The sequence below is a fragment of the Cryptomeria japonica genome, chromosome 1 (assembly GCF_030272615.1).
Source record: "Cryptomeria japonica chromosome 1, Sugi_1.0, whole genome shotgun sequence".
In the NCBI taxonomy this organism is placed as follows: domain Eukaryota; kingdom Viridiplantae; phylum Streptophyta; class Pinopsida; order Cupressales; family Cupressaceae; genus Cryptomeria; species Cryptomeria japonica.
In genome coordinates, this window is record NC_081405.1 from 626027875 (window position 1) to 626099963 (window position 72089).

Consider the following 72089-nt stretch of genomic DNA (forward strand, 5'->3'; position numbering starts at 1 on the left):
GGAATTTGCAGAATCAAAGGAAAGAATGGTGAATTGGTGGCCACCAGCATGCAGACCAAAAGTAACCTATTTCAGCTAAATGCAAATATAAGTACATGTCTTACGGCTAAATTTGATGATAGCTGGATATGGCATAGGAGACTTTGCCATGTAAACTTTGATAACATTGTGAAGGCTAGTAAGATACAAGTAGTTAGAGGGTTGTCGGTGCTAAGCAAACCGAATAACACCTTGTGCAGAGAGTGTCAATTGGGAAAAATATCTTCCTCAACCTTTAAAGGTAAATCTTTCACTGCTGACAATTTGCTTGTTCTTGTGCATACTGATTTGTGTGGTCCTATGAAAACTAGGAGTGTGCAGGGTGATAGGTACTTCATGATTCTCACTGATGACTGCTCAAGAATGATGTGGGTCACATTCTTGAAATATAAGTCTGAAGATTTTGTAAAGTTCAAAGCCTTCAGAGCATTAGTGGAGAAGGAAAGTGGTAAAAGGATAAATTGCCTAAGAACTGATCAAGGAGGGGAATTCACTTCCAGTGAATTCAACAAGTACTATGAAGAACATGGCATCAAGAGACAACTGTCTACCCCCTGGACTCCATAGTAGAATGGTCTAGCAGAGAGGAATAACTAGACTATGGTTGAAGTAGCTAGAACCATGTTAATTCAAGGAAAGGTAGCTCACACCTTTTGGAGAGAAGTGGTGAGCACTGCAGTCTACACAATGAACCGGGTACTCATCAAGAAAGGTAAGGATAAAACTCCTTATGAGTATTGGACCAGTAAGACACCTATGGTTAGCTACTTTAGAGTGTTTGGTAGAAAATGTTACATCAAGAGGAGTGAACACCAGAGCGAATTTGATGCGAAATGTGATGAGGGAATATTCCTAGGATATTCCACCAAGAGCAAAGCTCTCAAGTGTTTCAACAATAGGACTTAAAGAATTATGGAAGTATCAATGTAAGATTTGATGAAACCTTTGAGAAAACCGAGGAAACCGACAGTGAGCAAGTGGTAAATGAATTGGTTGTAACCTTCTAGGAATCGGTTGTCAGTCAACCAAGTACCAGTAACAGTGTTCCTACACCGGTAGCTGTAGATGTTGATACTGATGGAGATAAGGATGAAGAAGAAAAGCAAGAGGAATCCATCAAGACCATTCCTCGATATGTCAAGCTGAATCATGATCCTAAGCAGATCATAGGAGATAAGGATGCAGGAATCATTACAAGAAGAAAAGTCAGAGAAAACTCATGTATGATCTCTGAATTCGAGCCTAAAACATTCAAAGAGGCTCATAAAGATGAAGACTGGATCAAGGAAATGGATGAGGAACTTGACCAGATAGAGAAAAATGGTACATGGTCTTTGGTACCTAGACCGGAGCATAAAAATGTCATTGGTACCAAATGGGTCTTCAGAAATAAGCTGAATGAGGATGGCATAGTGATTAGGAACAAAGCCAGACCGGTATGCAAAGGATATGCTCAAGAAGAAGGAGAAGACTATGGAGAAACCTTTGCTCCTGTAGCCAGATTGGAAGGAGTTTGTATGCTTCTTGCATATGCAGCTTTTAAAGGTTTCAAAGTATATCAAATGGATGTAAAATCTGCATTCCTAAATGGTGTACTTGAAGAGGAGGTGTATATAGAGCAACTAGATGGGTTTTCCCTATCTGAAGACAGTGACATGGTATGTAGGCTACATAAAGCCTTATATGGTCTAAAGCAGGCACCTAGAGCATGGTATGAATGTCTGCATTCCCATCTTGTGAAGATTGGATTTGAGAGAACAAGTGAAGATAGCAATATCTACTTGAAGTCTGAAGGAGATCAGATCTTGATCTGTGAGGTATTTGTTGATGATATTATCTTTGGTGGAGATGATAAGATGAGTCATGAGTTTGCAGATGAGATGAAGAAAGAGTTTGAAATGTCACTCATAGGGGAGATTAAATTCTTCATTGGACTGCAGATCCAACAGATGAAAGATGGAATCTTTATCACTCAGTCCAAGTATGTCAAAAAGGTGTTGAAGACCTTTGGCATGCAAGATAGTAAACCGGTTGGTACTCTGATGGTGACCAGTTGTAAACTATCCAAAGAAGATGACCCAACATTGGTTGATGAGAAGGAATACCGATCAATGATTGGTAAGTTGCATTATGTAATGCATAGAAGACCGGATATTGCACATGTAGTTGGCATTACTGCAAGATTCCAGAAAATCCCAAGAGAATCCCACTTGGTTGGAGTCAAGTGGATTCTTAGGTATCTGAAGGGAACTGTTGACTATGGATCGTGGTATCCATATAGCAAGGATTTCAACTTGAAAGTATGCACAGATGCTGATTGGGAAGGCAATATAGATGACCAGAAAAGCACAACCGGTGGTGCATTATTTCTCAGTGGTAGACTGGTCTCATGGATGAATAAGAAGCAGAGTTGTATCTCTCAGTCTACAGCAGAAGCAAAGTATGTTGCAACTTTCATGAACTGCACTCAGACAATTTGGATGAAGCATGTATTAAATGGCTTCAAACTTCCTGTATCAGAACTGGTAAGTATATTTTATGAAAATACTAGTGTAATTAACATTTCCAAGAATCTGGTTTTACATTCTAGAACCAAGCACTTTGAGCTTAAGTATCATTTCTTGAGGGAAAAGGTTCAGAACAAAGAGATTGCACTGGAACATGTTTCCAGTCAGGAGTAGTTAGCAGAAATATTCACCAAGCCTCTCCCAAAGGCTACATTTAAGTACTTAAGAGGTGAATTAGGGGTGTTACCCCTTCAAGAGGTAAACTAAAGGTATATGCTCCACATCAATCAGGTATTGCATAGTCAAATTTTTCTTGAGGATTGATGTGTTGAAGGATACTACTCCTCAGGGGGAGTAGCATAATGGAAAAGGGAAGCTTGTGCCTCCACTTTGGCATTGTTGTCAAAGGGGGAGAAGATGTGAAGTGGAGAGATATCTTTGTATAGTGCCATCAATGCCAAAGGGGGAGATTGTTGGCATTATGTGAACTGGTATGAGGACATAATGACATTGTATGTTATCATTGATGTCAATATGCTGAAGAGGTGAGAACTAGCATATGTGAGAACCGGTATAACACTATGAACCAACATTTGTGCCAAAGTAAAGTGACGTGTTTGTTCAAGGTGAACCAACATATGGTTATGGGAACCGACACATGGAAGTGTTGTATGACTACCAGTTGGTAGTCTCAACTTCAAGGTTTCCAGTTGAAGTACTTCAAGCCTGTGTGGCTCAACCTGTGACTTTGTGTGATGAGTTAGCATGGTAACAAAGAACAAATCATGTTGCCACGTAAGCCTTGTGTACGTGAAGGATCTTGCATGAAGGAGATTGTTCCTATCTACCTCAAGAATGTGTGAAGTCTATAAACAGTGATAACGTGTGATGGGTTATCAGCCGCTATGAAATTAGTGGAAAATGGACGATGGAGAATGTCTTGAGATTGGATCAAGACTGTTGCATTTAATGTAGTGTGCTCAACGGTCAGGATTGAAATGTTTGAATTCCTTAACCTAACAGGTTTTAGGGTTTAGGGTTTATGCTACCGACCTATCTATTTTCCTATAAGGTCTATGTTGTGATTCTTTCTGAGGTTGTTGGCAAAATTTATGTGTGTGTATCCAAGAGAAGAGATACATGATTCTTGCCAAACCAAAGGAGAGAAGTGATTCCTGCAGAGTGTAAGTGCAGAAGGTGAGGAGGAGCTTAAGTGGATCTGCATTGGCATTGAGTGTTGTTACCAGATCATTGTAGTACATGTTGATCTCTAAGCACTTCAATAGTTGAGAAATCCCTTAACAAGGTAGCTTTAACCGGCTTGCTATAAATCCTTTAACAGGGTGACTCAAAACCATTGAGTTCTTGAAATCCTCCAACAAGGTAACCTTTAATAGGGTTTAACCCTTAACCGGGTATTCTAGCCATCCCTTAACCGGGTGATCCCTAATAGGATCGGTTCCTAACAGAACCTATTGTATCAGTCTTTAACCGGACAAGGCTCCTAATAGAGCGGACTTCTAAAGAGTTCAAAAAAAAGCTTGTGGGTATTCATCCCCACCGTGGTTTTTCTCAGTTGGGTTTCCATGTGAAAAATATGTGTGTCATGTGTGATGTCTTCTTCATGTGATTCTTTGTTGTTTTATGTCAAGTGGTGAATCATGTTGATCTAGTTGCTTATATGTATATCTTTGATGGTAGATTACTTGTTCATGCATAAGGGTGAAATGGAAATGAAGTGTTAGAGTATATGAGAAGATAGATGTCAACCGGTTTATGCTTGTCTTAGTTATTATGGGTTTTTTCGATTGTACTCTATTTAAGGACTGGTGTTACTGTTTGTCTATCAATGCATAGTGTCTGCTATCAAACCAATTTAAGAGTGTGCTTTTGTCTGTACTGATTCACCCCCCCTGTCAGTACCTGTTTGGTACTATTTTGTTTATCATTGAGTTATCAATCCTATGTTTTCTATTGAATAATTTTCTGTCTGCAGCCTCAATCGTCTTTTCCATTTCATCTGGAGCTATAGTAACACAGATAGCTAATAGTTCTTGCATTTTAATGTGTTTATCCTCTTGCATAGTAGATAATCTTCTAGCATCTAACATGTTATATAACTTAGCTGGTATTTGATTTTCTATCTCTATTAATGCTTTTGTATAAATATCCAAGTATAGTAGGACTGCTTCTTCTACCTCTCTCTATTCATCATCCTCTAAGTTTTCATAATAAAATTTAACATTATTCAACATGCCATCTTTTGTGATTTCATCTGCAATTTCTGCACAAGTTTTAGGTGGTATGATAGTCACATTACAAGTTTCAAGTGCTAAGTCAATGTCACTCTTCTTCTTCCTCTTGGTAGTACTGGATGCAGCTATAGGTGTAGCTTTAGGTGCTTGCTTTTGTGTCGGTAGCTTGATTGTGACCTTTCTAACCAGTTTCTTCTTTGCTTCAACCTTTGTTTCCTCCGGCTTCTTCCTAACAACCCTCTTAAATGCTAACAGTGTGTCATCTTCTGATTCAGATTTTGCAATAACAGTTTCAATATGAACTTTTGCATCCTTCATCTTTCTACCTTTCTTTGGGACAACATCAATTAGTGCCTTGATGTCCTTTGAGACCTTCTACACAAACTTACTTGCTTTTCCTTCTTGTTTCTCCCCTTTCTTCCACTTGAACTCTGTTTCAATCTCTTGAGTTTTCTGATGTGCAGTTCCATAGAGATTCTCTTCTTCATCAATTGGTGCATCAATTAGCATTTTTGCATAGGCATAAAGAATCTTTGCATCTACCTCATAGCCCATTTCTTCAATCCAAATCTTTCATGGCTTAACTACTTGCATGCGAGTCTCATCCTTCTTCACCATGAAGCAAATGTCGATAGAATATTTCTCTACAATATGCTCAGGTACCCTTACCCTAAACCTCATAGATTTTTGAAATGCCTTAAAATAACCCCATATCTTATCATCTCTCTAGCTTCCTATTGTAGCAATTGACTATTTCAATTATCTTCCTACTAGAATGTCAAAAGCCCATTGCCTCTTACCAGAATCGAGTGAATCATTCAGAAAATATAACATCAAGAAGACTAACAAGTTCCCATACCAGAAAGTTCCCTTCTTCTCACCCTTTATCTTTCCTAAGTTGATTAACAACTCATCAAGCATCCAACCGAATAGATCTAATTTTACATTATCTCTCATCATTTTATATTTAGCCAAAATACATGAACTACAAACAAAATTTAGTCGATTTGACTGAATTACCTTATATTTGATAATCATGCTACTAGATTTGATGTCGGTGTCGGTGATAGTGCTCACTTTAATGGATCTTTTGTTAGATGTAGCATTAGTGATATTCATCACAAAGTCATTTGAAACTTTCTTGTCTAGATTTTGGCCTACTGATGGCAAACCAGTATTTTCCTGGATGGCTTCCTTGGTGATTTTGTAAGGTTTGTTCAAAGAATATCCAGAATGTTTGTAAACCCTTGTTCTTCAATATGTTTATATGCCGCTTTGATTGTTCCAGATTCTCTCATTAGCTCACTCATATACATTCCTTCGATTTATGAAGTTCCTAAGTCCTTGATATGATAGTGAATATATGCCCTAATATCCTTTACATAAACAACTCCTTCCAGAACACAAGAAAATGCTCCAACTGAGTCTTCCAAGGTAACCACATGTGGATACTGCTTGAAAATTATCCTAGGGAAATCCTTGACCTCTACGACAGTTGGGTTTGCAACAAAAACAAGAATAGAAGATGATCCAGCTTCCATGTTTAAATAAAAATAGCTCTTGATTTCTCTCAATGAAAACCTTCAACAAATTCTTCTTGACGTCAGTGAAATCATTCAAGAAGAAATTAGATTGCCTCTAAATAACCTTTGATTGCACTTAGTCACTTTGAATTGCTCTGAAATTGCTCTAAATGCAGGGTGATTAACAATGAAGTGTATTTGACCTTTTAACCATCAATAAAAACCCTAATCTTCTATTAACATAAATTACTACCGGTGAAAGATACCAGATCTTGCTCAGGACATATCCATGTTGGATAATCCTCTCAAATATTTGGAACATCTTCCAGAACCTCTTCTCGAGGAATATGTAGCATCTTCATGAATTTTGCTTACCCCTAAGGCATCTGCCTTAGTTACCGAATGAACTCACTGCCGGTACAGGAGCAAAGTCTTATGTCAGATAAGTAACCAAGACATTCCAATATAATGATTGATCTTCAATCTTCCTAACCAATCTCTGAGTATGATCTTGTTAGATTTCACTAACCTTCTCTTTTCCTTTTTGATTTGATCTTCCATTACCAACCGGTGGATTTCTACTTCTACTAAACTTAGCAATATGTCCAACTTCATTGCATGCATAACATGTAACATTGTTCTTTTGATTTGCTTTTCTAAAACCGGTGAAATTGCTTGACCTGCACTGATTAGCCATATGTCCAAATTTTCCACAAGCATAGCATTTAACATTCATTTTACAATCTTCTATCTTATGACCAAACTTATTGCATTTAGAATATTTATCGAGAGTAGAATTAGGGTTCTGATTTGCTCTATTTCTACATTGCCTAGCCATGTGACCAAATCTATTGCAAACAAAGCATCTACCATTGAATTTATAAGCATTGAATTGTCTTATCGGTGCCTTATGGTTTTGATCTTCATTAGCAATACCGAAACTCTATCCTTGCTTAAATCCAAGTCCCTTGGAATCTCCAATCTATCTCTGTCTCTTCAATAACTCATCAAGTTGTGCTGAGCTGATCTTAAATTTTTCTTTGTACTCTCTTGTAGTAGTTAAATCTTCTCTTAGTATTATCATGTCTCTCAAGCTCTTTCTTATTACTCTGGGATTGTACCAAATTAGTTCTCAACATATCATTTTCATGAACCAACCTACCACATTCTTCAAACGTGTTCTTTAGGGATACAACTAGATTTTCTTCCTTTTTCTTTTTGTCCTCAATCTCCTTAGTCATCCTCATAGTTATAACTTGCATTTCATTCTTCATAACCATGTTCTCCTAACTCAATTTTTGGCATTTCTCCTTAACTGCATTTTTCTCTTCATCATCCTGATTTTACAAAAGTTCCTTCCTCCTAGCTTGAACAGATGATAGCCTCTTTTGTAGGACAAGAATGAATTCTTTAGTAGAATTCAATTCATCTTGTAGCTTTAATTTCTTCAACCTTTCAACATCATAATCTTCAAGTGCCATCTCAAGCTACTTCTCCAAAGCCATATTCAATGATTCCGGTTTTAAGATCTTCCTCAAGTCGTTAAACTTCCTCCAAGGCACAAGGCTTTGATACAAATTGTTGGAACCCAATAAAATTGAGAGGGGGGCATGAATCAGTCTTTTACCAGATTAGTATATTTTAGCCTTAACAAAACATTCATACACCAACTGGTATACCTATTATCACTATTTTGAAAATTGGGTACTCTTGTCCTATAATCGGCTAAAATCTGCAAAGATGTGTTTGGCATAACCTTGTTGCCTTTGTGTTTTTTGGGTCAAAGAGGGTTTGAGGTTTTTGAAAGATTTAACCCTTCTTATGTTTGAAAAACCCTCACATTCTATTTTTGCATTACTTTTTTCGCTTATGTGGAAGGGTCGCTCCGTCATGAAAGTGTCCCCCCCTATAGGTTTCCCTAGGCGGTCTTTTAAATATTTTCAATTTTTATGCCTTTACCTATGTTTTGTTTTAATCTTTGTCGGGTTCCTTAACTATCATGCAAGTCAAGGTTGATCCTACAGCGTGTGTGGCTTCGCGAAGAAGAGATGCCTCCAATTTAGCATTTGCGAAGTGGCAAAAGGGGTAAGCGGACCCGGCCAAAGGATTGTTCATCAGATTAAATGGAATGCATCTTGTATCTGATCCAACGGATCATGTTGCTTTGCTAGCCCAAGATGTTGTTCTCAAAATCTAATTTCCTTGAGGATGATAGGGTGAAGAGTAAGACATGATTATTCCATGACTGGTACAAAATCCAACAAACTCTTCTAACTTGAAACTCATGGCATTGTCCATTACTAATTTTGCAGGTATTCCAAATCTAGTTATAACATTATCCATCAAGAAGTCAATGACAACTTTACTTGTAGCTCTTCTTATGGGAATAGCTTCAATCAATTTAGTAAAATAATCAGTGGCTACTATGATCCATCTATGACCTCTTCCCAATCTCTCGACAATCTCTCCAATAAAATCAATGCCCCATTGGACAAAAGGGGCTTCCACTGTGACTGGATTTAGGGGTAAAACTCCTTCATACTTCAATTTGGATGAAATTTTTTGACATGGGTCACATTTCCTGACATGTTCATGAGCATCCTTGAATAAGGTAGGCCAATAGTACCCAACTTGGATTATCTTACCAACAGTTGTCTTAGCAGAGTAATGGCCTCCACATACTCCATCATGCATTTCGATCAACACCTTTTTAGCCTGGAATTCATCCAAACACATTAGTAGTTCTCCATCTCTTTTTCTCCAAAACAAATCACCTTGAATGAGAACATATTTTTGTGACTTGAGTTTTAGAGTTCTTCTTTGATTATGTGTCATTCCTTCTGAAAATGTAGCATCTCTTAAAAATTGGACTATCTCTGAATACCGAGGTTGCCTTTCAATACTAGTGACTGAAGTACTTTTGATTTCAACATTATGTATCTCAACATTCAGAAGATTAGATTCAATCATGAGCTTGGCCATACCTAAGCCTCTCACCAATTTGGTGATCTTTATTTCCAAGTCAAATTCTTGGATTCTATTGATCCATCTGCACCTTTTTCTTGTAACCTCAGATTGGGACAAAATATCCTTGACTGCAGCATGTGGGACATAAGCAGTGATTTTTGCATTCACAAGGTATGGCCTGAAAGCTTTAACAACTTTAACTAAAGCATAAGCCTATTTCTCCATGGTTTCATACTTTAATTCTGCTTCTTGCAAAGACTTGCTATAGAAAGCTATGGGATGTTCATATCCTTCATTATCTTTTTGTAGCAACACTATAGCTACTGTATGGTATGAAGCAAAAGAGAACAGAGAAAAGGGCTTACTGTAATTAGGAGATTTCAGCACTGGTGCTTCCTGAATGGCTTTTTCAATTTTAGCATAAGCCTTTGAGGCTTCTTGATTCCAACAAAACTTGGTATCCTTCTTGAGCAACTTGACAATGGGTTTCACTATCTCTGCAAAGTTTGCAATGAATCTTCTAACAAAATTTACTTTGCCTAAAAAGGATTGAATACCTTTAACATTCTTCGGTTTAGGCACTTTGTTTATTTCTTCAATTCTTTCAAGGTCTATTCTTACCCCTTCCTTGGAAACAATATGCCCCAATAATTTTCCTTCGATGACCCCAAAATGACACTTCTTGGGATTTAATGACACACCAAATTCTAAAGCCTTATTGAACACCTTTTCCAAATGTCCACAGTGGTCATCGACCCTTTTAGAGAATTAAGTTAGATCATCTTGATAAACCACCATGATGATATTGATGAATTCTTTGAAGGTTACATCCATAGATCTCTGAAATGTAGCTCCAACATTTTTTAATCCAAATGGCATTCTTACATAGACATATGTTGCCCATGGAGTAGTGAAAGCAGTTTTGAACTATTCAGATTCTCTCACTAACACTTGATTGTATCTTGAAAAACCATCCATCATGGACAAAAGATCACAACCTGTTACTCTCTGCAACATAGCTTCCATATTGGGGGAAGAGTAATTGTCTTTTAAGGAAGCAACATTCAAATTTCTAAAATCCACACACAATCTAATGTGCCCATTTTTCTTTCTTACTTGGACCAAATTGGAGACCCATGAAGAATGTCTTATAGGTTTAATAATCCCCCCTTCTCTTAACTTAGTCAATTCTTGCTGCATCTTATTTTCTAATAGGGGATTAATAGGTATTTGCTTCTATCTGAAAGGCTTAGCATCTGGAAGTAAAGGAACTTCATGCTGAAAAAGGTCTTGTCTATACGCCTTTAGGTCTTCATAAGACCAAGCAAAAACATGTTTATATCTTTTCAATAAATTAATAATATTAGTTCTGACATGAGGGGGTAATTTCTTCCCAATATATACTAACTTAGGGGATGATTCAGTCCCTAGGTTTACCTCCTCCGATTCTTCTAACTTGGTGGTAGACTGCTGATGTAAGTGACTGTCATTGTAATTGAACATGTTCTCTAGCTCTATCAACCCTTTAGGTATCTCATTTGTTTCCAACTAGACCAAGTCATTTCCAAACACTGTTTCCTTATTGTCAACCACCTCCACCAATGCATTGCAATCAATCTTCTGTCCATCATAATCATCAACACATTGAATGAACCTAAGAATATCTTCATCATTAGCAAAAACTTGCAAATTATACACATTATTAGGGATGGCAGGCCTAGATTTTATTTCCATAGTGGAGATGCTGCTTAGTGTTGCAACATCATTTTTCAATGCAACATTAGCTAGAAATTCTGCCATAATATTCTTTGATCGCTCTATCCAATTAATAGAAAATGCACTAAAATGCTCAATGACATCCCAAACTGCATGTTTATATCTCTTTAATCTATCATTTTTGGATGCATATTTGGATCTTACCTGAGAGACAACCGATTCTAAATCCCCTAAAACTTTCAATAGCTGGATTCCATGTCTTTTTGCAACTTCAAGCCCCAATAACAAGGCTTCATACTCTATAGTATTATTTGTGCATTGGAAAACTAGTAAGAAAGAATACTTAAAAGTTATACCTGATGGGGATACAAAAAGAACCCCTGCTCCAGATCCTTCTTTGGAGCAAGCTCCATCAAAATACATTTGCCATAAACCATGATATTTTGACTCTAATTCAACCACAATGGGATCAGTATTCTTCAACTGAGGTAAAATTGGTTGTAGTATGAAATTATCAAGATCCACATCAATCATACAATTGAGCATATTAGGATCTACATTTTCAATTACTCTAGGAGCACGTGGTTCTCTGTACAACTTGACTTGATTCGCATTGATTGGGATGGTAGCATAAGATAAATCCAATTGGACATTTCCTCCTACTACTGTTGCCCACTACTTGGACAACAACATACCATAATGGGGTTCAATGTTAGTAACAATAATGTCCATTTTGTAAGTTGCCTCAGGGAATGCTGCTATTTTTACTTCAACATCTCTCATTGTACCTATCACAGGTACTTCCCTGTTATCCATAGCATAGCATTTTCCATATACAGTAGTTACTAATAGTCCTAGTTCTTTCATAACACCATAGGGCATTACATTTGCTGCCACTCCTGAGTCTATCATAAGGTTTTGTATTAGCCAATTATTCACTAACAAAGTAACATAAAAAGGATCTACCTGTGAAGGCTCTTGAGTAATAGTGGTTCCAACATAAACCTCTGGGGTTTGGAGTTCCTGATCCTTTCCATTTTTAACTGAACCGATAGGTAGGACTGTGTCACTGTCAGATATATTAGAAAACAAAGACAAGGCTGCATCCCTATGTTCTTTTATTTTTAGTAATTCTATTAATGGGACAGTAACTTTCATTTGTGTAAGAGCTTGAGCCATGTCAAATGTGGAACTACTGCTTAATTCAATATTAGCTCTAACTCTTTCTGCCTTAAGTTGACTTGCCTTTTTTGCTATGGTAGCTCCTTATATATCATTGGTACTTTTATCATCTGTACTCTTGGGTACATCTTTAACCTGTTCCTTCTTTTCTTGACCAATTTTAGGGAAAGTAGTAGCACTACTTGTTGCCCCCTTTTGAATAACCTCTTTTATGAACATAGAACCAGGTTCAGCCTGATTAGTGTCCTTCTTGGTGCTCCTTAAGTTGTAATTGTGTTTTGCTTTAGCAATAGCAACTTTGGTGAGATTTTTAACTTCTTCCTCACTAGGCCTTCTGAGATGTACTTATTCATCTTCAATTGTTACCACATTCAAGGTGGGATGCCAGTCCAACGTTAGTTTTCCTTGAACAAACCTTTCATTATCCAACACATCACTACATTCACTTTGTATAGATTCCTCATCACTCTCTATAATGGTTTCAAACATGTTAATGTCAGGCTCAACTTCTTGTCTCATGGACTCTTCAAGGGCTTGAGCTACTGCACACTGATGAGGAGAATGTGGCCCATCACAACCAATACACCAAGGAGTGTTTTCTATATTATGGACATTTTTCCCTTTTAAGGGATCTGGGGTATCTTGACTTTGAGCAATTTTAGGCTTCTCATTTTGAGGTTTTCCATCTTTCCAGTTGGTATTATAAAGCATATCATGCAGTCTAGGGGGTCTATCTTGCTAGTTATAATGAGGCTTATCATTTTTATTTACCTTGGCAGTCAGATCCTTCATAGCAATAACCAACTTTTCTATCTTGTCTTCCTCCTTAGAAACTTTTTTAGGTTGTTATTTTGTTTCCTGCCATAACCTACCATCTATTCTCCTTCCTAACTTCCCAGATGCTTTTCTATTTCTTTCCACATTAATGGCAATTCTAAATGCATCCCTCAAGTTATGTGGATTTTTATCCCTTAAGATATAGGCCATTTTAGAAACAAATGCATCATAATAGGTGTTCAGACACATGTTATCATTTAAGCTCATCACCTGATATAATCTATGTATGGCCTTTTGAAATCTAGCATTGAAATCGATGACCATTTCATTATTAGATTTTCTGATGTTATTAAATTCATTAAGCATGAAGCTCACATTTGTTTTGTCACCATATTGTTCTTGAAAACAATTTTTAAAGTCCTCCCAAGACCCAATGCTATTAATTGGAAGACCTCTGTACCAATCTCTTGCATCATCGACCAGGGACTAAACAAACAATTTCATTATAACATCTTCATCCACTATCTCATAATAATTTATTAAGTCACCAAAAGATTTTAAATGATCCTCAACACTAATTGCATTATTTCTAGCAAACTTATAGAGTTTGTCCCTTAACTCAGTAGGAACATGGTTGGGATATCCTGGGATCCCATAAAAAAGCAATTGTCTATACTATTCCAAATTGATAGGTCTCCTTTGAAAAGGGTTAGCAACATTATTATTTCCCATGTTCATTTTGACTTTTGGAATTGGGGTTTGAGATATTTGGTTATGCTGATTGTTCATAGGAATTTGACTAATTGTTGCTATATTAGCAGGCACAGTAGGCTGAATCTTAACCGAGGGGAGGGAAATTTGCTGAGGATCAAGCTTACTAAGAACTTCTAATGGAAAAATGATAGGGGGAGCTTTTAGATAACTAATTTTTGTTTTAACTTCCTGATTAGTTGCTTTCAACTCAGCTTTCTCTAACTCCATTTGTAGATCCTCCTTTTCCTTCCTCATTCTTTCCATCTCTCTCTCATGTGCTGATAGCCTATGAGAAATTTCCTCTGTATTTCTAGATCCAATTCCATCATCCACCCATTTCTGCTTCCCTTTATCAACATTATTCCTAGGAGGTTGTGAATCACTAAGCACTTCCCTGTTTGGTTGGACTACTGACCTATATGCTAGCTTGGCCTTAAGGATTAGAATTTCTTTGATCATAGGGCCTTCCTCATCACTCTTTTCCTTTTCCTTAGCCAACACTTCAAGATCAGCTATCTGTCTAAGAATCCTATCTCTCTCCATTAGTTTTGCTTTGACTTCCTTTTCCTTATTTGCTTCCTTTTGGGATCTTAAGGAGATTAAGTGGTGAACCCTCCTATTTAAATATTCTATTTCTTGTGACACTTTATCTTCATTAGGGAAATTCTCCTCAGAGTCAGATATATTAACTTGATCTATATCAATCAAGCTGATATTTCCATCAATTGTTCTAGGAACATAATGTCTGATTGCATTTGAACTAGTCCTATCTCTCGCAGACACACTAACATGAGATATATCTTGGTTTAAAGCATGAGCATTATCTATATTTCCAAAAAATCCAGAATGGAAACCTAATATATCATGTTTAGATTCTCTAGAAGAAGAATTAGACTTTGCATAAACAGGTCGATCAGGTATCTTACCGGTATTGTTATTTTTTTGCACCCAAGCAACATTTGATGGTTCATGAAGCATTGATCTCTTCTGACCTCTTCATGACTATTAAGGAAAACCTTCTTGCAAAGTTTCACGAGGATGCTTCTTCATGAATGATCTGGTGTTTTTTCCTCCTTGCATTATGCTTGTCTTCCTTTTAAAATTTTATGTATTTCACAAGGACTGGTTCCAAGATAACAGAGTCACCACCCACAAGACTATGGGAAATATAAAAACAAGCTTTGAATAAAATGTTGCAAATCTTCAGACCAAAATCATATATCAAAAGAAAATAGAGGGAACTTCCAAATAGAGACTTCTAGAAACCACTGCTATATTCACTGAAGCTCCAATCTATTCCACAAACACACAATGATTTTTCCTTATAAATCTAAGCACAAATCTGCATCTGGATCCTTATTGTGACTCTCCCCAGTAGAGTCACCACTTTTGTTGTTCTCAAAATCTGATTCCCTTTAAAATCATTATAGTGATATGATAAACTCTATATGCAAAAGAGATATTAAAGAGAAGGGAACTTTCAGGACAACATATGACAAGGTTTGATTAACCTTCTACACTTCGAACTTATCCAAAGTTCAGGCAAGTATACCTTTGTGAATTGAATTCACACTTTTAAAAGATAAATCCATAGCAAACCAGTTCGAAAACCAGTGGATCTTATCACCTTAAAACCAACTGAAACAAAGAAATGAAACTTGGTGTTCATGTTCAGTATTGATCTACAAGATATATAGAAGATAACCTTAATAGATACCAGTGCCTTATCCAAGGCCACAGAGTCATCTAAGTTCAAACAATACTTCCACAATCAAATATCTCCACACATCCTATCAGTTTGGCTTCTATAAATCCCTATACATGCCTGACATACATAAGAATTTATTCGTACCAAACTAAATTATGTTCATAAAAATTCAAAGTATCCCACAAAGAATTTACTAGTAGAAATGATTCCTGCGTATTTAATTCCCCTCCTAAAGAGAAAAGCTAAGAAGCATATCTACTGAAAGTTGCCTTACAACCCATATTCAAAAGAAATAACCCTAGATTACTCAGAATGAAACAGTAAACATTTGCAAACATACTTGAAGACAACACAAAGTTTAAACTCAAAACCAATGGTCTATGTATTGATATTTCTTTTGAAAGTATTACAAAAACATTTGAATATTCTCCATCAAAACTCAAAAAAAGGCTCAGATAAATTTCTGCAGCGTTTTCTTACAATTCCTTGCGATCCTCCTTTTTTTACTAGTCCCGGTATGTCATGCCCAAACTTTTGGGCACAAACGGAATATATTTTTTTTAAATACTTAACCTAATACAACTATCCTAATTAAAATAATGCAAAACTAGTTTAGTCTTAACCACGCTTTGAGTGATTTCGATAACTACACCAATTTGATGAAAAACCATCTAAGTTTAAAGCGCGATTGTAATTCTCCATCAGAATTAAAATTATCTTCCATTAATAAATAATTAAACTTACTTAGCAAATAATCTCAACATTAATTGATAGGGGATATTAATAATCTCTTATATAGTTCTTTAATTACCTAGGGTCTAAATAAATTTGTCCCAGCTCTTCGATTTAAGTAAATCTATTAAACACAATTTCCATTAAATAAAATACCTCATAATTTAAAATTTAAAAAGGGGACCAACTTGACATACATAGGCCATTTTAATTCCCTAAGTTTTATCCTCCCAAGAATTTAAATTTAAAACTTCTTATTAAAGTGCTTTTTTCACTCCTATAATATTTGAAAGCAGTTATAAATAATTTGCAATTAAACTATTTGGTTTCAATAAATATAAAATTCTACATATATATATATATATACATACATATATATATATATATATATATATATATATATATATATATATATATGTCATAGATACCATATATATATATATATATATATATATATATATATATATATATATATATATATATATAAAAGAGGTATGGAGGGAATGTAAAAATATACATCTACACACACCCACCCACACACACACACACATATAATCAAAGGATAAAGAGGTGGTCCTCTTTTCTTTTTATTACTTTACATTTTTAAAAGAAAGTTCTAAAAATCCCTATGATAACCCTAACTCCTTTTTTTTAAAAACTCATATCCCACACACATCTTCTTTTAAAACCCATGTGAGTTTGCCCTAACCCAAAATTAGGGTTAGGGCATGTGTGTGATAAAAAATATTATTTTTCTTTTTGTGTGGGTCGTGTGGGTCGTGTGTGTGTGAAATCCCATTTTTTTTTTTTGTGTGTGTGCAGGTGTAGGGAAGCGATGGCCATAGGAGGCAGCACTAATTTTTTTAATGCCACGGTAGGGGTTTGGAGTTTCACTCAGGGCCGAGCCGGGCGTTCCATGGAAGAGGGAGGAGGCGGTGCGGGGGTGCACCCGCAAGCCGGGGACAGCTCTGCCCATGGCTACGGTGCTCTGTAGATTGTGGACGTCACCGCCCATAGCTGCGGTGACCCGCAGACTGTGGACGTCACCGCCCACAGCTGCGGGCTCCCGCAGACTGTGGATGTTGCCGCCCATAGCTGCGGCCCTCTCCCTTTTTTCATTGCAAATTTTTTTTTAAGGTTTTTTTTTTTTATATTAAAATTTATATTTCTTTAATATATATATATATATATATATATATATATATATATATATATATATATATATATATATATATATATATATATATATATATATATATATATATATATATATATATTGCTCTTTCTTTTTATAACTCATTTAGGCATTCTTATGAGTTTTCTTTTTAACTTTAAAATACATACAAAGATTTTTTTCTAATATTACTTGTAGTATATTAAAGGGGAAATATCCCTTTTTTATAAGGCTGGAAAATATATATGTTTTATATTCTGTTTTTTTTTGTTTTAAATATTCTGAAACTAATATCTACAATGCATTCTAACAACAAGCTTAAATATAATCCTTTCTGGTAAACAAAATAAAACTAGAACTATATGCTAATCTTTTTTTTTTAATAAAATAAGCTACTACTATAGGATTTATTTTCTACATTAAATGAAAGAATAAATGACATATTTAATTTAATTGCAGTAGCATAAATAAAACCAGAATCTAATGTATGAGCTTTCATATACCATTTCTATCTTGCATAAGGAATAAAATGAACCTTTATTTGCAGAATAAATATAAATGCAACAACTTTATTTCTTTTTCTTTTGTAGATGAGGATTTTAATACAACTCATATATTTCATCTTCCCTTTGCAAAACTTAACCAAATCGAAGAAATACATTTCTTTAAGAAAATTAAAATACAAAGTAAATATTATTACAAATGGGTTTGAAACCCCAACTAAAATTTCCCTTCCATAGGACTATGAATAAATACATACACTTCTTTTCTTTTGGAAAATTAAATACAACAATGGCTCTTTTTTTTTTGGCTACAAAATAAATACATTCCTTTTTTTTTTATTGAAACTTTTTCTGTAACTTAGAACAGCAACTAATCTCTTCATCTTTTCTTTCCCATCCCAAGCAACCTGCAATAAAAATACAACTTGACCATGGAGAGCTCACCTCCCAGCCTAGGCTTACTAGAAGCCACCCCCAAGCTTAGAGAACCAAGCACTAGACAGGTCACAAACAAACAAACAAAACACAACAAACAAGGGGAAAACACTCAACATGCATTTTCCCATCCCAAGCTACACTCTCACCACAACTTATGATGAACTTTACACGGGTGGAAGTGGACCAAATACCATTGGGGAGATTGCAAGCATAATACAACTCAAGCCACCTCATGGCAAAACAAAATACAACAAATTCATCTCCACACCTTGTGCCCCCCAAAGGCATAAAAGTCATATTTTCACCCCTTATGACCCCCAAATGCATACACAAGGCTATGCAGCAAGGGTCACAAAGGACACCTTTGAGATCACTCTCCATAAGGAGAGCCTCTCACTCAAGGTTGTCATACTTCTTCCACCCCAAGACCATCCTACTCTCCCAAGAGTAGGAGGCCTTGGACACTCCCAAAACAAGAACACATAAACAAAGAACAAGGAAAGGAGACATTTACACTTTTCTCCTACAAAACAAATTACATATATACATCTCCTCATACAAGCATTTCTTTCTTTCAAATCAACATAAACAACATAAACAAAAGGAAGTAAAACCAACCTTAATCTGCCAATAGGTATGATAGACTTAGTTGGGGATGAGCAGCCCAAATCCACACAAACTCTTCACCAACTCTTCCACAAGAATTCTATCCTACAACTATTTTCAAAAATTGCATTATCTCCAACAATGGAGAGTGGGTGATTACTCACTAAGTCCCTAATCCTTGCCTAAGAAGGCCTCTCTCACACTTCCCAACCCCTTGGGTAAGGTGAGAGTTCCCATTGGTTGCTCTTCCCAACCTCTTACATGTTGCTAAAACTGGAAAGGGAAAAGGTGAGAGAGGATGGGGAAGAGAGTTTGACATCAAAAGGGAAGGTTGTCTATCCTAGGAGGAACCTTCTAAGTTGAATTTTTGGTCACCTTGGGAAAACCACTTTTTGAGGTGACTAAACAGTCACATGGGAGTAGTTACATGTTTAAAAATACCCCTAACCCATAGGTCTACCCTTTGGACCTTTGAAAAAGCCCTAAAACTGACCCTAGGAGTCCATTTGACCCCTTAGAAACCCAACTAAAGTTAACCTACGGGTCAAACCTGAGTTGACCACTCCCAAGACTCCCTACCCAAGGCAAATTTGGGACCACACTCTTGTGTTTGAATGGCTTTGGTAGAAACAAAAACCCCCCAAGAGACAAGTCAAAATCAATGACACTAATCAGCACATGTGTCAAGTGACACAATTAAATACAATATAAAAATCACACATGGAATTTGTCTCTTGTAGGTTTACACAAATAAATAAAATCAAATTAACACACATGCATCATTTACTTTCACAAATAAAATACAATACATACGAGGTGTTGTCTCTCCAAATAGACAACCCCTGGCTTAACAAACATACATTGGTCTAGGTTTGGTTCTCCATATTATTTCCATGGTCACATGGATAATTTTTCCTATGCATCTCAGTTAACACATTAGTAATTCCAAATAATCACAATCATATATATAATTAAACACATGGATTTCATTGCACATCAAACACTCATACATTTGGCAATAATAATTCAATATCTCATACATTCAAATTCGATTCCACATAAGCAATTATCCTACTCCTCAAAATTGAACCATTCATATAATAAGCATCCTATTTCTATCATCAAAATGAGGTCCTGCAAATCTAATAATGACATACACCATTTCAAAAAAATTCTATTCTAGCAACATATAAAGTTTAATAATCATAATGCATAAAATGAAGCATCAATATATGTCAATGTGATCCAAATCATGGAATCATATAGGTTCTAAATCCATAATGCATAAAATAAAGCATCCATAATAGTCTCAATATGAAAATAACAGAAAATGTCTGGATGGGTCGGGGTAGGGCCTCACACCCTCCCCCTCTAGGCATGAACTTCCTCCTGGAGTTCATCAGAAAGGTGGGGGAACTGTGATCTCATACGTGTTGCATCCTCCCATGAGGCTGTAACCTCATCATAACAATTTGGCTTCTAATTCCTTAAGCCATATTTGTTTGTCCTTTAATTGAGTTGGGCTAACAAAACCTCCTGGGAGTAATTCAAAAACTTGATCAGTGTAGTCTTTCTTGTACAAGTTGATCTTTCTATCTGCATCATCCACTCCTTCTGCCAACTTTACTAAATCCTTTGTCATATCATTGGTAGATTTAATAATGGGGTCAGCCCCTGCCTCATCATAGTATACACAAATAAGTTCTATATCCTGCTCTCTGGGTCTCCATTTATCAAAAATAGGCATTAAAATAGCCTTGTCCCCATTTAACTCATTCCACATTTCCAAAATCTTATTCATGTTGTTAAACACTATTGAAGACCCTATAGTGTCAGCAAAACTTAAAATTGTAGCCCTTACTCTCTCTTCATATTTCTTTGCATATAGGGCCTGAGCTTGTTTTAAATTCTCCAAGTCATGGGGAGTGATTTGAATCAACTGAGAACTAGAAGGTGCTGGAGATGGTGGGAATTCAATAATGGGGCTGGTAGGTGGAGGTCTTGCAGGAGAAGAGGAGATCATCAATGTTGAGGACTCACCTTGATGGTATTGTCTTGCTAACTAGCTTGTAGCTTGGCGATGATGCTATCTTTACCCCTTACCTCTTCCTTGGCACAGTTGTAAGCTTTTAAAATGGTCTCCAACTTAACTTGGAGATCTGCCTTTTCCTTAGCTTCTCTTTTTGCTACTGTAACACTAAACTTTGCAGTCTCTAGCACAGTGCTAGCAGCTTCCACTACCCCAGTGCTCTGCACTCTTTTCACTATCATTCCTCCAAGGTAACTTGACCCTGGGGTGTCCTTATTCCTCTTATTTTCGTCTCTTTTAAGAGTCCACATGAATAGTGCAACATTATCCTTGCTGAAAGTGACTCCCTCCATAGGTTTGGTCTCCTTTCTTACTGCCTCTAAAACCAAGGCATCTGCTATGTCCCATTCAGGGAGAATGAGTACCCCAGCTTGTGCTACCATGTCTCTTCCTTGCTCAGGAGTGATGGTCTTAAACTCATCAACCATTTCTTGCTTTATCTCTCCCTCCACCACAGCTGGATCCTTGTGGGGTTGCTCACCTTTCCTCTTTTCACACCTAGCATTAAATTTATCAATATTTTGCTTCCACACAAATTGCATGAAAGCTCCTGATGTGACAAAGTTATTATCAGCCAAGAAATCCTCACTAGCTTGCTTGATCTCAAGATCCCACCCCTGGCCTTTGAACTCATTAGTAGTAATGTTCATCTCAGAAGTAAGGGGCTCTTTCGGCATTCCCTCTTCCACTTCATCATATGTGTATGCTATCTCTCCAAGACTGCCTAACTGTAACAGTTGCTCAGTTGCTACCTATTCATCTCCTATATGAATAGGGGATTGAGATGGGGAATACAAGGGTTCATCAGATTGTACTTCCTTTCCCACTCTTTGTTTCTTTGGGCTATCCTGAATGTCAATGACATCTTGTATCTTCCTCTTCCCTTTTGAGGTAGAAGGCTCCCCTATTGTTGGCATCAACACACTGTAGTTGGACTTCTTATGTAACATGTAATCACCAGGAGGGATTGCTCTAGCAGATGTAGACCTATTTAGAACTAGTCTTGCTTTCTTAGGGTTGTTCTTAATTATAACCTCCCTCTTTTCTTTCAATGTCTACATAAAATCCTCAAAACAAAGAATTAAGAATTTTATCTTCTCTTCAAAGGGGTGAAAGCTAGACAAAGGGTCACAGCTAGTGTCAAATTGGTGCACAAAGTCTAAAGCCTTCTTGTAGGCGACTCACTTTTCTTTCCTCAGCTCTTTCTCATCTAAATCAAACTCATTCCTAATGAGGTCTTCAGGAAACTAGAATTGGTGGGGTCTACCTCAGCATATTGCCCTCTTTTTGAACATGCCGTTGAAGAAATCTTTAGGCTCAGCACACCGGGATACTGTAGTTGATAAATGGTACGGTTGAAGGAAATATTCAAAATACTTCCAACCTCCTTTAATTATTACAAATTGATGTTCTATGGTAACTGTAGGGAAAATGGTCCCTTTACCTCTGCTTGTTAGCTCTGCCTCTTGCACACTACCAATCTGCTTGAGGATTTCTGCAATTCCCACTTTAAGAGGGACCTGATAGGGAAACAAAAATGGAGTGCCTTTGAAACCATATACTCTGAAAATTGTGGAGATAGGGTATAAGTAGATATCACCCCAATTGTGGACAATTTTAATATTTTCAGCAAACTCTTTTGGCCTAATGAATTCCAAAAGAACCTTAGGGACTCTTGGATTCTTTGAACAGATAAGAGTCCTAATCTTAGATGCAAAACACTTGTCAAACTTTAAGTAGCTAGCATCTTCTCTATCCCATGATAGCATTGTACTCCATAACTACATGGGCATCTTCTCTCCATCTTTCTCTTTCACAATATCCATTCCACTTGTGAAATAGTCACCACCCTTGAATAAAAATAAATGAATGAGGAGGGAGTACCATCTAAAAGGCCTATCCACTTTCCCATTCTTTATTCCTATCAAGCCTTCATGGATGGCATCAGTGATATAGGAAACATAATCAAAGGGCACTGCCAAAGAAGGATTCAAAATTTGAGCAATCATTAACATGTAATGAGTTGGCATATTTGCCTTAGCATCTTCTCCTAAAATTTGGCAGAGTGACCAGTATAATCCTTTGGCCCTAAGGGTGAACAAATTTAAAGAGAAAGGCTCCCTAGTGTTGGGTCCTACAACTGTTAATCCGCCTATCTTCACAAATAATTCTTTAAGAGGCCCATTTCTAAGGTGGTTCCTCTACACACTATAAACCTAAGCTAGTGATTTAAAATTAATAAGCTCTAAAAAATTAGTAAATTCACTAAGCCCAAAAGCATTTCTAAACTCCTCATTATTTATTTCAATGAGGGTTTTCCCACTTATATCCTTAACACACCTTGTGATTGGGTCATAGTTGTGTGCAATCTGAGTTAGGAGATCCACATCCATGAATACTCCAGGGACCACCAATTTGCCTACGTCTAGCTCCTAGATACTATTCATTGGGGCTAGGGAATTTCTCATACCAAATCCAATGTTAAATAATCTTAGCCTAGACAACCCAATTTGAGGGTCTCTTAGCCAGTTGCCCTTGTCATACAATCCTTCTCCTATTTTTAGGCGAGGAGCTCTTGGTACTAATTCCTTTACCTTTGGTGCCACATTAGTTGACATTGTCAATTGTTCTAGGAAATCATCACAGATAGCCCTCTCCTAGTAATTAACCTTTCCTGAGAATTCTCTTTTAGGTGCCATCTTAAAAAACTATGCAAGCAATTTAATTACTAGACCCAACCATTTTGTAACAAATCAAAACCCCAATTAAAACAAACTGTCAAGTAATTGCCAAGCAAGAGTACAAGAGAACCTATTTTTGGCTTGAAGAAATCCACTCTGCAACTGAAGAAATTTACTCTACAACTGAAGAAATTTGCTTTGCAACTACTTCTCTATAACAATTTTTCAAATTGATGCCTTCATTCAATTGATGCAAGATCATATACGGTAGTCGGGCTCTTAATTGCGACATTAATACCACATGCTTCGGTCATCCTTTCAGAATTGAATTCATAGAAGAATTCAAAAATTTCGCGCCAACGGGTCATAACATGCCTGTATATTTTCTTTTCGCTCTTTCGCCATTTCACAGATCATAACATTCTAGCAATTTCGCCTAACGAAATCGCACCAGCCGTCCAATCAGATGAGACTTGATTAGTCTTTACACTATTTTAACCTCTTTGCCTTTGCATCTGGGCCCTGCTTCCTTTTCACTATTTCACAAGCTTTATCCCTTGAGAATTTTCCTTTCGTGAAGCTATGCCAAGCGTTAGATGGAACTCTAACCACCCGTCCTTTAACTCCTACTGGGACTGTCAAATTTTTCACTAATCGCACCTCATCTTGACGGCTAATGGTTTTTCTCTATTTCACAAGGGTTAACCCGCTTCCATCTTCGGGTCACGAAACAACGGGAAGCGTTGGATCAAACTTGAGATGAACATCTTTTAAGTGAGACCTTTATGTAGACATTGTTTAACCCACTTATTCAGCTGTTAACAAATGCCACATGGCACTCGGCCATTAGCCCTAGAAAACTCTTTAGGTTTAGTTCAGAGTCAACCACGTGTCTTACTTCCTACATAATTGTCAGTTACACCTTGGTGGGCCCTTAATCACCTTTTGAAACTATGTGTCAATCAACACATCTGTTGTTCTCAAAATCTGATTCCCCTTCAATGCCTTAATAATATAATCTAAAATGGGTGCCGAGAAGACGTCAAGGATAAATAGATTTCAGAGACAACATATGACAAAGTTTGGTTAGACCTTCTACACTTCGGGTTCTTCCTTAAAGCCCAGGCGGGTATACCCTTTGTGAATTAACTTCACATTCTTAAGCAACAAACCCACAGCAAACCAGTCCAGAAAACCAGTGAGTTTATTCACCTTGAAAAACAACTGAAAACAAAGAATGAAACGATACTCAACTTCAGCATATTTGATCAACAAAGCATGCAATAAACAGCTTCGATTAGTACCAGTGCTTTATCCAAGGCTACAGAGTCACTCAAACTCAAATAAAACTCCTGAAATAAAATATCTCTATACTTCCCATCAACTTGGTCTCCATTTATCCCTGTAAATGCCTAGCATCAACAAGAATTTAATCACTTCAAAATAAGCTTTGGTCCTCAAAATTCAAAGTTTATCCTAAAGTATTTACTGGTAGAGTGGTCATGCATGTTTAATTTCCCTCCTAAAGGGAAAAGCTAGAAACACCCATACTGAGATTGCCTTACAATTCCATTCAAATAGAAAAAATCCTAGACTATTCTGAATGAAAGAATAAATACAATTAAGGATAAATTTGAAGACGACACAAAGCTGTACTCAAAACTGACGGTCTGTATATTGATATTCATTTGAAAAGGTTTTACAAAAGTCTGATTCTCCATTAAACCTTGGAAAAGCTCAGATAACATTTCTGCAGCGTTTTCTTACAAAAATTTTGTGATCCCTTTCTCTCTAGTCCTGGTATCCATTTATAACAATATGGATACACAAAGCTTCGGACTTCTTGAGGAAAGTTTGTTACAATTACTTCAAAAATTGAAGAAGTTACAATTTCAGTTATGCGCTCTTTTCAGCTTCTTCAGCAGTCTGTTGGACGGGTTGTTCAGTTGCAACCTCTTCTGGCTCTTCAGGGACGCTCTCTAACTGCTCCGGATCTCGAGTGGAATATTTAACTTCCCACTCACTATACGTCTCCTCGGTCGGCCATACAAAATTAATCACATCACTTTTAACCTTAGTCAACCCTTTCCAAGAATTCCTCAGTTTGTTGACTTCTGAGTTAAGGAAACTGTAGTGTGATTTAATTCTCTCTATTTCCTATATGGTTATAACAAAAAATGAGGTATCATCCAGATCAATAATTCCCTTGACCCTTGCTAACAATTTGGCATTTATCTCATTGAGCCATATCTGCTTATCTTTCAGCTGATCTGGATTGGCAAAAATTCCTGGGAGTAACTCACAAACCTGATCAGTGTATTCCTTTTTAAGCAATTTAACCCTTCTTTCCACATTATCCACCTCTGTCGCCAATTGCAATAAACTCTTAGTGATATCAGAAGTGGATTTGATAATAGGGTTAGCTCTTGCTTCATCACAGGAAACACACATGAACTCCAAATCCTGCTCCCTAGGCCTCCATCTGTCAAAAATGGGTGTCAATATGGCCTTATCTCTTCTCAACTCAGTCCATATCTCCATGACTTTTCCTACACTATTGTGAAGGAGTGAAGCATTTATAGTGTCTGCAAAACTGGAGACTGTGGCCTTAATCTTTTCTTCATACTTCCCTGCATAATAGGCCTGAGTTTGCTTAAGACTCTCCAATTCTTGGGGAGTTATCTCTATCATCTGAGAGCTAGAAGGTGCAGGAGATGGTGGGAGCTCAATAATGGGGCTAGTAGGTGGAGGTCTTGCAGGGGAAGAGGTGATCATTAATGTTGAAGACTCACCCTGTTGACGTTGTTCTGCTAATTGGCTCTGCAATCTGGCAATAATACTCTCCTTGCCTCTTATTTCCTCCTTGGCACTGTCATAAGCCTTCAAGACTGTTTCCAATTTGAGCTGGAGGGCTTCCTTTTCTTTAGCATCCTTCTCAGCTACTGCAACACTAAATTTGGCAGTCTCCAACACTATGCTAGCGGCCTCTACTACCCCTGTACTCTCTACTCTCTTAACCATTAATCCACCAATGTGACTTGTCCCTGTGGTGTCTTTACCCTTCTTGTCCTCATTTCTCTTAAGGGACCACATGACTAGAGCAGCATTGTCTTTACTGAATGTAACCCCTTCCATGGGTTTGGTTTCTTTTCTCACTGCATCCAGCACCAGAGCATCAGCAATATTCCATTCTGGTAGAATGAACACTCCAGCTTGTGCTACTAAATCTCTTCCTTGTTCAGGAGTGATGGTTTTGAATTCTTCCATCATCTCCTGTTTTATTTCTTCCTCCACTAAGGCTAGATCTTTATCAGGTTGTTCTACCTTTCTTGTTTCACATCTAGCATTATACTTATCTATATGTTGTTTCCAGATAAACTGCACAAATGCTTCAGATGTGACAAAACTATCATCCGCTAGAAAGGCACTAGTGGCCTTCTTTATCTCAGGATCCCACTCCTGGCCTTTGAGTTCAGTTGAAGTGATGTCCATTTGTGCTTCATTGGGCTCTTCTGGCATCCCTTCTTCCACTTCATCATATGTATATGCAATCTCCCCCAAGCTGCCCAACTGAGAGAGGTATTCAGTTGCTGCTTGTTCATCTCCAATGTGGAGAGGGGATTGGGATGGGGAATATAAGGGTGTATCTGATTGCACCTCCTTCCCCACCCTCTGCTTCTTTGGGCTGTCTTGTATGTGAATGACTTCATGTGTTTTCCTCTTCCCTTTGGATGAAGAGGGTTCCCCTCTTGCAGACACCAACACACTGTAACCTGCTTTCTTATGTAGGGTGTAATCACCAGGAGGGATGGCTTTAATAGGAGCTGATTTCCCCAAAATCATTCTTGCTTTCTCAGGGTTGTTTTTAATTACAACTTCCCTTTTCTCCTTTATTGTCTGCATCACATCCTCAAAACAAATAATCAAAATTTTTATCTTTTCTTCCAATGGGAAGAAGCTAGACAATGGGTCATAGCTAGCATCAAATTGATGCACAAAATCCAGGGCCTTCCTGTAAGCCACCCATTTTTCCTTCCTCAACTCCTGTTCATCCAAATCAAATTCATTCCTGATGAGGTCTTCAGGAAAGTGGAATTGATGGGGCCTACCTCTGCATGCTACTTTCTTCCGGAATACACCATTGTAGAAGTCCTCCGGATCAGCACATCTAGACACTGCAGTGGACAAATGGTAGGGTTTGAGGAAATCCTCAAAACATTTCCAGCCTCCCTTGGTGATTACAAATTGGTGGGCTACTGTAGCTGTAGGGAAAATAGTCCCTTTACCTCTGCCGGTTAACTCTGCCTCTTGCAAGTCACCAATTTGTCTGAGAATCTCAGGTATTCCCACTTTGAGGGGGACCTGGTATGGTAACAAAAATGGGGTGCCTCTAAAACCAAAAACCCTAAAAACTATGGAGACCGGATACAAGTACATATCACCCCAGTTATGAACTATCTTGATACTCTCTACGAATTCTTTTGGTCTTAAGAATTCCAGAAGAACCTTGGGGATTCTTGGATTGTCAGAGCAAAGGAGAGTCCTTATCTTGGATGCAAAATATTTATCAAACTTTAGAAAACTTGCATCCTCTCTATCCCATGACAATACAGTACTCCATAATTGCACCGACATCTTTTCTCCCTCCTTTTCTTTTACCAGGTCCATTCCACTGGCGAAATAATCTCCACCTTTGAAGAGGAAGAGGTGCATCAATAGTGAATACCACCCAAATGGCCTATCCACCTTTCCATTCTTTATCCCTATCAATCCTCCATGGATAGCATCAGCAATATAGGAAGCATAATCAAATGTAATAGCAAGAGAAGGATTCAGAATTTGAACAATCATTAACAGATGATGATTTGGCATATTAGATTCAGCATCCTCTCCTAGAACTTGGCAAAGTGCCCAGTACATCCCTTTTGTCCTCGAGGTAAACATACTTAGTGAAAAAGGCTCTTGTGTATTGGGCCCTACAACTGCTAACCCTCCCACTTTCAGAAAAAGTTCTTTGAGAGGCCCATTCCTGAGATGAGTCCTCTGTGCCCTGTATACCTGAGCCATTTGTGTGAAGTTTATAGGTTCCAAGAAGTTGGTAGCCTCACTAAGCCCGAACGCTGTTCTCAACTCTTCTGCATTTATCTCCACGAGGGTTTTTCCATTCACATCCCGGATACACCTGGTAACTGAATCATAATTCAATGCCATTTGGGTTAACAAATCTGTATCCATGAACACCCCTGGGACTACCAATCTCCCAACATCTAATTCCCAAATGCTATTTTGAGGAGCAGGAGAATTCCTCATTCCAAAACCGACTTTAAATAACCCCAACCCAAACAATCCCACCTGCGGGTCTCTCAACCAATTACCCTTGTCATATAATCCTTCTCCAATTTTCAGTCGGGGAGCCCTGGGTACTAACTCTTTGGCCTTAGACGCCTGGTCAGTTGATAGCGTCAACTGCTCTAAAAAGTCATCACATACACTTCTTTCCAGATAATCAACTTTACCAGAAAATTCCCTTTTAGGAGCCATTTGCAATACAACCAGATGAATATTACTTCTGAAAACACTTCTGTTATACGAGAACAATTTTACTTATTACAACTCAACAATGGCTGCAAAATAAGAAAAAACCTGATGCTTGCTTGAAGAAATTCGCTCTGCAACCAGTTTGCCTTCTCTGTATTTGTAAAAGATAACTCTACGTTTGCCTCCTCTGCAAAAATCCTTTTAAGAGGTATCCTTACTTGGTTGTTAGGAAATCAAATGCTTGTACTCTGGGCCTTAACTGTAACATTGATTCCGCATGCTTCGGCCGTCCCTTCAAAATCGGATTCATACGAGAATTCATATTTTAGCTCCAACGGGTCGCAGTATTTCTGCAAGTGTCTCTCTGTGAATTTCATTTTGACGGCTTTGTCCTTAGTCTAAGTCTTGTCTTTTTATTGGCTACATAATACCATGCGGCATCCGACCATTGGCTTAGAAAATCCCCTCACATTCTATTTTGATACTGGCTGAATGTCGCCCTTTATACTGTGGCGGGCCCGTGTCTTTCTCTTTTTGCCATGTCATCATCATGACACGTGGACGGCCGATATTCATTCTCGCTATTTTGCAGCCTTAAAGGGTGACCACTTAACCCTCGCGAAATAGCGCGGGCCGTTGGATTATCTTTCAAGTTAATCACCTTTTAATCCTTCGAACAGGTCCTCAGGAATGGTGGGCCCGCTGAGTCATCAGTGTCATCTGGCATCTAGTCATCCACTGTGCTGATTTGTCACTCTGTCACTTGCCGGAAGAAGAACCATGGGGGCCCCACTTCAGTCTCGACAGGTCTATCTCAGAAATGGTGGGCCCACGGACACGCCATGGACACCTGGCTCCTCGTTATCTTCGAAGCTAACCTGTCGACTTTTCATTTGTCAAGCATACACTATAGGGACCCACAGCTTCCTTTTAGACCGCGTGTCATCAAGACACGTGGACGGTCCAGGTTAACTTTCGCTATTTCGCAGCCTTAAAAGGTGAGCATCTTACCCTTGCAAAATAGCGCGAGCCGTTAGATCTTATCTCGACTTGCTCGGCATTTAAACCCTGTTAGAAGCTTTCAGAGGTGGTGGGCCCATGGACATGCCATGGACACCTGGCGCCCTGTCATCTTCGAAGCTGACCTGTCGACTTTTCATTCACTGGAAGGAGCCACAGGGTCTCAATGAATTGTAAGAGCTATCCCTACCAGGTCACCTCCACCTGTGAGCTGACTCATCTTTGGGGCCCACTTTGATCCTTAATCTTAAAATGCTGACTGTGGCGACCTGTGCCACGTGCTGCCCTCTAATACGCCAGAGAAGACCACGTAAGGGGGGCCCTACCTTCTTTGACGGCCGCAACCTTTACTTCCTCCGCATGACACATGGACGGCTGATATTCATCCTCGCTATTTCACAGCCTTAAAGGGTGAACACTTATCCCTTGCGAAATAGCGCCAACCGTCAGATCTTTCCCCAAGTTGATCAGTGTTTACTGGGCCCGGCAATTTAGAAGGAAATAATAAAAGGCGAAATTTTTTTTTAAATAATCAACATGACCGCCTAGGTAAATAGCAAGGGGGAACACTTCTTACGACCCCGCGACCCATGACTTAAGTGAAATAAAGTAACGTCAGAATAGAAACCAGGGGACTTAATACAAAAGATAAAGCCTAAAACTTAGAAAAACCCCAAACCCTCTAGGTTTAGAACAAAGCTGAGACACCTGGGGCCACACCCTACGAATATTTTTAAAGAACCATAGCCAATTATGGGAAAAGAACCCAATTTTAAAAACAGTGATAACAACATCACCATCAAGCTTTATAAGAAGTAGTAGTTGTCATTCCACGTCATGTTGGGAAGAACCTCTCTTTCTCTTTCACCATTTCGCGGGCCTTAATCCTTGGTTGATTTGCAGTCACGAAGCAATGAGAACCCTTGGATCAAAATAGAGTTCATCATCTTTTACCTTTATGCCTTATCTATTCTTCGGGCCCACGAGCTCTTTTGCCATTACACAGACCTTAAAGCACTAGCATCTTACCTGGAACTTGATCATTTCTGAACTGACATGTCACCTTCTTATTCGTTGAAAGAAATCAGTGGGATCCACTTCATCCTTGCCACTTGTATCTGCTAGGTCACTTCTTATCCCATAGTATGACTCATCTTCTTGGACCCACCCATTAGTCCTTAAATCCAATTTGCTGACCACTTTGATTTTCGGCCACATGTCATTGTCTTACTTGCCATCTCAACCAGCTAGATTGCTTGCTTGGAACGCCATGTCATTTCTCTATTTTGTGAAAGCTATCTTTCGAGCATCTTTCTCCTGCAAAACTGCGCTAGCCATTAGATCTCAAGGACCTATGCATCTGTTATGCCTCTTATGAACCTCTTTTGCTTGGGCCCAAAAAAACATTTCGCTATTTCGCAGAGCATAACATGTGAGCACCTCTCAGGCATGAAACAATGCAGGCCGTCGATTTCTTTTAAACTTGATCGCCTTTTAGCCATGGAAAAGTCTTCACTGCTGGTGTAGACGTCTAAAAATGGAACATTCGCGCATTGCCTTATTTTAAGGTTTTTGCATCGCATTAACATTTCTTCTATGTTGCACACTTGGTCTTTATCATTTGCGAGCATCGAGTCCTTCTTCTACATTCCTAATTTTTCTCGCTTTTGAATTAGGTCTTGTCAACAACAATCTTAAGTCATGATTTTGGTCGATCTTATCCTATCGCATCATGGTCTGTGCTCATTTATCATCATTTTGGACATCGTCAATCCTAATCGATGATAGAATTAGGGTTTTGTCCTCTTGTCAGCCTTGTCATTTTGCGATCGATTCGTCATCGATCCTTGTACTTGTTAGCCTTGTCATTTTGTGATCGATTCGTCATCGATCATTGTCCTTGTCAATCTTGTCATTTTGCAATCGATTTGTCATCGATCCTTGTACTTTTCAATCATGTCAATTTGGATCAATTAGTCATTGTTCCTCATCAATTGGCGCCTATCAATTTGATCTCCTTGTCAATCTTGGTCAACTTGTCATTGATTTTTGTCAATCAGTCTCAATCATTTATCAACATTGGTCCTTTGTCAATTAGAATCATGATTGAACCTACATTAATTTCTTGTTGTATTGACCTAATTCCTTGTCCTCTTTTTCTAGGGTTTTATGATTTGTTCATTTAATCCATTTCTTCTTCTTGGTGGGTTAAATAAATTAATTTATTTAGTCCTAGGTCTCTTTCATGAATTAATTAATGGATGAAAACCTATTAATTAATTCACCTAATTTCTATTTCTCCTATTTTCTTTAATTTTTCTAATTTTTCCTCTAAATTCATTCCTTCATTTTCTCCCATGTTTATGCTTCCATTTGTTTCAATCATGGAGGCTATTTTCTCTCTTCCCTTTTGTCATGGGAATGGCATTTTAATCTTGTCATAATTTGTCATAATTTTTGTCAATCAATCTTGCATGTCAATTTTGTCATAATTTGTGCATAATTTGTCATTCTTGATTTGAATTTCCTTTGAAATCTCTTCATGCTAATCTTGTCCTCTCTCCAATTTGTCTATAAATTGGATGACTTTCTTCAATGAATCAATCAACAATGCTTCTAGTATCCTTATGCTACAATTTTCATCTTATCAATCTTGCTTGCTTTCATACTTGCATTTTGCACTTGTATGAGAGATCCACAAACAAAGTAATTTGAAGGAGAAAGAAGGACAATGGAGGAACAATGAAGGAGATACATGCTTTGGTTTGCATTTTATTTTAGTATTTCATCTTCATGCCTTTATTGAATGTTTTTAGGATTTCTTATCATTGCAATCTAGTTTTTGTGGTTGAGCTAGTTTAATATTGCTTTGATGCATTCCATTTTCCTAGTTACAGCTGGGTCCTGCCAAACCTTTTTGCCATTTCACGAAAGGTAATTCACTCGCTCATTTCGGCTGTGAATTAATGCCAGCCATTAGATTCAAAGCAAGATGGAGTCTCATTAAACTAGATCTAATGCACATAGTCGAACATGCTTTTTCCTTTCGTTATTTCACAGAGCATAACACACCCACAACTTCACCTAACGAAATAGCGAAAGTCGTAGATTCATTTAAAAGTTGTGTGACACTTACTGGACCTGACAACATTAGAAGGAAAAGGCATAAGGCATAGATTTTTACAATTATTTAATGACCGTCTAAGCAAATAACAAGGGGGGACATTTCACACGACCCCAAGACCCATTACTTAAGTGAATAAAGTAACGTAGGAATAGAAGCCAGAGGGTTTTGATCAGACACTTGAGCGATTAAAAACTAAAAACCCTTAACCCTTAAAGAAATAAAATAGATTTGAAGCCATTAATAGCATACCTGACTCAAAATTTCAAAAACTTAGCCAATCATGGGAAAAGAAAACCCATTTCTTAAACAGTGATAACACAAGATACATGCGACTTACCCTCTATGAAATAGCGAAAGAGTTGGCAGGTCCCAGAGGTAAGTGGTTCCTTTGGTTAAAGGATGATTAGTTCAGAGAATATCAATGGCTCGCATAGTTTTGCAGCCGAAAGATGTCCGTGTTTTACCTTTCACGAAGTAGCAAAAAGGTGGAGGGCCTGGGTAAGGTGGTCATGAAGAGGTTAACATGCGAGCAGTTTCCAAAGATCTAACAATTGTCGTTGCTTCGCGAAGAAGAGTTGCCTGAGGTTTAAATCCTATGAAGTAGCGAGAAGGTTGGTGGGCCTAAAGGATAAGCAGATTATGGTTTAAAGACTGATCAACTTGTGGTTGATCAGATGGTTTGCATGGATTTGCAGCCCCAAATCAAATGAAGATTACTGTTCGTGAAGTAGCGAAGTGACATGGCAGTCACATGGAAAGACAGGTGGGCCACTTGGTTGAGGGAAATGGTGACTTTTCAGATGCACATGGCTCCAAAGGATTTCTTGGGGCCCGCTTTGACTTAACCGATGATGGTGTTGAAACCAATGTGAAATAGAACATGTGGCGATCTTAGAATGGAGCCCGTTGGAGTTCTTGAGTGAATAGGAGACCGACATGTAAGATTCATTCACTAGTGATGAAAAAGAAAGTGGTTTCCAAGCTAGGGGCCCACTTTAAAGGTTTGAGTCCGTTAAATGGTGTACATCTTGAGGTGGATCCAATGGCCAGCATTTTTTCACAGCCTGAAGATGCGGGGTGGTTAGCCTTTGAGAAGTGGTGAAAACCACTAGCAGTGATGGTTAGGCACGGTTAGTAAAGTAGACTGGCCGTCATTGTAGGAAGTAAAGACCGAGCAAGTGGAAAATGATTGGATGGCCAACGTTGTTTCATGTGATCAAAGTGTACAGTGTTTACCTTTCATGAATTAGCAAAAGGAAGGTGGGGCCTATTACTAATGTGTGGGTTTTTTAAACTCCACGGATCTCAAAACCAAGGATCCTATTACTAATGTGGGTTTTTTTAAGTTTCCAAGGATCCAATGAATGTCGTTGCTTCGTGAAGGAAAGGTGTGGGTTTTTTAAACTCCATGGATCTTCCATTCAGAGAGATAGACCCTCTGCCTTTTACCATACACGGTGCATCATTACCAAAATGAACCACACCACCATCATACTCTTCCAGAGATAGAAACTTACTCCGGTCACCAGTAATATGGTGAGAACAACCACTTTCAATAATCCACTCATTGGAATTATCAAAGCGGAAGACAAGAGCCTTCTTGTTTAACACATCTTACTTGACTACTACAAACACAATATCTTCATTTTCTTCATCTTTTGATTCCTCATTAGTGACATCTTCATCAACTGCTAAAAATGATTTCTTTGGTTTCCTCCTTTGAACTTCTTGAACCTCTTCTGTTTATCCTTGTTGTCACCATTAGGGCAGTTTACAACAATGTGTTCTATCTAGTTACAAGGAAAGCATTTCAAAGGAAGCTTACCTCTATATTTACCGGTTCCCTTGGGAAGTCTCTTGGCAAGAAGAGCTTCGAATTCCATCAGGATCTCCTCATCATCCATTTCTCTACTTTGTTTTGGTTCACCACTGGTACTAGCTTCTTTGCCTTTTCTACATGGTGCAGCAGATGCTCTGAAGGCTGATTCAGTCTTTTGAATACTACCATCATAATTATTTACCTCATAAGTTGTTAACTTTGCAATGATGGAGTCCAGGGCTACCTTTGTCTTGTCTACAAACCTCAACTCCTAAATAGTAGCAACCCTTATTGCATAGACCGATAATAAGGATCTCAAAACTTTGCTAACAATAGTGGAATCTTCCATTTTACCACCTGCACTCTTGATATCTCCAACAATAGTTTTGATTCTTATTCCATATTGTTGAATGGTCTCTCCTTCAATCATCTGCATGTCTTCAAACTTTCCCCTAAGGCTTTCTTCCTTAGCTTGTTTCACATGCTCATCACTGCCATAGATATTCTCAAGGGCATCCCATACTTCTTTGGGATTCTCTTTGTCCTCAACATCAATAAAATCAATGTCAGATAAACTGCTAATTAGAGCTTCCATGACTTGCCCATTCTCCTGAATCTCTCTCTTTTGATCATCGGTGAGAGTACTGGTAGGAATAACATAAACATTCTCAACATAGCTCTAATGTTGAGCACCCATGCTTCTGATGTATATCTTCATTCTATCCTTCCATATTTTAAAGTTGTCTCTGTTGAACTTGGGACCTTCCCTCTTCATCATTAGAGTAGGATCTTTACCTCAAGTGGTTAAGCTTACAACATAGAGGACCTGGAGAATGCTCTGATACCAATTGATGAATCAATGATGAATAGTTAGTACCAAACCGGTACTGAGAGGGGGTGGTGAATCAGTATTGATACAAACACTTTTCCTTGAACTGGTTTGATTGAGAACCTTGCACCTTGACTGGAAAGCAATAATATCGGTCTGAAGTAGATTACTACCAGTTAAATATAGTGAAAGACATAAATCGGTAACTCAGCTTTCCACACAATCTAACATCTTATTTCCGCTTCACCCATATGCATACACTAGTAATACTTTAACAGAAATGTAAAGACTTATAGGTTCAACATGCTTTACCGCTTAACAGAGAATAAAAAAGCATCATATGAAAAGCATCACACATAACACACATATTTTTCACGTGGAAACCCAACTGGGAAAATCTTCTGTGGAGATGAATACCCACAAGCTGTTCTTGGAACCCTTTTAAAGTCCTCTCTGTTAGGAGCCTAGTCCAATTAAAGACATTACAATAGGTTCTGTTAGGAACTGATCCTACTAGGGATCAGCTGGTTAAGGAATGGCTAAAATACCTAGTTAAGGGTTAAACCCTGTTAAAGGTTACCTTGTTAGAGGATTTTTAAAACTCAATGATTTTGAGTCACCCTGTTAAAGGATTTACAGCAAGCTGGTTAAAGCTACCCTGTTAAGGAATTTTCCAACTATTGAAGTGGTTAGAGGTCAACAAGTATTACAATGATCTTGTAATGACACTCAATGCCAATGCAGATCCGCTTCAGTTCCTTCCTTCTGCACTCACACTCTGTGGGTATCTATTCTCATATCTGGTCTAGCAAGAATCACATATCTTTGCACTTAGATACACATAGAACATTTGCCAACAACCTCAACATGAAAAACAACATCAACCTTATAGGATACAGATAGGTCGGTAGCATAACCCTAAACCCTAAACATTTAGGCTAATTAATTCAGTTGGTTCAATCCTAATCGTTGATCATATTGCATTGATTATAACAGTCTTGAACAGATTCTCAAGATGTTGTCGATCATTCATTCTTCACTGCTTCTTGGAGGCTAATAACCCATCACACATTCTCCACCATTTACAGAGACTTTGCACATTCCCAAGGTAGATTGGATCGATCTCCTTCATGCAAGATCCTTCACGCGCATAAGGCTAACATGGAAACACAATCTATTCTTCATTACAATGCTAACAAATCACATAATGTCGTCGGTTGAATCACATAGGCATAGAACACTTCAACCAGAAACCCTGAAGCTAAGACTACCAACCGGTAGTCATACCATATGAAACCTTGATACAAAACATTCCATATACCGGTTCACATTCCAACTTACCGGTTCACTTGGACAAACATACTGCTTCACTTTTTCACATATATCGGTTCACATTTAAACATACCGGTTCACTTGGACAGCCATACCACTTCACTTTTTCACATATACCGGTTCTCTTGCAAGTGCTTACTTCAATATACCGATTCACTCTTCATCATATTATCATCAATGATAATATACAATATCATCATGTCAACATACTCTGCACATATGCCAACATTTTGAAGATGGGAGTCTAGTCTGTTGTCATAGATGAAGACCTTATTGCCCAGGCCATGGGTCTCCGAAGGGAAGGTAGCAACTACTATAGAGATAGAAAAGTGAGCAAGGAGGCCATTGAAAGACATCCTAAAATTGATAAGGAGAAAAAATGCCTAGTGAAGCTAAGTAAATCTTACTATCCTCCTAGGGCTTTTGTTAAACCATGGAGGGAGGTCCTTTTTGTTATAATGCGCTATATTACTTTGGATGGTAGATTCACTAAAGTATATGGCTACCATTCTGGTTTGCTGAATCATTTTAGGCATGATGAGAAGGTTAACACTCCTTATTTTTCGTTATGTTCTATGAATGCCACCATTAAAGCCTATAAAGAGAACCCTATAGGGGACACTACCATGCATTAGGGTTTAATGGTTCTTATTTATGACCATCTCAAGGTTAACCAAATAGCCTGCCCGCAACCCTCTATTTTAGAGTTTGGGGAGGATGGGTCAGACTCTATCTTTTCTTTGGATGAGGGTTTTGATAGTGATCCAACGAGCAAGTCTAAGGAGAGTATGGATGACTCGGAAGTTGAAGTAGCTAAGAAGAGGAAACATTTGAAAACCAGGCCTTCCTCCTCAAAGGGAAAGAAATCCAAAGTCAAAATTTTCCAGATTAGCTCAGAGGAGGAGGAGGAGGTCTCTGAAGATTCAGAGAAGGTGAAACCCCAGGGTTCTCTGAAAAAGAAAATTAAAGTCCATACACAAACCAGAAACAAATGAAAGAGAAAGGATGAGAATGTGAAGGAGGTGGAGGATCATAAGCAGAAAAAGAATCAGGAAGTTGACCAAAACTTGGAGGAGGTGACCACTGGAGAAGTTCATAGGGTTGATGACAAAGTTGCTATTGGTGACACTCCAAATCAGGAACAGGATAACTCCAGTAAGATTGATCTCTCCTTGAACCCACCTCTTGAGGGTATGAAAGGTTTTATGGACACCATGGAATGGTTAATCACTAGTTAAAAGAAAGTTGTGGATGACAACAAGAAGCTCAGCGATAGAATCTAGATTCTAGAAACTATGAACCCTGGGGAAGGGAAGACTATAGCAGATTATATGGAGGATTTGACAAATACTGTTGCTAAAGCTTTAAATATAAGAGACTCCTTCAACCCTAGGTTCGAGAAAATTGAGAAAGACCTGCTAGAGAAGAAAGCAAATACTAATGCTATGGATCAAACTATTTCGGGAACTGTCAGTAAAGTCAACAAAATTGAGGAATGTCTCAAAAGTATCACAGAGCAAAGCTTAAACATCCTGAAGGTCTCTGCTGGCAATACTAAGACTCTCATCAGCAAATTGGATGAGGAGAAGGATACCCTGGATATTAACCCTGACACTAAAGGTACAAGAGATGTTCAAGGACCCAGAACAAGAACCAGAGGTAAAAAGAAGGAGAAGAAGCCTAATAAGGACCTGGATGAACTCAAAGTTGTTGTGGCCTCCTATGACCAGCTGGTGATTAAGGCGGAGGACCTTCTGAAGACTCTTTAATTGTGCAGTGTTTTTCTGGTTTCTGTTGTTTGTATATTTTGTTGTCTTTTCTATTTACTGGCTTTTTTGCCAGTCATTTTGTAAGTGGTTTTTATGTTTTGGATACTCTATGATGACTTTTCTTAATCTCCTATGTTAAAGGTTTTGGGTCTTGAAAACCTATTTTTCTAATTAATCAAAACAATACCGGAGTATAATAATGTACTAAAATATCTAAGAACACTAATAACTATCATCAACACTAGATCTTTAAATGTATGTCTAAAGGCATAAAATAGTCCTTACTACAATTCCTTACCATGTAGATAAATACAAAAATAAAGAGACATACAATATACTACCTTAATAATGATTTCCATTAGATTTATAATCCATCTGTTTATCTCAACTATGATGACATACCTTGTTTTGAATTGATGATTCCAACTAATTCCTTGAATAATAATATTAATGCATTACAATTTTATTGAATGTTTGTATAAATTTATTGTAGAGATAAGAACCAAAATTCTATATACTATATTTTAATCAAATAAATGGTTTTCCATAAAGTATCTCTTTTACTTTACTATATATATATATATATTCAAAAGTGAACAAAAAGCCCTATTAAAATTAGATGCATTCATCTAAATGTGGCCACTACAACTTCTAACTTTGCCAAACATTCATACTGCCTGGGGAGAGTGTCTGTGTGGTCTAGATGCAACTTATAAATGGATTAAAAACCAAAAGAGAAGTTGTCGTTATAAATGTCAAAAACAAACAATTGAATAATATAAGTCATTAATGAATTTCTCAGAAACTAACCTATAATATTTGATGCAAGATTTAATTATTAAGTATCTAAAATGTAATATGGATTTCTATAACTCAAAGATTAAGGACATTCAATGACTACACAATAGATAAAGCAACTTGTAGTGTTTACTTAACATAACTTATTACAGCAAAGACAGTGAGGTAAATGCATGGGAAAGATCTTCTATAGAATCAACCCTACCCAGGCGGAGATCTAGTCTTAGTGTTGTTCGATCTTTATAATGTTCGGTTACCAAAATGATATATAATTCATTCTAATGCTTATTAATTGACATTGTGAAATTATTAAACAAAAAATTAAAGAAAGTATTAACTAATAATGAAGATAAATAGAGGGTTATGATAATACTATAACGATTAAGAATTTTTGGGAACACACAGATATTGTATGACATTTGGATAAATATTTAATGTGGGTGTAACATTGGAAAGATATTTATTAATAAGAAAATCTAGGTACAAATATTTAATTTGGGATCATGGTTTAGTGAGCTCATGGTTTTCAGACACATGACTTGTGTAATACTACTTAATGATTTTTTACAAGCTTGTAATTATAAAAGAAAGGATATGAGTAGTTGTTGAGTTTCGCTTGTTATCTAATATTAGATTAAATATATTTTCTAGCTTGCATATGTCAAGGCATGGATTATGATGTTGTTGGGAAAATGGTCTCTCAACCTTGCATTTACATGAGGTTAATATTACAGTATGTTTTTATTTGGGCACGAAATGGTGCAAAATTCTCCCCAAAACTTTTGGTTAGCTAGACAAGCATTCTGGTAAAGTTACATCACAAGATCACAACAAGTTTTGAAGATATTAAATTTTTTGTTTTGGAGGGGTCCAATGAAAGGTTTAAATTTGATTTTGAGGACTTTTGAGATCTCAAAATTCCTTTAAAAGTGGGTGTATGCCACTTACAAGTCATTAGAGCACTTCGCAAGTTTTCGTATGCTTCAAATGGTTCATCAATAGGGCACGTAGTTCTTAAGTTATGGCTTCCAAAAGTTTGTACTCCTGAAATAGGAAATATAAAATACATCAGACACATAAATGAGCTATAAAAAGTGAGGGATGCGTCATAGGGCATCTAGAAGAGAGATAAGGTTGGCTAGACCTTATTGGGTGGTTTTAGCCCATGGTTTTGTAATACTGTTTGATGATTTCTTGTGTTGTATCTCCTATATATGAGGTGCATGAGATAGAGGTTGTGTGTAAGAGTCTTATGGCTATTGAGTTACCTCTGAATATCTAATTAGTGGTACTCCTATGAAGAGTTTGGTCTACAAGTATATTGTTGTTGGATATTTGGTGGAATTGATTATGTGTTGCATTGATGTTTTGTCATTGATGCCAACACTAGTTGTTTGGATGCTTTACCGACACCCTTCTAGTCCCAGTAGGTTGAGTGTTTTCTAGTTAACTTGGATCTGGCATGATCCGGTATAGTTTGGTGATGGAATCAGCTTGTTCATGATACTTATACTCATATTTGGTTAGAAGATTGGTTTTCAGGTTCCGGAGAGGGTTTCACCAGCAGAGCTTTTGGTGGAGATATTTGATGAATTGCACAAGTGGTGTTGGTGCAGCTTCTGGCGGAGTTTCAAGATGTTGTTGTTGATCATGTTCACGATTTGGTGGATGGAGATCATTATTGTGGAATGTGGATCTATACTTGGTCTCGATTGATCTAGGTTATGGACTGTCTTTAATGTAATGTGTGGATAGGACCTATTAATGTTTTTTGAGGATGTCTTATGTGTTGATATTATTTGTTTGGTCTAAGGTCGACATGGCTTGTAATTATGTAATTGGTTTATTGTCTAGTGGCCGAACTAATTGTTTATGGTTGAGGGTTTGTATATATATATGCAAGATTTCATTATAGATCATCATGGTTATTGTTAGAGGTCATGGTAAAGGAATGTAATGTATGAATAATGTAATATCATTCAAGCAGAGGAGTTGGTCAATCACTGGAGATTGAATTGGGTTTATGTAAGTGGATTAAGTCCTTCGGTATTGAGCTTAACTAAAACTGTACTCAGGCATAGTAGATGATATCTTTTGTAGTTCAACACTTATCTGGATTGTTGTCTAGATTTATATGTAGTCAGTGAGGCTCCTTTTGTGATGAGCAGTGCGCTCTAGGTTGTTGGCCTTCTTGCAAGTGGAGACCTCTCAATTGTAATTCACATACTTACTATAGAAGTATTATCTAACTGTGGGTAGACTTCCCACCATGTTTTTTCCCTTTACCAGGTTTTACACGTACAAATTTTGGTGTCATGTGGATGGTATTTATTCTGTGATTATTGTTTATGCTTTATTGGTTTATCTTCTATTATGGTATTAATGTTTTGGGTTCCGGTATTAAAGTTTAAATTGTTAATGGTTCCGATAATCTATGACAACTGATTCAACCCCCCCTGCTCTCAGTTGTCTTCCGATTATTTGAACTATCTAACAATCGGTATCAGAGCTTTGGTCCTCTCTACAGAAAGCTTAACTGATTGAGGAAGATCCTATGGTGACTAGCAGTTCAAGTTCATCCAATTCTTCTAGAGATATCTTTAGAAGGGATAGTTTGAGGCTTGATGGAACAAATTACATAGTATGGAAGATTCAGATGGAGATTCATCTAAGAAGTCTTGTCAAGGAGATTTGGGAGATCTCACAGAATGGTGTCACACCCTATAATCCGGGATCTGGCAATCCTCCTCCAACAAACCTGGACAAGGAGCTTGAGAATGATTGTAGAGCAAGAGAAGCCCTCTTGTGTGCACTTTCTAATCAACAAATAATGGGATTGACTGACAAATCATCTGAAAGGCTATATGGGGTAAGTTGGAGACTCTTAATGAAGGTGACCCTATAGTGAAAATTGCTAAACTTGATGGTTACTAGGTGAGATATGAAAACCTGAAGATGGAAGAAGATGAAATGATTACTACATTCATGGAAAGGGTAAATGAGATTGTTATGGGAATTCAATGTTGTGGTGGAACTCTGAGCGAAGATGAAATTGTTTCTAAAGTCCTGAGAGCCCTACCATTGGCTTGCAAAATGAAGGCTACTACTATTAATGAGTTGAGAACAATGGCTAATACATCTATCAATAGAGATACTTTGGTTGGGAAACTATCTTCTTTTGAGCTTGAATAATTTGGACCTTCTGGAGATGTGAAGTTTGAACCTACTTTTCATGCATCTACATCTACAACCAATAAGCAAGACTAGAAAGCTTTATATGCAAAGGAATTGGAAGATATGAAGAGAGAAGATGACGAGTTTGAGCAACTTGAAGCACTATTTGCTAGAAGAGTAGCCAAATGACCGGTAGGAAGTAAGTATGAAGGAAAAAATCCTTTTAAATGTTTTGCATGTAATAAGATTGGTCATTTTTCATCTAGATGTCTTAAAAGGAATTCAAAATTTGAAGAAAAAGCTAGAAGATTATTTAAGCCTAACCCTGGATATCAGAACAAGTATAAATACAAGAAAAACAAAGAGAAATCATGCTACATAGTGGATGAGGAAGACATTACTGATCTATAGAAGATCTTTCCCATGCATTTACCTCACTGTCTTTGCTGTAATAAGTTATGTTAAGTAAACACTACAAGTTGCTTTATCTATTGTGTAGTCATTGAATGTCCTTAATCTTTGAGTTATAGAAATCCATATTACATTTTAGATACTTAATAATTAAATCTTGCATCAAATATTATAGGTTAGTTTCTGAGAAATTCATTAATGACTTATATTATTCAATTGTTTGTTTTTGACATTTATAACGACAACTTCTCTTTTGGTTTTTAATCCATTTATAAGTTGCATCTAGACCGCACAGACACTCTCCCCAGGCAGTATGAATGTTTGGCAAAGTTAGAAGTTGTAGTGGCCACATTTAGATGAATGCATCTAATTTTAATAGGGCTTTTTGTTCACTTTTGAATATATATATATATATAGTAAAGTAAAAGAGATACTTTATGGAAAACCATTTATTTGATTAAAATATAGTATATAGAATTTTGGTTCTTATCTCTACAATAAAGTTATACAAACATTCAATAAAATTGTAATGCATTAATATTATTATTCAAGGAATTAGTTGGAATCATCAATTCAAAACAAGGTATGTCATCATAGTTGAGATAAACAGATGGATTATAAATCTAATGGAAATCATTATTAAGGTAGTATACTGTATGTCTCTTTATTTTGTATTTATCTACATGGTAAGGAATTGTAGTAAGGACTATTTTATGCCTTTAGACATACATTTAAAGATCTAGTGTTGATGATAGTTATTAGTGTTCTTAGATATTTAAGTACATTATTATACTCCGATATTGTTCTGATTAATTAGAAAAATAGGTTTTCAGGACCCAAAACCTTTAACATAGGAGATTAAGAAAAGTCATCATAGAGTATCCAAAACATAAAAACCGCTTACAAAATGACTGGCAAAAAAGCCAGTAAACAGAAAAGACAACAAAAGATAGAAACAATAGAAACCAGAAAAACACTGCACAATTAAAGAGTCTTCAGAAGGTCCTTATTAGGCTTCTTGTCCTTCTTTTTACCTCTGGTTCTTGTTCTGGGTCCTTGAACATCTCTTGTACCTTTAGTGTCAGGGTTAATATCCAGGGTATCCTTCTCCTCATCCAATTTGCTAATGAGAGTCTTAGTATTGCCAGCAGAGACCTTCAAGATGTTTAAGCTTTGCTCTGCGATACTTTTGAGACATTCCTCAATTTTGTTGACTTTACTGACAGTTCCTGAAATAGTTTGATCCATAGCATTAGTATTTTCTTTCTTCTCCAGCAAGTCTTTCTCAATTTTCTCGAATCTAGGGTTGAAGGAGTCTCTTATATTTAAAGCTTTAGCAACAGTATTTGTCAAATCCTCCATATAATCTGCCATAGTCTTCCCTTCCCCAGTGTTGATAGTTTCTAGAATCTAGATTTTGTGGCTGAGCTTCTTGTTGTCATCCACAAATTTCTTTTAACTGGTGATTAACCATTCCATGGTGTCCATAAAACCTTTCATACCCTCAAGAGGTGGGTTCAAGGAGAGATCAATCTTACTGGAGTTATCCTATTCTTGATTTGGAGTGTCACCAATAGAAACTTTGTCATCAACCCTATGAACTTCCCCAGTGGTCACCTCCTCCAAGTTTTGGTCAGCTTCCTGATTCTTTTTCTGCTTATGATCCTCCAACTCCTTCACATTCTCATCCTTTCTCTTTCATTTGTTTCTGGTTTATGTATGGACTTTAATTTTCTTTTTTAGAGAACCCTGGGGTTTCACCTTCTATGAATCTTCAAAGACCTCCTCCTCCTCCTCTAAGCTAATCTAGAGAATTTTGCCTTTGGATTTCTTTCCCTTTGAGGAGGAAGGCCTGGTTTTCAAATATTTCCTCTTCTTATCTACTTCAACTTTCGAGTCATCCATACTCTCCTTAGACTTGCTCGTTGGATCACTATCAAAACCCTCATCCAAAGAAAAGATAGAGTCTGACCCATCCTCCCCAGACTCTAAAATAGAGGGTTGCGGACAAGCTATTTGGTTAGCCTTGAGATGGTCATAAATAAGAACCATTAAACCCTAATGCATGCTAGTTTCCCCTGTAGGGTTCTCTTTATAGGCTTTAATGGTGGCATTTATAGAACATAACAGAAAATAAGGAATGTTAACCTTCTCATCATGCAATAAGGTCTTCATCTATGACAACAGACTAGTCTCCCATCTTCAAAATGTTGTCATATGTGCAAAGTATGTTGACATGATGGTATTGTATATTGTCATTGATGATAATATGATGAAGAGTGAATCAGTATATTGAAGTAAGCACTTGCAAGAGAACCGGTATATGTGAAAAAGTGAAGCAGTATGGCTGTCCAAGTGAACTAGCATGTTTAAATGTGAACCGGTATATGTGAAAAAGTGAAGCAGTATGTTTGTCCAAGTGAACCGGTATGTTGGAATGTGAACCGGTATATGGAATGTTTTGTATCAAGGTTTCATATGGTATGACTACCGGTTGGTAGTCTTAGCTTCAGGGCTTCTGGTTGAAGTGTTCTATACCTTTGTGATTCAACCGATGACATTGTGTGATGTGTTAGCATTGTAATGAAGAATAGATTGTGTTTCCATGTTAGCGTTATGTGCGTGAAGGATCTTGCATGAAGGAGATCGATCCAATCTACCTCAGGAATGTGCAAAGTCTTTGTAAATGGTGGAGAATGCGTGATTGGTTATTAGCCTCCAAAAGCAGTGAAGAATGAATGATCGACAACATCTTGAGAATCTGTTCAAGACTGTTATAATCAATGCAATATGATCAACGATTAGGATTGAACCAACTGAATTAATTAGCCTAAATGTTTAGGGTTTAGGGTTATGCTACTGACCTATCTGTATCCTATAAGGTTGATGTTGTTTTTCATGTTGAGGTTGTTGGCAAATGTTCTATGTGTATCTAAGTGCAAAGACATGTGATTCTTGCTAGACCAGATATGAGAATAGATACCAGCAAAGTGTGAGTGCAGAAGGAAGGAACTAAAGCAGATCTGCATTGGCATTGAGTGTCATTACAAGATCATTGTAATACTTGTTGACCTCTAACCACTTCAACAGTTGGAAAATCCCTTAACAGGGTAGCTTTAACCAGCTTGCTGTAAATCCTTTAACAGGGTGACTCAAAAGCATTGAGTTTTAAAAATCCTCTAACAAGGTAACCTTTAACAGGGTTTAACCCTTAACTGGGTATTTTAGCCATTCCTTAACCAGGTGATCCCTAGTAGGATCAGTTCCTAATAGAACCTATTGTAATGTCTTTAACCGGACTAGGCTCCTAACAGAGCGGACTTTAAAAGGGTTCAAAGAACAGCCTATGGGTATTCATCTCCACAGTAGATTTTCCCAGTTGGGTTTCCACGTGAAAAATATGTGTGTTATGTGTGATGCTTTTCATATGATGCTTTGTTATTCTCTGTTAAGCGGTAAAGCATGTTGAACCTATAAGTCTTTACATTTCTGTTAAAGTATTACTAGTGTATGCATATGGGTGAAGCGGAAATAAGATGTTAGATTGTGTGGAAAGCTGAGTTACCGATTTATGTCTTTCACTATATTTAACCGGTAGTAATCTGCTTCAGACCGGCATTATTGCTTTCCAGTCAAAGTGCAAGGTTCTCAGTCAAACCAGTTCAAGGAAAAGTGTTTGTATCAATACTGATTCACCACCCCCTCTCAGTACCGGTTTGGTACTAACTATTCATCATTGATTCATCAATTGGTATTAGAGCATTCTCCAAGTCCTCTGTGTTGTAAGCTTAACCACTTGAGGTAAAGATCCTACTCTAATGATGAAGAGGGAAGGTCCCAAGTTCAACAGAGACAACTTTAAAATATGGAAGGATAGAATGAAGATATACATCAGAAGCATGGGTGCTCAACATTGGAGCTATGTTGAGAATGTTTATGTTATTCCTACCAGTACTCTCACCGATGATCAAAAGAGAGAGATTCAGGAGAATGGGCAAGTCAAGGAAGCTCTAATTAGCAGTTTATCTGACATTGATTTTATTGATGTTGAGGACAAAGAGAATCCCAAAGAAGTATGGGATGCCCTTGAGAATATCTATGGCAGTGATGAGCATGTGAAACAAGCTAAGGAAGAAAGCCTTAGGGGAAAGTTTGAAGACATGCAGATGATTGAAGGAGAGACCATTCAACAATATGGAATAAGAATCAAAACTATTGTTGGAGATATCAAGAGTGCAGGTGGTAAAATGGAAGATTCCACTATTGTTAGCAAAGTTTTGAGATCCTTATTATCGGTCTATGCAATAAGGGTTGCTACTATTCAGGAGTTGAGGTTTGTAGACAAGACAAAGGTATCCCTAGACTCCATCATTGCAATGTTAACAACTTATGAGATAAATAATTATGATGGTAGTATTCAGAAGACTGAATCAGCCTTCAGAGCATCTGCTGCACCATGTAGAAAAGGCAAAGAAGCTAGTAGTAGTGGTGAACCAAGACAAAGTAGAGAAATGGATGATGAGGAGATCCTAATGGAATTCGAAGCTCTTCTTGCCAAGAGACTTCCCAAGGGAACCGGTAAATATAGAGGTAAGCTTCCTTTGAAATGCTTTCCTTGTAACTAGATAGAACACATTGCTGTAAACTGCCCTAATGGTGACAACAAGGATAAACAGAAGAGGTTCAAGAAGTTCAAAGGAGGAAACTAGAGAAATCATTTTTAGCAGTTGATGAAAATGTCACTGATGCGGAATCAAAAGATGAAGAAAATGAAGATATTGTGTTTGTAGCAATAAAGTAAGATATGTCAAACAAGAAGGCTCTTGTCTCCCACTTTGATAATTCCAATGAGTGGATTATTGAAAGTGGTTGTTCGCACCATATGACTGGTGACCAGAGTAAGTTTCTATCTCTGGAGGAGTATGATGGTGGTGTGGTTCATTTTGGTAATGATGCACCATGTATGGTAAAAGGCAGAGGGTCTATCTCTCTAAATGGAAGAAGCAGTGCTGACAATTTGTATTGGGTAGAAGGTCTCAGGAACAACCTTTTGAGTGTTGCTCAACTGAATGATAATGGACTCACTCTAGAATTCAGAAATGGAGTGTATAAAATCAAAGGAAAGAATGGTGAACTCATGGCTACCGGTATGCAGACCAAAGGTAACCTATTTCAGCTAAATGCTAATGTCAGTACATGTCTAATGGCTAAGTTTGAGGATAGCTGGATATGGCATAGGAGACTCTGCCATGTAAAATTTAATAATATTGTGAAGGCCAGTAAGATCAAGGCAGTTAGAGGATTGCCTATGCTGAGAAAACCAAAGAATCCTTTGTGCAAAGAGTGTCAACTGGGGAAAATGTCTTGCTCAACCTTCAAAGGTAAACCTTTCACTGTAGACAATTTACTTGATCTTGTGCATACTGATTTGTGTGGTTCTATGAAAACTAGGAGTGTGTAGGGAGATAGATATTTTATGATTATTACTGATGATTGCTCAAGAATGATGTGGGTCACATTCTTGAAGGAGAATTCTGTAGATTTTGGAAAGTTCAAAGCCTTCAGAGCACTTGTAGAAAAAGAAAACAGTAAGAGGATTAAGTGCTTAAGAACTGATCAAGGAGGAGAATTCACTTCTGGTGAATTCAATAGATACTGTGAAGAGAATGGCATAAAGAGGCAACTGTCTACCCCTCAGACTCCACAACAGAATGGCCTAGTAGAGAGAAACAACCGGACTATGGTTGAAGCAGCTAGAACTATGTTGATCCAAGGAAAGGTTGCTCACACCTTTTGGAGAGTAGCGGGGAGCATGGAATCTACACAATGAACCGGGTACTCATAAAAAAAGGTAAGGACAAAACACCTTATGAGTATTGGACTAGTAAGACACCAGTGGTAAGCTACTTCAGAGTGTTTGGTAGTAGATATTATATCAAGAGGAGTGAACATCAGAGCAATTTTGATGCTAAATGTGATGAGGGAATATTCCTAGGGTATTCCACAAAGAGCAAATCTCTCAAATGTTTCAACAATAGGAATCAGAGAATTGTTGAAAGCATCAATGTTAGAGTTGATGAAACCTCTGAGAAATCTGAGGAAATTGACAGTGAGCAAGTAGGAGATGAACTAGTAGTAACCTTCTAGGAACCGGTCGCAAAACAGCTAAGCACCAGTAACAGTGCTCCTACACTGGTGGATGCTGATGCTGATGAAGAAGAAAAGCAAGAGGAAACAACTAAGATCATTCCAAGGTATGTAAAGCTGAATCATGATCCAAAGCAGATCATAAGAGACAAGGATGCAAGAATTATTACAAGAAGAAAAATCAGAGAAAACTATTGCATCATTTTTGAATTTGAGCCTAAAACATTTAGAGAGGCGCATAAAGATGAAGACTAGATCAAGGCGATGGAAGAGGAACTTGACCAAATAGAAAAGAATGGTACATGGTCTTTAGTACCCAGACCGGAGCATAAAAATGTCATTGACACCAAATAGGTTTTCAAGAATAAGCTGAATGAAGATGGCTCAGTGGTTAGAAACAAAGCCAGATTGGTGTGTAAAGGATATTCCCAAGAAGAAGGAGAAGACTATGGAGAAACCTTTGCTCCAGTAGCCAGATTGGAAGGAGTTAGTATGCTTCTTGCATATGCAACATTCAAGGGATTCAAAGTATATCAAATTGATGTAAAGTTTGCATTCCTGAATGGAATACTAGAAGAAGAGATATATATAGAGCAACTAGATGGGTTTTCCCTATCAGAAGATAGTGACATGGTGTGTAGGCTACATAAGGCCTTGTATGGACTAAAGCAGGCACCTAGAGCATGGTATGAACGCTTGCACTCCCATCTTGTGAAGATTGGATTTGAGAGAACAAGTGAGGATAGTAATATCTACCTGAAGTCAGAAGGAGATCAGATTCTGATCTGTGAGGTATTTGTTGATGACATAATCTTTGGAGGAGATGACAAGATGTGTCATGATTTTGCAGATGAGATGAAAAAGGAGTTTGAGATTTCACTTATAGGGGAGATTAAGTTCTTCATTGGACTACAGATTCAACAAATGAAAGATGGAATATTTATCACTCAGTCCAAATATGTCAAAGAGGTGTTGAAGACCTTTGGCATGGAAGACAACAAACCAGTTGGTACACCGATGGTGACCGGTTGTAAATTATCCAAATAGGATGACTCAGGGTTGGTAAATGAGAAGGAATACTGATCAATGACTGGTAAATTGCACTATGTATTACATATAAGACCAGACATTGCACATGCAGTGGGCATTGCTACACGGTTCCAGAAAAGCCCAAGAAAATCCCACTTGGTAGCAGTCAAGTGGATTCTGAGATATCTGAAGGGAACTATTGACTATCGATTATGGTATCCATATAGTAATGATTTCAACCTAAAAGTGTTTATAGATGCTGATTGGGCTAGTAATGTGGACGACTAGAAGAGAACAACTAGTGGTGCATTCTTTCTTGGTGGAAGACTAGTCTCATGGATGAGTATGAAACAAAGTTGTATCTCTTAGTCTACAACAAAGTTGAGTATGTTGCAACATTTATGAACAACACCTAGACAATTTGGATGAAGCATGTATTAGATGGCTTCAAAGTTCCTGTATCTGAACCAGTAAGTATATTTTGTGACAACACAAGTGTGATTAACATCTCCAAGAATCTGGTTTTACATTCTAGAAGCAAACACTTTGAGCTTAAGTATCATTTCTTAAGGGAAAAAGGTTCAGAACAAAGAAGTTGTACTGGAACATGTTTCTAGTAAGGAGTAGTTTGCAGACTTATTCACCAAGCCTCTACCGAAGGCTACCTTTACCTATTTGAGAGGTGAATTAGGGGTGTTGCCCCTTCAAGAGGTGAACTAAAGGTGTGTGCTCCACATCAGTCAGGACTTAAATTGATATATTTTTCTCAGGATTGGTGTGTTGAAGGATGCTACTCCTTAGGGGGAGCAACATAGTAGAATATAGATGCTTATGCCTCCACTTTGGCATTGTTGTCAAAGGGGGAGAAGATGTGAAGGAGAGAAGATATCTACAGTATTGAGGGAGAAGATGTGAAGCTTAGAGATATCTTTGTATATTGCCATCAATGCCAAAGGGGGAGATTGTTGGAATATGTGTAGAGTATGTTGACATGATGATATTGTATGTTGTCATTGATGACAATATGATGAAGAGTGAACCGGTATATTGAAGTAAACACTTGCAAGAGAACTGGTATATGTGAAAAAGTGAAGCAGAATGGCTGTCCAAGTGAACTGGTATATTGAAATGTGAACTGTTATATGTGAAAAAGTGAAGCGGTATGTTTGTCCAAGTGAACTGGTATGTTGGAATGTGAACCAGTATATGGAATGTTTTGTATCAAGGTTTCATATGGTATGACTATAGGTTGGTAGTCTTAGCTTCAGGGTTTCCAGTTGAAGTGTCCTATGCCTATGTGATTCAATAGATGAAATTGTGTGATGTGTTAGCATTGTAATGAAGAATAGATTGTGTTGCCATGTTAGCCTTGTGCACGTGAAGGATCTTGCATGAAGGAGATTGATCCTATCTACCTCGGGAATGTGGGAAGTCTCTGTAAATAGTGGAGAACGCATGATGGGTTATCAGCCTCCAAGAAGTGGTGAAGAATGAACAATGGAGAACGTCTTGAGAATCTGTTCAAGACTGTTGTAATCAATACAATATGATCAATGGTTAGGATTGAACCAACTGAATTGCTTAACCTAAATGTTTAGGGTTTAGGGTTTATACTACCGACCTATCTGTATCCTATAAGGTCGATGTTGTTTTTCATGTTGAGGTTGTTGGCAAATGTTGTGTGTGTATCTAAATGCAAAGATACTTGATTCTTGCCAGACCAGATATGAGAATAGATACCTACAGAGTGGGAGTGCAAAAGGAAGGAATTGAAGCGGATCTACATTGGCATTGAGCGCTGTTACCAAATCATTGTAATACCTGTTGACCTCTAACCACTTCAATAGTTGGAAAATCCCTTAACAGGGTAGCTTTAACCAGCTTGCTGTAAATCCTTTAACAGGGTGACTCAAAATCATTGAGTTCTAAAAATATTCTAACAAGGTAACCTTTAATAGGTTTAACCCTTAACTGAGTATTTTAGCCATTCCTTAACCGGGTGACCCCTAGTAGGATCGGTTCCTAACAGAACCTATTGTAAAGTCTTCAACCGGACTAGCCTCCTAATAGAGCGAACTTCAAATGGGTTCAAAGAACAGCTTGTGGTTATTCATCCCCACCGTGGTTTTTCCTAGTTGGGTTTCCACATGAAAAATATGTGTGTTATGTGTGATGCTTTTCATATGATGCTTTGTTATTCTCTATTAAGCGGTAAAGCGTGTTGAACCTGTAAGTCTTTACATTTCTGTTAAAGTATTACTAGTGTATGCATATGGGTGAAGTGGAAATAAGATGTTAGATTGCGTGGAAAGCTGAGTTACTAGTTTATGTCTTTCACTATGTTTAACTGGTAGTAATCTGGTTCAGACTGGTGTTATTGCTTGCCAGTCAAAGTGCAGGGTTCTCATTCAAACCTATTCAAGGAAAAGTGTTTTTATCAGTACTGATTCACCCCTCCCTCTCAGTACCGGTTTGGTACTAATTGTTCATCATTGATTCATCACAAAATTCCCTTTCTCCAATTTTTACAAAAGAAATTGGTGACTGTGGCATCCCGTCCATGAAGCGTCTCATTAAATTTTGAAAACCCACCCTTCTATAGAATGTTCCAGACTGCCTCCTTTTGCTTCCATTCCTTGTAGCTGCTAGGTTCGTATCGGCATTTGTTTCTGCCCATATTTTTTCTATTTAGAGTAGAATGTTGAAACTTGCAGAGCACTTTAGACAAAAATTTTCTCAGAGCTACCAAATTTACCCAAAAAGCATGGGAAATGATAGATTGAGTGTTATAATAAATGGTGCTGACAATATTATAATTGCTAGAAGTACTCCTTTTAAACTATTTCATTATTGTTTTGTCCATCAAAAATCTTTGGGATGCTATTATATCGGTCCTTAAAAATGATTAATTTGACATCCTCAAGGATGCCTTGTTCACCCTTCCAAGTAATCATTTCATCTTGATTGACCATCGCATTGGCTACCCAGTCAGCAGACCCATTAGCTTCACGGTAGATATGAGATATGTAACTTTTCTCAAAAGTATTAATGAGGTCTCTAATGGCTTTTATAATGTTATTGATAGACCATGAGGGCTTAGAGGTCCCCTTGAGGCATTTGATGATGTTTTTTGAGTCCCCTTCAATCCATATTTAGGGGCAATTCCATCTTTTTGCGAGGAAAAAACCTTGGAGTGCTACCATTGCTTCTTCTTTTTGGTTTATTTGACTTCCTATTGGAACAATAATCATTTCCTTGCATATACCTTTATCATCTCTAAGAATAGCTCCACATCCCGCAGGGCCCAGATTACCTTTTGCAGCACCATCAAAATTGACTTTGAACCAACCATAAGGGGGAGTTTGCCACCTAGCTTCTAGTCTTTTGTTTTTCTTGGGATCAGAACTACTAGCATTCTTCAAATTCCAGGAACTTAAAATGTGAGATTCCATTGGGTTGGTCAAAAAACAAGGATCCCCAATGATCCCAATATTCTCCACAATCGCCCATTGTATTTTCTGGAACACAATATCCTGAGTAAGAGAGTTGTCCCTAAAAATACGATTGTTTCTTTCTTTCCATAATCCCCATAGAATGTGAGGGAGCAATAGCTGCCATAGAGATCTCAAAAAGGAGTTAAACCAATGGTAATTATAGGAGTAGAACAACTCACTAATAGTGTTAGGAAACACCCAATTGATGCTAAAACTCTTAAGAAATCTTTCCCAGATCGAAGCAGAATAGGGATAGTGGATAGCCAGATGGTCCACTGACTCTTCTTCCTTAAGACACAGAGGACATCTATTGGGAAAGGCAAATCCTCTACCCTTGAGGTTATCTAAGGTCAATATTTTATTTTGAAGAATAGTCCAATAAAAAAAGTTGATTTTGGGGGTGAGATCCTTTATCCAAGCTTTAGACCAAAAAGGATTATCAGAAGGGGCAGGGGAGAGAACACCATGCATTGAAGAGATAGTAATAATACCTTTGGGTTCATATTTCCAAATAAGGGAGTCTTCCTCTTTATTCAACCAGGCCGAAGATAGATGGTTCTTAAGCTTAATGAGGCTTGGGTGGATAATTTCAATATTTTGCCATTTATTGCCTATCCAATACCATTCAATTAAAGGACCAAAAGTTCTAATACAAGAGGAGGCATAAGGGGCCCATTCTAGGATATCAGTTAAAGGTTTATCAAAAAGCCAGGGGTCTTCCCAAAATTTAACTTTCCTACCATTGCCTACTTTCCAAATAACCCCTTTAGCAATGTTATCTCTACACTTAGAGGCATGATTCTAGACGTGGGACCCATTAATACTAATTTTAGAATTGATAAAAGAGGAAAGAGAGGAGGACAGAAGAAAGTACTCACTTCGCCAGATTTTACACCATTCATTGTCTAAGTGGAATATTCTCCAAACCTATTTGGATAGGAGAGCTTCATTTAAGGTCCAGATTCTTCTCAGGCCCAAACCTCCTTTACTTTTTGGTCTGCATACATGTTCCCAAGCCACAAGAGATATTCTTTTCTTGTTCTCAACCCCTAACCATAGAAATTTTCTTTGAATTTTCTCAATTGCATCAGCATACTTAACTGAAATTTTGAAAAGTCTTAGGACATAGATAGGTATGCTTTGAAGTGAAGCTTAGAAAAGTTGAAGCTTTCCAGCCTGACTTAAAAGGGCTCCTTTCCAACTAGCTAGCTTTTTATGAAATTTGTCCACTAGAGAGCTCCAAAAAGAATCAAGAGGTGCAATGCCCAAGGGGAGGCCAAGATAAGTGGTAGGAAGATTAGCAATCTGATATTCCAGGATTCTACTGATTCTCTGTTATCTTCTCTCTAGAGTATTGATGAAAAAACTTCGCTTTTGACCCGATTAATGAGCTGACCAAAAGCAGAGGCAAACTTACAAAGAGTGTTCTTCAAGGTTCTAGCTTCAGAGATACTTGATTCCCCCATGACAATGGTATCGTCCACAAACTGTTGGTGGGAGCAGATAAGATCAGTTGAGGAAGGTTGAAGTCCCTTAAAAGAACATCTCATAACCATGTTTTCCATGGACCTACCAAAACATTCAGCCATAATAATGAAGAGGATAGGGGAGATGGGATCCCCTTGCCTCAATCTTGTAGATGCTTGAAAGAAGGGGGAAGGGGAACCATTTACAAGAACAAAAAAAGAGGCTAAGGTAATTATGTGTGTGAAAAGTGGACTTGTATCTGTATCTGGAATACACAACACTTCAATTAAGTCATTACATGTATGGTTAGACAGATATAATCAATGAATAATAAACCATTACAAAGCGACCCATTTCCTTCTAGTAGATGCAAGTTTAGATTGCTCTCAGATTGCTAAGCTATCCAATGACTAGATAACACCTAAACGAAGGATTTTTAAATCTATATGAGCATGAATATAATCTAAATGGATGCAAGATTTAATCTAGATATGCAAGATTTAAGCTAGATATGAATATTTAAGTTAAATGATTTAAGCAATATGAAATAACTAATATGAAATAACTAATATGAAATATCTTAATGCAAATTCTCAATGAACGTAGAGCAAAAACAACATAATAACAATATATTCTCTAGGATTTCTAAATGAGAGATGAAAGCCTGAATTTATAGAAAATTCAGAAAGAAACCAACGGCTGAGATCAAATGATGATGAGCGGTCAAGATTTTCCAAGAGGAAGCACAATCCAGGTGAATTGATGTGATTGGATGCTTTTCTCAGTTTTAAAGAAAATTGAACTAAAATCAAGATAAAATAAAGAAAAAACTGATTTATTCTCTATTTCATTCAATTTTAATATTTAATTGTTTTACTTGCTTTCTTTGAGATTATTTATCAATTTTTAATTTGTTTTTCAAGATTATCTCCAATTGATTTCTTTTCTCAATTTTTATTTCTTTCTTGGTCAGTTAATTCTTTTTTTGATTTATTTCCTTTTTCTGAAGATTTGTGCTTATAATTTCCAATTCCACTTTCTTGATTTGTTTCATTTTTTGAAGATTTATGGCAATTTTTATTTATTTTTCAAATTAATTCCTCTTTTTGATATTTAATGGCAAATTGATTTATTTAATAAAATATGCTAGGATATTTAATAAAATAAATAAGATAATTGTTTAAAATGATTTACTTGGAATGATCAATTAATTAAATAAATATTTAATTAATATTGAGTGACTAATTTTGCCATGTGACATTTGATGATTCAAGAATTAATTGTGTGCTCAAGATTTATTTAATTGCCTTTGGTTAGGACCTTGGTGACGTTGTCGAGATTGGGGGCTCATGGTTTAGATGACCATTTTTAGGGTATTACATTTGCCTCTCTTTGAATAAATGTGCGAGCAGCGCATTGGTTCAAAGAAAATTTGATGTCTAGGAGATACTAATTCTGAACTTGATTGATCACAAACTAGATGAAAAGCAAGGTGTTTAGCTTGATTTGAAGTGATGAAGCTGAATAGAGTTTGATTAAAGCGATACCGATCCCAAACTTGATTGAACTAGGAATGATAGAGAGCAAAGATAGAGAACTTGAGCTTGATTGATCAAGAAGTGGATCTTACTGATCTAGAACTTGATTGATATAGACACAGTGAGTGAAGATAAAAATTGATCTTGAACTTGATTGATCAAGATACGATGAGCGAAGATAAACTATCCAGCTTGATTCGATGCGATGAAACTGAACACCTACTTAGATTGAGTGTGTGATCAAAGAAACTCTTTAAACCTTTGATTGAGTTTAAATAAATAATCAACTTGATGAAAAGCGATGAAACTAATTAACATTAAGAGATTGATTTAGACAAAGACAATGTCAGCTTGATATGAAGTGATAAAAATGATATGCTCCTAGAGATTGATTTGATTCAGCTGATCGAGAAATCTCAACTTGATATAAAGCGATGAAGTTGAGATGCCCCTAGCGATGAGGTCTTATTTGATTTTCTTTAGTTGAAAAGATTTTTTTTTGCTCGACTTTTAATGAAGATTTAAAAATTTTCTCGACATTAAAGATGTGAGGTCATAAGATCATGAGTATGCCCCATCGAGAGAGAAATCTAAAGATAGTGAGGGTACATGATGATAGACAATTACTTTAGCGATGATGATGATTTGAGCACAAAAGTGATTCAGAGGAATAAAATTGAGACTCAGCGTTGATTGACAAGAGATTGAGCACAAATTGAAGAAGAGAATGAGTAGTTGATGAAAGTGCTAAGTGGTCAACATGATGAAATTTTGATGAGAGAATTGACATCAGATTTCAATTTCAATCCTGAAAATGGACTTGGCACAACCGATTTACGAGCTCGATTTAATTTCATTGTACTTATGTTGATTGATTATGAGATGTCCATCTATATGCTTTATTCTATATGTATGTTTTTTTTGTTTTTTTTTATGCAAATAAATGATTCATGCAAATGAGTGATGAGAATGAGTAACTAGTAATGCAGAATTTGTCTCATTTTTTCAATGCAATGCAATAAGGTGAATTCAAATGGATGATAGTGAATGTATGAATCTATGTAAAATGCTTATGTATGTAGCTACACATCTCAATACACAAGTACTCGATCATAGAATTGATGAGGAAGAGACCACTTAGCGAAGAAACGAGGATACTTCAAACTCTCATTCAGAAGATAAAAAAATTGTTGCTACCATACCAAAATCACTCTAAATTAACGAGATGCAGAATGAAATGCAAAATGAGATGCAAAATGAGATCCAACTGAAACCTAGTCACTGGATTTGAAAAGCTTAATTTTCATCATTGAGCATTTTACAAACATAGAAGGCAGATTAGAGTTCCTTTCTTTTCATGTGCAATATTAATTATCTTGTCCGTAATGACGCTTTTTCCTCATTCATATCCTTGGACAAATTACGCATGGACCCGGATTGCACAATAAAGAAATTCCCTCAAAATAGATAAAGAAATGATGGGAACCTCCCTATAGCATTCAAATAAGCGAAGTCGAGGTATGTGAGGTGATTTCACCTTGATGTGAAGGCTCTTATCACAGACATGCAGCTAATTTAGATGTTTCCAGATCATTGGGATCATTCCTACAAGCAGAAAACAAGAAAATATTATGCCCCCAATCCTTTCTCCTCTTAGTCAAGATAGACTTCCTTGAGTTACTCAAAGGGATAATAATCGAAAACCAATATAAAAGACAACACACAAAGAAATTTTTTATGCATAGCTCAAACTATTTATTGATTGTTTTCCGTTATGTTGTTTTGCTTGTTAACTCAGTGATAAAACTCTTCAGTAGTCAGGAGACAGGTAACTGACTCGGAGTGGACGACCAGGTTTCACTAACGTAAGGTTGACTTGGTTGATACTGCTTAGGACATGTAATGTTCTCTTGTCGATTACCTAAAACTAGGACATTGATTGGTTTCAAGCCACGAGGGTTCCAATGAACCAGGATGTCACAAAAGTGACTGAAATATGTACAAGCAAAAGCAGATATGCAGGAAAGTGGGAATGCCAACATTGCGTTGATAGATGGAGCGCTTGAGTACAAGAGGCACTTGTTTACCAGGTTTTCACCTGCTTGGCAGAGATTCTTTTTTTTTTTTTTACCAAGGTGCTTGTTTACCGGGTTTTCACCAAGGCATTTTCTCTCTCTTTTTTTTTCTTTTTTTTTTTTTGGAATTTCTTCAGGTCTTTTTTCTGATTTTTATGATTTCTTCAGGACTTTTTATGATTTTTAGGATTTCTTCAGGACTTTTTATGATTTTTTATGATTTCTTTAGGACATGTTTAGCTATTTAGGCCACTGGAGCAGAGAATATTTAGGTGAAGAATTTCTTCAAATGGATGGTGTTGATAGGTTCACTGAGTTGTTCTCCTTTCGATGGTGAGAGTTGATAGGCACCAGAGCCAAAAGTTGTAGTAACGATATAGGGACCCAGCCAGTTGGGTTCAAACTTTCCTTTGTTGTCTCGAAATTGTTGATTTTTAGGATTTTCTCTTAGAACTAGGTCACCAACCTGAAATTCTCTTTGTTAAACCTTCTTGTTATATCCTCTGGACATTCTCTTTTGGTACACTCTGAGATGATCAAATGCCACTTGTCGATACTCATCCATCAATTCAAGCTCTTGCATTCTAGATATTCTATAGTCTTCATCAGTAACAAGACCTTGCAAAGAAACTCTTAGAGATGATATTTCTACCTCAATAGGTAATACTGCTTCAGACCCATACACCAAAGAAAAAGGTGTAGCCCCAATAGGTGTTCTGATACTTGTTCTATAAGCCCACAGGGTAGGATTATGTTGCAGATGCCAATCCTTTCTAGATTTGTTTACTGTTCTACGCAAGATGGTCAATAGGTTTTTGTTAGATGCCTCAGCTTGTCCATTACCTTGAGGATAATATACTGATGACCAGGTGTTGTTTTATTTTGAATTTCTCACAGAGTTCATTTAGATCTTTGTTCTTGAGGTGTCCTCCATTATCAATTATAATGGATGAAGGTATACCATACCTGCAGATGATATAATTAAGAATAAATAGAGCTACCTTTTTGCCGGTTTCTTTGATGAGTGGAACTGCTTCTACCCACTTAGTGAAGTATTCAGTGGCAGTGATAATAAATTTGTGTCTGTTAGATGATGCAGGATATATTTGGCCAATTAGATCAAACGCCCACTGTTAAAAGGGCCAGTGTGTCACAAAGGGTATTAGATCCCTTGCCGGAGCATGGATAAGGTGACCATGCAGTTGGCAGTTTTCACAGGTTTTAGCAAATTTTATAGCTTCTTTCTCCATGTCTAGCCAATAGTAGCCAACCCTTAGTAGTTTTCGTGCTAAAGTTAGACCATTCGAATGGGATCCAAAAACACCTTCATGAACCTCAAATAATGTGCGTTGGGACTCCTTAGTTTCTAGACATCTAAGCAAAGTATTATCTAAACCTCGCCTGAATATGTCATTAGCAATTATGACATACCGTGATGCATTTTGGATTAGGTTCCTTTTTTCATTTCAGGAAAGATTAGCAGGGACAACTGTTGAAATGTGGTGACTGATCAACAAAGTACTATACACTCAACACGTATCCTTGCCAGGGTTCGAGGTCGAGCCAGGCCCCAAGCAGGGGTTCGGGGGTGGCAGCTTCTGAGAAAAGCAGGGGTTCAAGGGCGGAAGCCCCTGAAAAAATTTCTTTTGGGTATTTTTTTGATGAAAATCGACATTGTAATAAAACCCTAAAAAGGCCAACTTTGTTTTTGCCCTAAAAACACATGTTATAAGTAGCTGGGATGCTTAAGACATTGAGAGGTTGATCTACTATTTTTGCTAGATAATAAGAAAGATTGGATGGCTATGTATGGTGGACATAACCCATTCTGGGTGAACCATGTTAAATCTCTATGTTATCTATGTCCTATTTTATTTCTTTATCTTTTTTATTTAAATCTGCATATAATTGTTAGTTCATATTTTCTTTGGATCTTCTTGAAACCCTAGCAATTGGTATCAGAGCGAGGTTTTCTATAAATTGGTAGGACTCTCAAATTTGAGTGGGAGCAATGGAGGATTCAAAATTCAAGGTTGAAAAGTTTAACAGCCAGAACTATTAGTTATGGAAAATGCAGATGGAGGATTACCTATATCAAAAGGATTTGTGGCGGCCATTGGAAGGAAAGGAAAAGAAAGCGACCACAATGTTAGATGAAGAGTGAGACATTTTAGATAGAAAGGCACTAGGATCCATTCGATTGTGCCTTGCACCATGTGTAGCATTCAATATAATAGAAGCAAAAATGACTGTAGATTTGATGGCGACATTAGAAAAGTTGTATGAGAAACCCTCGGCTTCGAATAAGGTATTTCTTATGAAGCATTTGTTTAATTTGAAAATGAGTGAGGGAGGATCTTTAACAGAGTACTTAAATTAATTTAATACAATTACCAGTCAACTGTCTTTGGTAAAAATTACCTTTGTAGAAGAGGTTAGGGCTCTCTTGATTTTATGTTCTTTGCTAGAAAGTTGGAATAGCTTGGTTATGGCTGTAAGTAACTCTATCTCTAGTAAAAATAATTTGGCATTTGATGATATTGTTGGTGTTATCCTAAGCGAGGAAATGCAAAGGAAAAGCATAGGTGAGCCTCCAACATCATCGGGTAGTGTTTTGAATGTGGAGAATAGAGGAAGATCAAATGAAAGAGGAAAATGCCCTTAGAATGAGAAATCATGAGGGAAGTCAAAGAAAGGACGCTCTCAATCTAGAGGAAAGAAAGATTGCTGGTACTGCGGAAAGCCTGGTCATCTAAAGAAAGACTGTTGGTTTGAAAAAAACAAAGGAGACAAAAATGAAAATGATAGTAAGGAAGCTAATATTGCATGTAATACTTTACAAGATGCTTTAATCTTATGTTTGGATAATGTTAGTGATTCCTGGGTAATAGATTCTGGGCTTCATTTCATGCTATAGCCCATAGAAAATATTTTCTAGATTATGTTCAAGGTGATTTTGGACAGGTATATTTGGGTGATGATGAGCCTTGTCAAATTGTTGGAAAAGGAAAGATAAATATCAAGTTGCAGAATGGAAATGACTGGTTTGTGTAGGAGGTAAGACATGTTCCTAACTTAAGAAGAAATTTAATTTCTGTAGGGCAACTAGGTAGTGAAGGTTGCATAGTTACCTTCTCAAATAGTATCTGGAAGGTCAGTAAAGGATCATTAGTAGTAGCTAAAGGTGCGAAGGTAAGCACATTATATCTGTGTACTAGTAACACTTACTCTACCTTAGCTGCTACAGATAAAGTTACTTCAGGGACAACAACAATAGATGTTGCAAGAACAGATTCGATAGTGTGGCACCATAGGCTTGGTCACATGAGTGAGAAAGGGATGAAAATCCTTCACTCCAAAAATTTATTGCCAAGACTAAAGAAGATTGATTTAGAGTTCTGCGAAAACTGTGTTTATGGCAAACAAAAAAGAGTCAGATTTCTCAAGGTTGGGAAAGAGAAGAAGAGTGAAAAGTTAGAGCTTGTGCATTCATATGTATGGGGACCGGCTCAGGTATCATCTCTTGGTGGCTCTTGTTATTATGTTATTTTATTGATGAGTCAACCAGAAAAACATGGGTATATTTCCTAAAACAAAAATCAAATATTTTTGAAACTTTTAAGAAATGGAAAGCTTTGGTTGAGAATGAGACAGGAAAAAAGTTGAAGTGTCTCAAATTGGATAATGGAGGTGAGTATTGTAGCAAAGAATTTGAAGACTACTGCTCCTTAAATGGGATTCGAAAGCAGAAGACAGTTCCAAGAACTCCATAGGAAAATGGTGTGTCAAAGAGAATGAATAAGACTATCATGGAATGCACGAGGAGCATGAGATTGCATGCTGGATTGCCCTTACATTTTAAGGTAGATGCTATACATACTACTGTCTATTTGATAAATAAAGGACCTTCAACCCCTTTGGATGGTGGTATTCCAGAGGAGGCATAGACTGGTAAAAAGGTAAATTATTCTTTTCTGAAAACCTTTGGTTGTGAAGCTTTTGTCCATATTGATAAAGAAAACAGAACCAAGATTGATGCTAAATCTCATAAATGTACCTTCATTGGATATGGGATAGATGAATATGGCTATCGGTTATGGGATTTTGAAAATAAGAAAATAATTAGAAGTAGAGATGTTATATTCAATGAGAAGGTTATGTATAAAGAACAGATGCAGGAAAAGAAGCATGAATAGGACAAACAAGAATATGTGGTGTTGGATGAGATTCCTGAAAATGAAATGCCACAGGTACTTGATGCTCAACAACAACAGATTGTCCCACAAACCCCTGCAAGTGTTAGACATTCTATGAGGTCAAGTAGACCCCCTAAAATATTTTCTCCTTCTTTGTATTCTATTTTATTAACTGATTCTAGTGAACCTAAAGAATATGAAGAAGCAATGCAAGTGGATGCCAAACAATAGTGGGAGCTAGGCATGAAAGAGGAGATGGACTCCTTGATGAAAAATAAGACTTGGGACTTAGTCCCTTTACCTGCAAAAAAAAGAGCTTTTCCTAACAAATGTGCTTATAGGCTGAAGGAGGAGGAAGGATGTCACAAAAGATATAAGGCCAGACTTGTGGTAAAAGGTTTTGCACAGAAAAAGGGTATAGATTATCATGAAATATTTTCTCCAGTTGTAAAAATGACTTCAATTAGAACTATACTTAGTCTTGTGGCTATAGATGATTTACATCTTGAACAATTAGATGTCAAAACAACTTTTCTCCATGGAGATTCGGAGGAGGAAATTTACATGTTGCAACCATAGGGATATGAGGTCAAAGGTAAGGAGAACTTGGTGTGTAGGTTGAAGAAAAGTTTGTATGGCCTAAAGCAAGCACCCTGACAATGGTATTTAAAATTTGATAGTTTCATGGCTGAACACGGTTATCATAGATGTCATTCTGATCATTGTGTATATTTTAAGAGATTAGATAATGGCAGTTATATTATCCTATTGCTTTATGTTGATGACATGCTTATTGTTGGGTCTAACATGCAACATATGAATGATCTTAAACAAAAATTTGCTAGGTCATTTTCTATGAAGGATTTGGGTGCAACTAAGCAAATTCTCGGTATGAGGATTACACGGGATAGGAAAAATAGAATCTTGAATTTGTCCCAAAGTGAGTATATAAAGAAGGTGTTGAAAAGATTTAACATGCAGGATGCAAAAGCAATTAGTACACCTTTGGCTAGTCATTTCGAATTAACTAAGGAGATGTGCCCAAAGGCATAGGAAGAGGTTAATAAAATGTCTAACATCCCATATAAATCAGTTGTTGGCAGTCTAATGTATGCAATGGTATGCATAATGTCAGATATTGCACATGCAGTGGGAGTTGTGAATAGGTTTATGAGTAATCCAAGTATGGAACATTGGAATGCTGTGAAATGGATCCTACGGTATTTGAAAGGAACCACTACGAAGGCATTATGTTTCAAAGGAACTAATGCTGCTCTGAGTGGATTTGTTGACTCTGATCTAGCAGGTGATATTGTTTCACAAAGGAGTACTACAGGGTATTTTTTTACTATAGGGGGAACTGCAGTCAATTGGATTTCCAGGTTGCAAAAGGTTGTTGCACTTTCAACCACTGAAGCTGAGTGTGTTTCTGCTATAGAAGCCAGCAAGGAGATGATTTGGTTACAATGTTTTCTAGAGGAATTGGGTTAGACATAAGAGGATCGCCCATTGTATACTGATAGCCAGAGTGCCATTCATCTTGTGAAGAACTCTGCTTTTCATTCAAGGACAAAGCACATTCAGCTCAAGTACCACTTCATCTGGACTGTTTTGGAGGAGGGTCAGTTACGACTTGAGAAGATTCACACAAGTGAGAATCCTGCCGATATGTTCATGAAGGTAGTTCCATGGGAGAAGCTGATTTCGTGATCAGTTTCTGTTGGTCTTCTTGATTGATAATTGTGGAATTTATACCAGTCAAGTCCTAGTGTTTTATCCAGCGGATGTTGCATGTATAGTGGTGTTGTGTAGTACCAGTCTCCAAGTGGGAGATTATTTGGTGTGGAGCTTAATTAGTCTGCAAGTGGGAGATTGTTGAAATGTGGCAACTAATCAGCAAAGTACTATACACTCAGCATGTATCCTTGAGAAAAAAAATTTTGCGTATTTTTTTTATGAAAACCGACATTGTAATAAAACCCTAAAAAGGTTGACTTTGTTTTTTCCCTAAAAATGCATGTTATAAGCGGCTGGGATGCTTAAGACATTGAGAGGTTGATGTATTATTTTTGCTGGATAATAAGAAAGATTGGACGACTGTGTATGGTGGACGTAACCCATTCTGAGTGAACCATATTAAATCTCTGTGTTATCTGTGTCTTGTTTTATTTCTTTATCTTTTATATTTAAATCTGCATATAATTGTTAGTTCATATTTGCTTTGGATCTATTTGAAACCCTAACAACAACTTGGTCACATAGGTAAGAGTAAATGTGGCTATAACGAGATGAGTCATGTCCAATAATAGAAAAGACCATCTGGGACTCGGGAGAATCATATGCAAGATAATGTAACTCTTCCACCAAGAATTCATAGTGAAAATTAGATTCCTATAGTTGTGGTATAGATGCCAAAGTGGCCATTACATCCGCTACTCTATTTGATGTTCAAGGGATATGCTGAAATGATACAAAGGTAAAGTATTTCTTGAGATCATCCACCATTCTCTTATAAGGTATCAGTTTCTCATCTCTTGTCTAATATAGGTCATTGATTTGGTTGATGATGAGTTGAGAAACTCCATACATGTGTAATTCAACAATCTTCCACTCAATGGCCCGCTTGATCCCGTTTACTAAAGATTCATATTCTGTAATGTTGTTTGTGCAAGGGAAGAGAATCTTGTAAGCTTTTGTAATTGAATATTTTTGAGGAGTAATAAAAAGTATTCCGACACCAAAACAATGTTGAGTGAAAGAAACATTAAAGAACATCTTCCATGCTTGTTGAGTAAGGTGCATGATTGATTCATCCAAAAATTCTATATGCAGAGGTTGGCTGTCTTCAAGTGGAGCATCAACAAGTTGGTCTACAATAACCCATACTTTGATGGCTTTACGTTCCACATATTCAATATCAACTCTGTAAGAACCATGACCCATTTGGTCAGTCTTCCTATAAGCGTTGCTTTACTGAGAAGATATTTGAGTGGATCAATTTTAGCTACCAGCTTAATAGAGTGTGCCAACATATAGTGCCTTAATTTTTGTGATGCAAAGTGTGTGGGAGAAAAAGTGACACTAAGCAAACATGCCTTAATCTCACTTTCAACCACACACTTGTGGAATACGAAAGAGCCTAGAGGTATCACACAATTGGATACTTCTTTGTGGAAGAGAGAGCCACAGGCTACCTATTAGGATTTCTATTCCTTTGTTGTAAATGATAGATAGAATGATGCAAGTTCAATCCCTAACCCCAAAGTGCAAGTATGAACTAATAACGAGATTGCAGAATTGAACTTAAATAATGGAAAGCTGTAAACACAAGGATAAGACAAGAATGTAAATGCGTACCCGGAGTTAAAATCTGACTGAAAATGTTCGAGACGGGGGCGCGAGCCCCACTGTCCTGACTCTGCCCCTGAAACTGCTCCGGAAACTGCTGTTTTGCAAAGCTGTCAAAAATGCTGAAAACTACTGTCAGAAGGACCAGGGCGCCTAGCGCCCCTATCCCAGAGACCAGGGCATCCAGCGCCCCTGTCCTGGCAGGACCAAGGCACCCCACGCCCCTGTCCTGGTCTTTTGCTCTGAGATTTGGTTTGAAGTTCGGTCTCCGTCTGCTTCTTCCAGATCTGTAACTTGCGGCGTCGTCCGAGTCCTGAAACCTACACTTATATCTGAAAAGGTGTTTGGGCAGCTATATAGGGTTTTTCCTTACTCAAACCCCCACTTCGGTGATTTCCACCTCCACGAATAGCCAAGTTGTATTGTAAAATGTATTGTGTGTGCAGACCTAGTGTGTGTGCAAGGTCCTTAAATGCAAGAAAGCAAACTAGAGCAACCTAGAAAGTAAACCCTAATTGCTTGTAAATGATAATGTAAATGCTCTAAATCAAGATGCAAAGTGATCTAAAGCATGAATAAAGGATATATTGAAGCTTATGCAAAGACATGAAAACAACATGAAATCATACCCAACCCCAAGGGAGGGGTACAAGCCAATCTTCAGTCGGTAATCTCCTATTGTTCTTCAATGTCTTCCAAGCCCTAAATGGATGAATGAAATTGATAAATGCTTGATAGAAGGATGTTGAATGTTATTGAAGTCTTCAAAGATCTACTCTTTCGCTGCATAGAAGGTCCTCGAAAGCCAAAATTCCCCCCTTTTCAAATGAAGAAAGAGAGCTCTTATGTATGAAACCCTAGGTCTTAATTTCAACTTTAGGCCGACTTAGAGATTGAATCTCCTACCAATTTCTTGGGGTTAAGCTTTATTTTATGATTGGATCGCGCTCCTAAAATTTTAGGAAAAATGTCCGGGACCATGTTGCACTCTGGGCGCCATGGTCCCGACAACTTTTCACGAAATTTTCAGGACTGTCGGATATGATTATTTTAGAGAGAATCCCAAAGTTACAGGTGATTTCGAGATGTTTTGACCCCCGAAATCAAGCCCCCAAGTTCAAAATAGGACCTAATTAGGGTTTTTGATTAAATGATGTATTGGAAGAATAAAATGAAAGGGGCACACTTTAATGGAAAGGGCCCAACTTTATGATATGGGAGATGATAAAATAGAACCTTAGACCTAATTAATTTAATTAATTAAGTGCTAAAGGGGAAATGTAATGCAAAATGCAAAATGCGCCAAGGTGGGTGCTAAACTAGGTGTGAAATTGTACCACCCTAGCAAGTGCGTACAATTTACGACGCTACATTTAGCCCCCACTTTAGCGGTCATATGAACACTACGTGCATATGCAAGCTAAAGTACAGAAAAGTAAACATTATTTGAAAAAGGATATATCCATAAGTCTGTCGAATGAAGCCCCCAGCGGCATCTGTAGTACACAGTTAGGAACCGCACCTTACAAAACCACATGTTAGATCACAAAATCACCTAATGCTTACTAAGGAAGGTGATGAAAATTTGAGGGTAGCTATATGCCCCCCCCTGTTTCGGCTTGCTAATTTTAGTGAGTTGAAACAAGGTATCATGTTTACCACTTCGAATTGTTAAAGAAAATTGATGACAAATGCTCACAAGAAGATTTGATATGAGATCAAAAACTAATGGAGAATCATTTGGTAAGAAAGAGGACTAAATCTCAATTCCAACACAACAAAGAGTGTGAGGATTTGAGAGTTCTCTAACACAAGATGAAGGATGTAAATGGAAACAAAATGCAAAGAGAAGAAAAGAAAGGAAAAAAGAATGAATACACACATTGCTGATCCATGAGAAGAATAGTGAGAGAGAAAACATGGACTTCTTGCCCCTAGATCTTGTCTAGGTGATCCATGGAAAAAGGACATGGAAAACTAGCCCCTAGAGTCTGTTTAGGTGATCCATGTAAGGGAGGAGAGTGAGAAAGTCTAGCCCTATGCCGCTAGTTCCACTCAACCTCGCGCATGTGTGTGTAAGGGAGGTTAGAAGCACCTCATAGGAGTCTATGCCTAAGTATGCTACAACCCGTATATGTATAGTACAAAAGCATGACATCTCGCTCTAAGAGTCTGTGCTCTGGTTCCGAGAATAATCACCTTGCATAAAAAGAAAAACAGAGACATCTCACTCTAAGAGTCTATGCTCTAGTTCCGAGAATAATCCATTGCTCAAAAAGTGTAATGTTTATGTCATAAGAAAATTAGAACAAGGATACCTACCTTCATCACAAAAGAAGATACCCCAAAAATGCAACAATGTCATAGATCCAAGCAAGAGAGTTTTGCACTCTTTAAGCAAGGATAAGATAGTTGAGAAGGGATATCTTGTAGTATGTGTAAAGGAGATCCTTAGAGGAGAAGAGATCTTTGTACAAAAGACACCTATCCCTGAGAGAAATTGTCTTAGACAAATATAACATCTTCTAGAATAAGACAAAGAAGAGAATAAGAATGCAATACTTCCTTCTTTTGCGAGGTGAAAGTGATTCTTAATGAAGGATGACGCTCTTTTTAACCCAATTAGGAGAGTGAATTCATTATGGATGTATTTTACCAAGTGCAAAAGAGGTTGTAGTCAAGGACTTACACCTCTTGTAAGAGAGAATCCTTGAACAAACAACAACAAATGCATACAAGGAATAACATCAAGTAATAAAGTTCACACCATCCACGAAATAGGAAAAAGTGGATCCTTAGATGAAAATAAGGAAAGATCATTGCCTCCCAAGGATAAGGACAATGAGAAGGACTTACACAATCTTCTAGGGAGAGATTTAGACATAAGAAAAATGTACTACATACTCACATGAGTTCATGCAAGCAAGACATTAGTGTATGTAAAATGCTCCTCACAAGAAGTGGGTAGGATAGGAAAGAGAATACACATCTTCTCCCATATCTAGGAAAAGAGGATTCTAAAGAAAAGATGATCAATATTTCCACACTATTACCCCAAAGGGAAATTTTAACCATAAAAAGAAGAGATGTATGAAATCACTCTTGTCCCCATAGGAACAAGAAAATTAGGCTATTATGTTGCTTCAAAAATATGATTGCACTTGAAATTGTACCATCATGAATGACAATGAGCCCCCAGTAAATGAGCTACCAATGTCAAATAATGATGAGCAACATAATAGCCATTAATGTTATTTAAAGACATGATAGATTGAATGAGGTATTTGAATATGACATGCTAAATGCTCAACTATAAGTGAGATCAAAAACATGTATAAAGTGATAAAAACTGAAGAAGAAAAGTAACAAGAAATCTTAGAAGAGGGATGAGTGTAATTTATTAGAGCCTTATCCCTAGAGGAAAGAACTTTATGATGAATAGGAGATAAAGATTCATAAGTGGAATTAGAAATTTGAGGGGAGTCATAAAGAGACTTGTTCATCGCCAAGATTTCCTTATGAGGGGAATGAGAGTTGATAGAAGTAGAAGATGATTTAGTTGAAGTGAGATCATCATCACTACTAAATATAGCATTCACATTGAGAGATGGTCTTTTAGATGCTTTGGTACGTTTGCAGGGATTATAGCCGAGTCCAAAGGCATAATTGTGAAAATTAGTCTCTATAGGAACTTTTATCCCTTGTTCATGAGCGCCACAACCATTTCCATGATACCCATGCTTAGCAAAAATGCGAAAACCATGACCATAATGATCAGCCATTTCGGGAAGAGAAGGTGGTTTTTCATAAGACAAAGAATCAAATCCTTCAGAATTAGAAGTGTGAGGAGAAGAAGTTTGAGAAGCGGCCACAAAATTATTGCTCATAGGTTCAAGTAAGACTGATTGATCTCTAGTTTCTTCCTTCTTTTTACCTTTAAGATCTCTAGGAGGAACCCTATATTCACCTACAAAGGTGGGATTAAAATCAAGGGATCCCCAATCATCTTCTGCGAGAACCTTCTCAGGATCAAAAGCCTTTTCATGTGTATACTCAAGTTGAGAAGGATCTTCTTCAGGAGCTTCAGACTCATCCAAAGAATTTTGATTATTAGAGGGTGATGATTAATCCATAGGTATCTTGTTCAAAGAGTCATTACTAGAAGAGGAAGGCTTAGATGTTTGCAAACAAGCTTGAAGATTAGTGTCACCTATCAAGGTATATGTCTTATTATTATAAATAAATTTAACTTGTCTATGCAATGTAGAGGGGATAGCTTGCATATTGTGAATCCAAGGTCTCCCTAATAACAAGTTGTATGTTAGATTTCCCGACATAACATGGATAGGAGTAGGCAAAGTAATAGGTCCCACTGTGATGGGTAAGGTGATAATACCTAATGAAGTCTTAGCCACATTGTCAAAGCCTCGAATGGGATGAGAGTCAGGCTCAATGAGAGATGTATCCACATTCATTTTATGCAATAGATTAATGCTACACACATTAAGGCCAGAGCCATTATCTACCAGTGTTCGTCTTATAGCAGTGTCATTTATGATAACCACAATCATCAAGGGATCATATTGATGTTGAATTTCACTAGTAGGCAACTCATCTTGGGTAACACAATTTGAGCTTTAGGATTCATCACAGAGTTAACCAAAGACACTATATTACTGGATGTATTAGGTGGAGGAACATTCAAATCTTTCAAGGCATCTTGTAACATTCCATGATGAGCTGAAGAAGTTTGGATCAAATCCCAAAGGGATATCTTAGCAGGGGTAGTTTTAAGTTGTTCTATGAGATCATAGTCCTTACTAAGCATTTGTGAAATACGAGGAGCTTGAGGAAGAATAGGTTGGGAAGGAGGAAGCAAAGTGGGGATAACTGGAGGAGGATTAGGTTGCGTATTGTTTCTTGTGTTATAGGTATGGGCAACCGCATGATAACTCTCTCTAGTGAGTTGCTTAGCATACTCATAAGGGCTCTTAGTAGAATAACCTCCTTGCAACGTAATAATAGGTTTCTTAGGCATGCAAAAAGAATCATTAGCATAACCACCTTGAACTACTAAGATTGGCTTATTTAAAGGTTGAGAATTTTGAGAAGGAGAAGCACCTTGGACAGTGAAGAGAGGTTTGTTAGGTGTCTCATTCACATGTATCAAATTGATTGAGGATGGTTTAGAGGAATGAACAAAAGTGTTGGAAGAATTATTGATAGTATTCTCTTGCACTAAAATCTTATCACGGATCAAATCAATTTTAGGAGAGAGACAAGGGATAGGCATTGATGTTCTAGTAGGAAGAGTAATACTAGGAAAGG